Below are 72089 nucleotides of genomic sequence, written 5' to 3' on the forward strand. Positions count from 1 at the left end.
GAGAGAGAGAGAGAGAGAGAGAGAGAGAGAGAGAGAGAGAGAGAGAGAATGATTCCTAATGATATTCTCTTGTACTCATTTGTCCAGTAATCATCAGAGAAGTTTCCTCCAGCAGCAGATGGTGTGGTGGTATTCTAATTGTACTGAGATGTGATTTTGATTGTATGTTAATAAATAAAGTTGCCCGGGGGTCAGAGCTATTAGAGCCATAGACAGAGTGTGGCGGTGGTGGCACATGCCTTTAATCCCATAGATCTCTGTGTGTTCAGGGATACAGTCAGCATTGGAGACATATGCCTTTAAGACCTAGGGGGCTGTACATTCAGACAGTGACGAGGCAGTCACATGTTTGGGTTTACAACCAATGAGAAGGCAGAACAATAATACTATAAAAAAGACGTACAGACAGGAAGTAGCCCTCTTTCGGGAAGCTGGGACACCGCAGGCGGAAGGGTGAGATTTTAGCTCTGAGCTCTGACCTCTCGGCTTTCTCTTTTACATTGTTTCTGTGTTTCTTATTTAATAAGACGGTTAGTTACATCTACAAGATGGGAGTGAATGCAGAGACTTACAGCCTAATTTTATGAAGATAGAGTCTAAATTAGAGTTATCCCTCTTCTAGTAGCTCAGGGAACCCCATAGAACATAGAACAAGGTCACAGGAGTCAGGGGGAATGGAGGACACCAGGAGAACATGGTCCACTGAATCAACTAAGCAGGGCACATACGATCACACAGAGACTGATGTGCCAAGCACAGGACCTGCATGGGTCTGCATCAGGTCCTCTGCATATATGTTATGGCTGTTAGCTTGTTGTTTTTGTGGGACTCTTTTTTTAACTTTCTTTTTCTTTATTCTTTGTATCTTTCACATCATGCCTCTCAATCCCATTCATTTCCCATCCCTTCATATCTGCCCTCTGCCCTTATAACCCTACCCCCAAAATAAAATAAAATTTAAAAGAAAAATAAAGGAAAAATCAATCACATCATGGAAGCTGCAGTGTGACACAGTGAGTCACACTGCACACCCTTTTATCCATATATCTTATGCAACTGCAAGTGTTTATTGCAAAGAGTCATTGTTCTGGTTTGAGGCCTCTGGTTTCTCCTACACTGTCAACGCTGGGCACTCATGGGGACTCCTCTTGGATATCCTGTTCTTGCCCTGTGTTGTGGAGATCCTGCAGTTTTGGGTCTGCAGGATGGGCCCCTTCATATGCTCCAGCAGATCATAGATGGGGTGGATGTTGGGATGGGCCAACTCATAACCCTGGTTGCAGGGTTGGTCAGCCCTCCAGCTCTCCCCTGTCCTCACCGCCAGGGTGAGCTCTCCAGCATTGCCTTGGCCAGTTCCCATTGCAGCAATGTTCTCCTGCTTTAGTTCCCTCAGGATAGGCTCTCCCATACCTACACCATCAGGACCAGCTCTTCTGTGTTACCCAGGTAAGTTTCAGGGCCCACTCTCCTGAGTGCTGCAGCTGTGAGGGGCAGGAACAGTTCTCCCACTCTTATGACCTCAGGGCCAGCTCTCCCACCAGCTACCGGTGGTTGAGGGGTAGGGGGTAGCATCTCTCCCCTACCCACACCACCATATAGCAGATGAGGGGTGGTTGCCATATCTCCCATGCTCATGTTCTCAGGCCAGGTCACCCTTGCCCCCGTCAATAGGGTCAGTTCTACTGTGCTGCCCAGGGGAGGTGCAGGGCCCACTTTCCTGAGCTGGTAAGGGGGAGCATCAGCTCCCTAGTCTGTCATAGGCATCAGCAAGCTAGGGGAAGGGGAAGGGACCACCTCTTCCCTCTCCATGCCTCTGCCTGACAGATGAGTAGTGGGGACAGCTCTCCCATGCTCACAGCTTAGGGGCTAACTCACCCACACCTCAGTCAACAGAGTCAGCTCTATTGTGCTGCCCAGTCTGCTGGTTTTATGTGGCACTTTTACCCCTTGAGGAAAAGTCACAAGGTACAACAAAACCCATTTTAAGAGTTTTATTAGGAGGAGGGAGGGACAGGACAGAGTGTGCAGTCAGGCCTGCTGAAAAGACATGTGTGGAGAGGGGAGAGGGTACATGGTACCTGCCTTTTATAGACTACCCTGCTCAGATAGGCCCACATGGCTATTCCACGCATGTGCATAGATTACGTGATCACGCTGTGCACAAATTATGTGACCATGTAGCACATGAATTACATAGGACGTAGGGCCCGGAAATGACTAGGTGGAAGTGACTAAGTGTCTCGCCAGGGCATGCACGATCATGGGGGCGTGGCTAGAATTCCTATCATCTCGGACTCTTTATTTTTGTAAAAGATGGCAAGTGAGTGGGTATGGGTGTGTAGTTTCTCCTGGAAACTGTTTCCAGCTGACTTGGTGGGCATCGGTTGACTCTTGGGGGGTTAGAGAAGGGGGCTTCTGAGGTAGCCAGGCGACCTGGGATGGTGGATTGTCATCTGCTGCTTTGGAGCTGTCCATCATCTTTCTCGGCTTGGGACTCTGACTGCTTGTGTCTGAATGAGTCCTGGTGAGACAGAGAAAAGCTTAGAAAATAAGAATTATATATTTTTCCCCTTTGGGAAGTCCCAGAGTGAGGGAGGGGGTCCTGGGACCAGGAAAGTTTGGGTTCTACCAATCTGAAGCAGATCCGACCTGTCCAGATGGATTCAAGCTGATTTCTGGAGCTTGGAAGAAGCAGCCATGGGAAATTTAAAATCTTAGGCTGGTTACCATGATATTGTAATGTTTTAGTACTCTGCTGTATTGGTTAATGTTAGAGAGAGAGAGACAGACAGACAGAGAGAGAGACAGAGAGAGAGACAGAGACAGAGAGAGATTTGGAACATGTTTTTAATTTTACTTGAGATAAGCCTTATCTGAGACAGATTATTTTAAAGCACCTTTTTTGGTTGTTGTTGTTGTTTGCTTATTTATTTATTTATTTATTTATTTATTTATTTATTTATTTATTTATTTATTTATTTTTCCTGAGACAGGGATTCTCTGTGTAGTTTTGGTCCCTGTCCTGGATCTTGCTCTGTAGATCAGACTGGCCTCGAACTCACAGAGACCCGTGGTAGTGCTGTGTTATTCATTAAGCAGTGCTGTTACCGTGCGAGAAATGCCATGAGGCATGATAAAACCCCACTATCAGAGTTTTATTAGGAGAAGGGAGGGATAGAAGAGAATGTGACTAGGCCTGTGGAAGACATGTGCAGAGGGGGTGGGGAGAGAAGAAGGGGGAGGAGTCTGTATCGCGCTTCTGGGCTTACGGAGCTACGCCACACATGTGATTGCATGATCACACTGCGTGCCATGTAGGCCGTAAGGCCCCTTACTTGGCTACTGAACTGTGCATGTTTGGTCATATAGCTGGGGGAGTGGCCAGGAATTCCAACACAGTTGGACCTCTCTTATGACCTCAGGGCCAGCTCTCCCACCTGCCATAGGTGGCAAGAAGTTGGGGGCATCTCTCCACATGCCACTACATGGCAGATGAGGGGTGGTGCCATATCTCCCATGCTCATGTTCTCAGGCCAGGTCACCCTTGCCCCCGTCAATAGGTTCAGCTCTACTGTGCTGCCCAGGGGAGGTGCAGGGCCCACTTTCCTGAGTGCCGCAACTGGTGAGGGGGAGGGGTCAGTTCCCTTTCCAGCTGGAGACAATAGGGGCGAGGGGGAGGGCATCTTTCCCCCACTCGCGTTACACACTGCAGGCAAGGGAGGCAGTACCAGCTGTGCCCCTCTCGCACCCTCAGGGCTGGCTCACCCACGTTCTGTGGGCCTCCTAACTGTGGGAGCTCTTGGGGCTCTTTTCCTCCTGCTGGGTTGCCTTGTCCAGGCTTGGTGTGAGAGCTGTTGCCTTGTCTTACTGTATTTTGTTTTGGCATGTTTTGTTGTTGTCTCTTGGAGGCCTGCTCTTTCCGGAAGGGAGCCTGAGGGGGAGTTGGTCCCGGGAAAAGGGGAGGAGCAGGAGCTGGAAGGAGTGGAGGGAGAGGAAACTGGTGGGAATGTATTGTATGAGAGAAGACTCTATTTTCAATTTAAAAAGTTGTTGGATAATAGCTAGTAAAGAGGATTTAAATTTTCCTCAAGTGGTAATTGCAAGACATTACTTCTGTTTTGGATTTTTGAGAAAGGGTGTCTTGGAGCCTAAGCTGACCTCAAACTTGATTATATTCAAGGGTGGCCTTGAACTGCCCATCCTCCTGCCTCAGCTTTCCAAGAGCTAGGATTACAGTTATGAGCTACCACATCCAGCAGAAAGAACTTTTTAAAATTAAAGCACTTCTTGGTTCATGTTTTGTTTGTCACTTATTTGGAGAATTCTGAGACTTGCAAAATTTCCAAACAAAAAGACATTTCATGAAAGTTTAGAATCTATGACAACTAAAAGCTAGTAAATGAATGAAGTAATTTGTAGGAAGCAGATGTCCATTCCAGTGACCTATTTCACTCCACTTTATCTTTGTCTAGTCTAACAATGGGAATGTGATGTGCACCTAATTTTTCTCCATCATATATCATCGATCTCTTCACTACTGTCTAGGTGAATTTCTTGTCTCTAAAAATCTATATCCTGAAGTTAAAGATTCTAAAGTGTGCCAGAAATCATCATTTGGATTACAAAAAAAATCAATAGGCCATTATTCTACCTAATAAAATTTTGCAGAAGATAATAATGCATAATGCCCTGTTGAGACATGTGGTACCTGGATATAATGTATAATATTTCATAGGAAACAGAAGCCAGTGAACCTTCAAATGGCAAAAAGTATGGCATTGAGCTGAATATGGAAATTCTTGAAATTTTCATTAGTGAAACTCATTCATTCATGAGTCTGGAGATAGTGAAATTTTCATTTCTTTATATTCAATATGAAGAAATACCATGTTATGTTTTTATTTATTCATAACGTTTATTGAGCATCTATTGTATGTCAGAAATATCCTAAAACCTAGGAGTAGGTGTGTTAAGCAAGGCAAAATCTTTGCAAGAAAAATGAAACAAACTCCATAAAGTAGCATTTGACAGAGTTTGCATTTCCCCAGCCAGCTTCCCTTGGTTCATTTGTTTCTGATAACTTCAGTATACCTTTCTGTCTAACTTATTACAGACCCCAGAGTTCCTTCTTTGTACTCCTCTACCCACAGCCACTCTTTGAAGATCTCAGGTAGGTAAGCATTTAAACATCTGTGTGTGTTTGCCACCCAAATGCATTTCTCCGACTTTGGATCTCCTCCATGAATTGCCCACCCATAGTCAACCACTCACTTCACATCTCATCTTGGATGTCTAAAATGTCAACCAAACATATCCACAAAGCAAACACCATGGGACAGTGGGAGGAAACGAGGTTGTAAGATCATTTGGATTGAGCAAATAAAAGACTTTTAAAGTTAAACCAAAGAATTAAAAACTTATAGAGAGTTTTGCATGGGTCTTAGCATTTTTGACAGGAAGTGAGAAGACTGGCCCTACTAGCAATTGGGTTGCTTCCTAAGGAGGACGGACTGGGGGCAGAATAGTGAAGTTTAGATATGGTTGAAGAGAAACAAACACCTGTCAGGGAGCATGTGCTTGCTGACAGTAAGCTTGCTAAATAGATAGTGGAGATTCGGAAATCCTAAAGGACAGTTAAGTGGACGATAATGCAAAAACCAAATCAAGACAATATGTTCTGTGCTGATAATAGCACTCATCATACACAAGTGTAATTTCATCATTAGCTTTCCCAACTGGACTGAAAATAGGCGTAGGTCAAAGACTTGGAATATTTTGTATTTCTTTCTTTTTTTTTTATCTCCAGCTATGAGTGTGTGAGCATGATAATAGCATTGTATGAATACCTAATGAATGAATGAACACACATGGAAGCAATGATAGAGAAGGGATGTGGATGAGTGGTTTGAGAAGACAAAGGGAAGATATATCAAGTCACAATTTGAGAAAAGTGACCAAGAAATTTGATATTTCAAGAAGATAGAGCAGCTCAAAGAATTCTGGAGCACTTTATTTGGGGCTGCAAAATACAACTTAAAATGTAAAAAAAAAAAAAAAATAGACTTTGATAAGAAGACATCATGTCAAAGATGGATGTATTTGTAAGCCACCCTAAGATTTTTTTGCAACCAGGAGGCCACAAAGAGTTTTCAGCAAAGTAGTGACACATTTAGGCAAACATGATAGGGCACTGATCAGGAGGTAGTTTTTGACTATGCAACACAGGATTTAAGAAAGTTAGTTATTGCCTGGTTTAACAGAGTAGTGAGATATTCTGTCGTGCATTAACGTGGCATCTAGGAGTGGAGTCCAGCTAGGACGTTGACCTGAAGATCTCCCTAATTACTTCATTTGTCGTATTTGTACCATTTGACCCATACCTACAGACTTGCCTTTGCTCTGGGCTTCTGAGCACTGCTCTATTCATAGATGCAATTAAGAAGGAAGACCCAGGAGCCCAAAGTATTGAAAAGCAAGGTCGGCTTTGCTGTTCTCTCACCCTAGCTGCATGCCCTGAATTTCTTATTCCAGATGCTGCCTTGGTTCTATAATCACACTTCAAGCTCCAGCTGTGCATCCAGGAGAACTGAGACTCTGTCTCACTGCCGCTAATTGCCCTGATTGCATGGTTATTGTTAGTCTATAATGTTTCGTATGAATTACAAAAGAGTCTGTAGACTCACAGAATTAGAATTTCACACTTACTTCCTAGCTGAGTACTTTATTTTCTTAGCCAACTGTATAACTTAGATACTTGTCACATCATTGGATCTCAGCTTCGTGGCCTTTATCTTGCTACCCACTGAGAATCTTCTGGCTGCAGGACAGTTTAGGATTTTAAGAGAAAATAGTTTTAGTTCAAGTTTCATTTTCGAGTATCTATGTAAAAACATAGCTCTCACCCAAAAGAGAATAAGAGACAATTTGTTCTGAAGCCCAATATAAGTGACCGTGTCCAGGGAACACAGATTCAAGTAGTTCCATGTACCACGTTCCACTGGGAATGTGGTTATGTGAGATTTGGGGCTTGCATTAGAGGAGACATCAGGTAGGTAGGTTTTAGCAAAATGGGAAAACTTACCGATCTCTGATGTTATCTGGTGACATGCTCAAGCGTTTGGATGCTTGATACAGAGCAGTTTACTAAGAATACATTTAAGGTTTTGATAGTTGAAAAATGTTGGGACAGACATAGGTGTAGGCTTTGGAAGGGGCTAAAAAGATCTTAAGATAATTTGTCTCTAATCTGCAACTGCAGTAATATAAACTGCAATAATATCAGTTCTCCATAATCACCTTGTTCAGTCTTTATGTTTGACCTTGTAGAATCTTTAATGCAAATGTGACATTTTTTCCCCTTCTGGGAATGTTGATTCATAAGACCAGCACTTAAAATTTTCAGGTAAGATTTAGGAATCATTTGTCAAGAGTTTAATTGCTTTTCTTGTGTAAGTTTCTTACACATAGTGTTATTAGCATTTGGCATCAGCTAGGCATGGTAGCATGGAGGCTGAAGCAAGAAGATCATGGTCATGACCATGACTGCCTAGGCTAAATCAGATTCAGTCTAGCCTGGCATACACAAAATATTTGGTCTTAAAAAATAGATGTTACCAACAGGAAAAAGAAAAACAGATATTACTGGGAATATCACTCAATTGATACAGTACTTTCCTATCATGCCAAAGTCCTGTGTTTGAAGCCTTGGGTCAGATCTCCAGCACCACATAATGGTTCACAACTAAAATCCTAGCACTTTGGAGTTGGAGGCAGCAGAAGGAACAGGAGCTTAAGATCATATTGTTGTCTTTTACTATATAGTGAGGTCTGGGCCATGCTGGTCTATATAACAACATGATTAAAAATATTTTTTTTTAAATTTTACCAAAAAAATGAAAGAAAAGACTGGTAGTTTTGTCATATAATTAAGCTGCTTTTCTGTAATTAATTTAAATCTGTTTGATTTTCTTCCTCAAAGTTGCCATCTAAATCATGAATCTGATATTCATGTGTGAGGAGAATCTTCTCTAATATTTATTTTACCCTATTGTATAAACATGCATTTTTTTTAAAACCATGACTATATACATTAGTTACTTAGCTTTGTAAAAATGGTATTATGTATGAGACAGTCAATCGTAGGAATAGCTTAGCAAGCTCGGACTCTGCTTGGCTTGGGCTGTGCACAGATTGCTTTTCTAAGAATGCATCTGGCAACCTTGGATCCCTACCTGTTTCAGGCTGCAACACATCCAACTTCAAACAGTGGGGTAGTTTTCCCCTCTCCACATAGTAACTCCCTTCTTGTGTTCAGTTTCTATTCAAACATATTCCAAAAAAAATATTCAGTAATGGTAGGCAAGGCACAAGCCAGCTTGAACTAGTATTGGGTGCATGAGCTCTTAAGGCAAGCTGGGTTATCTGAGTGAACTTTTAGGGACAAATCTCTACTTACCATCTTATGCCTCTGCATGGCCAGGCACACATGTGATCAGATATATCATGGTAAGAGACATGTGCAGTGAGCAAAGGCTTACGTAAATAGAAGCCTGTCAATCAAAACAAAAACTGCTCGCACTAAGCCTCTTGGTAACAGCTCCTGCTCTTAGGCCCTATGAAAGAAACAACCCCAATCTTCAAGTACGGAAGGACCCTACTCTTCTCTTACAGTACATCTGATCTGTACCATCGTTTTCCTCTTTAATACAGTTTTCTTGCCTCTGGTTTGCCATCCATGTACAACTCTTCAGTCCTCTGAATAAATGCCAAGAACTTAGAAACACTCCAGTAGCAATAGATAGCAACCCCAGAAACAAAAATGTGAGGTGTGTGTGTGTGTGTGTCCTCTGTATTTGTAGGAGAGTTTTATAGATTTTTGATTAAATCTATTGGTTAGATTTTTAAAATACACAAATCTTTTGGGAAATATTTATATTGTATTTTAATATCTTTTTCTTTAATCTTTCAGGTTTTATTTGTTTGTTTGTTTTTCAGGACAAGGTTTCTCCTTGTAGCCCTGGCTATCCTGGAACTCACTCTGTAGACCAGGCTGTCCTCGAACTCAGAGACCCATCTGCCTGTGCTCCCGAGTACTGGGATTAAAGGTGTGCACCACTACCTCCCTGCTCCCCCCCCCCCCAAATTCACTTAACCTTTCAACGTCTATTTTGTGTGAAAATTTTGTAAGCGGTTTATATGGGTATGCACATGCCGTGGCATATGTGTGTCAGAGGACAACTTTGGGGAGTCAGCTTTGTCCTTCTGGGGATTGAACTCAGGCTGCCAGTCTCCCACAGCTGCTGGGACATTTTGCTGGCCCTGTCTGTCATTTCTCATTAGTGAAGTGTTTGCTGTCTCTGTTCTTTCTTTGTTTGGCTCTCGTGTTCATAATCTAGGAGGTCCAAAAATACATGATTGAAGTTACTTTAATGGATCCTCTCACTGTAATACAAGTGTTCTTGAAAAAATATAGGACTCAGGGTTGGAGAGGTGGCTCAGTGGTTAAGAACACTTGTTCCTTCACAGGACCCAAGCTTGGTTCCCAGGTACGCATGTGTAGTAGTTGACAACCACCTACAGCTTTAGCTCCAGAGGGCCTGACAGCCTCTCCTGGCCCCAAGGGCACCACACACACATACCTGCTGTGGGATGTTCTGTATGTGCTGTGGGAGCCCGTTCTCGGGTTCCTCATGGCTTTACCCAGCAGGTCCGCATAGAGGATGATTAGGACCACGGGCCTAAGTGCAGGTGTCTGAGATGGTCTGCACTTGGCTGTGCTGGGGGATGGTCTGTATGGCAAATGTGTTGTTCTGATTGGTCAATAAATAAAACCTGACTGGCTGTGGCTAGGCAGGAAGTATAGGCGGGACTAACAGAGAGGAGAAATGAAAGAACAGGAAGGCAGAAGGAGTCACTGCCAGCTGCCTGCCAGGACAAGGAAGATGTAAAGTACCGGTAAGCTATGAGCTGCGTGGCAGGATATAGATGTATGGAAATGGATTAATTTAAGCTATAAGAACAGTTAGCAAGAAGCCTGCCACGGCCATACAGTTTGTAAGCAATATAAGTCTCTGTGTTTACTTGGTTGGGTCTAAGCGGCTGTGGGACTGGCAGGTGACAAAGATTTGTCCTGATTGTGGGCAAGGCAGGAAATCTCGAGCTACACATACCCATAAATAAAAATAAATATTCTTTTAAAAACAGAAAATACAGGACTTCTACAAACATAGCACACCCTTTGCATGAACATGATGTAACGTAATCAGGAGTTTGAGGAGACCAGAACTAGAGAAACAGTCGGTGGGTAGCTGTTAAGTTGTCAAGTAAATACTAAGAAAATGTTAGTGTCTGTTGATTCCCAGTAATGGAGGGGCTGAGTGACAGCTATTAAGGGTGTCTAGCTGTCAACTGCTGAACATTGAGATGTTTATCTACTATTGGCATTAGGCATCGCCATTGGTTGGTTTGACCTGTGCATAAGACAACTTTATAATCATAGATAGCAATATTTATTTTATGTTAAAGACCTAGTGGATAAACTTCTATGCTTCTTATCAGAGGTGTTTTGATATATAGACATTTATTCTGTGGCCCTGAAAAACAGAAAGAATAACTACTTTGGATAAGTTCTGACTTGCCCAGAATAATACATAGAAATAGACAGTGACATTTAAGATCTGGAATGAAATTTGTATACTGTCATTTCTTTCCACATTCCAATAAGGGAAACAAGTTGTAGGGAGGAGTGTAACATCTCCAGATCAAGGAAGGCTAAGGAACCATTATCTGCTGGGTAGCATCTAGCCAGATGTTCTTACAGAGACCATCATTTCCTGTGCTTCTTGCTTATACAGCAACATTGTTACCCATGGGCTTCTGCACCTTGTTCTGTTGATCTTTATGAATTTTTAAATGAAATCTGGAGAGTAGCTGGATCTTTTCTTTAAAATTCAGCTTGAAGTAGACAATATATATATACATTTCAAAACTTGAAAATAAAATTGTATACGTTATTGTATAAGTTATTGGCTCCTTTCCTCCTTGTCCCACAGTGGGAAATTCTACAGAGTTCCTCAATTGGAAGAAATGTGTATTTCAACAGACAGTCTCAGGTTCCATTCAGTGTTGGAATCTATGGTTGGTCTTTCGAACATTTGCGATTAGAGTCTGAATTTTTGCTATTGTGAAACTGATTAATAAAATGGGTATTGTGATAGTACAAATGGATATAAATATATGAATATTGGTTTCAATTATTTTATATATTTGGTTTTTTACTCCTTGTTTTTACCCCATTTCAATGTTATATATTTAATTTTTTTCTGTTTGGTGATCTACACATAGTGTTTGTATATATTTAAGAGTACAGCAATTTAATTTATAATTTAATACAAGTGTCATAGCCATATCAGAGTGACTACTATTTTATTACCTCTAATCTTAGAGAAATATAACAAACAGCCAAGTATTGGAAATTTTTTATGGTGAATATGAGTCATTTTCAGGAATATAGTCACAAGTATCATAATTCATACTGCCAGGAATACAAATGTGATAGATACCTCTATGTATGAGAATCATTTGAATTAAAGATTAATATAATGGGTTATATAACTAAACAATCATAAGCAAAATAAAAATTTCTAGTCCAATCATGTAGAAAAACCAAAAATTATAGAATAAAATGTGAGAATATGGAGATTTTTCAATATTTCTTAATAATGATGGTTAATCTTGATTGCCGACTGATGAGACTTAGAATTGTCATGGAAAGCAACTTCTGGGCATGTCTGTGAGGGACTTTGTAGATTCCGTTAACTGGTGTGGAAATACTCACATTAATGTGGGCAGCATGATTCCAAGGGCTGGAGGCCTGGACTGGAGACAAGGAAGAAAGCTAGCTGTGTTCCAGCATTCATTGCTTTCTACTTCCTGACCAACATGCAATGGGACCAGTTGCCTCCAACTCCTGCAACCATGCCTTCCCTACCATCCTGGATTCTACCCTTAAACTGTGGGCCAAGATAAACCCTTCCTACCTTCAGTTATTTTTAATCACAGCAATGAGAGAGAATTCACGAATACAAATATCCTATGATGAAAAAGAATTTGTACCAGGTACAAGAAAAAAAAATAAAAGAATAGTAACTGTAAAACAGATATTTATCACAATACGTAGACTATTGCTGCTTTTTAATTCTAAAGGAACAAAACAAATTCAATTTCAATGTGTGTGACTGTGCATTGTGGGATGTCAAGGAGTAAGAAGCAGCAGAGAGCGCATAGCAACTATCTAGAAGGGACAGTAACAAAGCAATTGAGAGATGTAAGAAATAAGATAAAGCAAACCTGTTTGAATTTCAAAGGAGATAGAGAATGGAGGGGTGGAGAAATGAAAGGAATAAAGGGAGGCACAGAAGAAGGGAAGAAGGAAGGACTAAAGAAACAATGGAAGGGAGGAGAGGTAATGTCAGTCAGACCCAAAGTGATTACCAGTTTGAATGAGTCTTATAGAGTTTCGCCTTGTTATTGTGTTTTGGAGATTTTTCTCTCCTTTCTTTGTCCTCTCAGTAGATTTCACAACTACATCCAGCATTCTACATGTGCTACACTGGGAAGTTCTTATCCACCCACTGAGATTCTCTACTGCCAGGAATGAAGTTCCTGCTTATGAAAATCCTTCAAAAGTTGAGGGAGGAAATTAGATGCCAATGTTACCATGCACTTCCAAGTCATGCTGTTGTTGGCCTGAAATGCTTGGGTTCTTTCCAGTAAATTTCTTTTATTTCAAGATATTTGCACACATAAGTTTTTTTTTAATGAAGAGATTTTTTATTTATTTTACCTATCAACCACAGATTCCCCTGTCTTCCCTCCTCCCACCCCCCAGCCTTTCCCCTCAACCCACCCCCTATTCCCACCTCCTCCAAGGCAAGGTCTCCTATGGGGAGTCAGCAGAGCCTGGTACATTCAGTTGAGGCAGGTCTAAGCCCCTCCTTCCTGCACCAAGGCTGTGCAAAATGTCTCACCATAGGCACTAGGCTCCAAAAAGCTGGCTCATGCACTAGAGACAGGTCCCAATCCCACTGCCTGGGGGCTCCCTAAACAGTTCAAGCTAAACAACTGTCTCTTATCCAGAGGACCTAGTCCAATTCCATGGGGGCTCCTTAGCTATTGGTCCACAGTTTCCACTAGTTTGACTAGTTATCTCTGTACTTTTTCCAATCACGGTCTCTATACCCCTTGCTCATAGAATCCTTCCTCTTTCTCATCAAATAGACCCCTAGAGCTCCACAAAGGACAATAGATATAGTCAGTAAGACAAAACGACAGCCTATAGAATGAGAAAAGATCTTCACCAACTCCACATCTGACAGAGGGCTGATTTCCAGAATATATAAAGAACTCAAGAAACTAGACATCAAAATACCTAACAGTCCAATTGAAAAACGGGCTACAGAGCTTAACAGAGAATTCTCAACAGAAGAATCCCAAATGGCTGAAAGTCATTTAAGGAATTGCTCAACATCCTTAGTCATCAGGGAAATGCAAATCAATATGACTCTGAGATACCATCTTACACCTTTCAGAATGGCTAAGATCAAAAACACTGAAGACAGCTTATGTTGGAGAGGATGTGGAGCAAGGGGAACACGCCTACACTGTTGGTGGGAATGTAAACTTGTACAACCACTTTGGAAATAAGTTTGCTTTTTTTTTGTTTTTGTTTTTTTAAATACACTATATTAAACAAATCTGTAAGTTGTCTCCACTATGGTGAAGGACCGTGGTGGAGTTGACACCTTACATCTCTTAAGGAAAGTTATTAAATTGATATACAAGTTTTACCCTATTCTGTTTAGTTTTGGAGTCCTGATTTAGGATAAACAATATGCAAAACCTGTCTCATTCTCTCTCACATTCAAGTCTAAAGGTCAGACTATGACAATGGGCATTTTTCTCTTAACTATTCCTCCCCTTTTTAAAACCATGGTTCTAGAACACTTGTATACTGATATACCCACCCACCTACAGCATTTCTACCACCCACCATTTGCTGAGTAATTCTCCTTTGTTACTAGATAACTTGAAGTTCCTCTGTTTCACATCCATCATTTTCAGAGTGAGCTATGTTGATTTCTCTGCCAGTACAATTACTCTAATATCCTGAATTCTTTCATTTTAACCAATCAGCCTACACAACATCACTATTTCCTTTATCTTTCAATTTCATTTTTACCCATGGTCAGTGATTGCCACATTAATTTCAGATAAACACCTCAGAAATCTTTTACTTTTCTAGGAAAAAAGTGCCCTATCTTTTGTGGATTCCAGCTCTTTATGCTCTACTTGTACCAAATCAGCACAGAAGGAAAAAGAAACGTATATCTCCACCTGCTGTGATTGAATGATTATATGCATAAAGACTGAGGCTCAGAAACTGGTATTCAAAGGTATTCAGAAATTCTGTCTGGCTAGAATTTACTCCTTCCTCTGAAATGACTAATTCCATTTGTGGCATCTCAGCCTGCTTGTCATTGCCTTTTCTCCACATTTTATTTAAAAAGTACAAACACGTAATCAAGAAATAATCAAAACTACATGTATCCATATTAATACTGTGTGTGCCTTCCTGTGAAAAAGCAATGTGTTTTTCTGCAGTTACAGTTGATTGTGTAGAAGTAGCACAAACAGAACCAATTAACATTCAGTCATGGATGGAGGAACAGCTCATAGGGTCCTACCCCAGCCTGGGGAGCTAGATGCATTCAAGGACTTCTGGGGGAAAAGAAGTGATATAGTCACTTGTCTTCAGTGATATAGTTACTGATGAGTACTCCTGCTTCAGTGAATAGCTTCACACCCATACCCACACACAGCACCCTTTAAACCTAACAAGCCACAAAGCAAAATCAAAAAGACATGAAAAAGAGATGGAAACTTGTTGAGGGTGGGAGGAGATGAGAATGGAAAGATAAATATGACCAGGATTATACATGCATAGAATTGTCAAAGAATGGATTAATGCAAAGTAAGTTAAAATGAAATTTTAAATGTTATTCTTAATGGTAGCTAACACATTTTGTGCTGATTTTAAAGATAAAAATCACACAAATGTTATTCTTGTTAAACAGACTATAACTTTTATAAACATTGTCATACTTCCTCATAGTTTTTAAATCATATAAAATGATAGCTGGTAAAAGTTTCCAATCATCTACAATACCACATAAAATGAGCTTATTTGCTTTCCTAAGGAGGCAATTCTTTTCCTCAGCTTAGAAAACAAGGTTGGCAATGGTTAGATACTATGGATGTTCTGTCTTCATAGTTCATAAATATCATTCCCATTCAAACTGTCCCAAACCTAAAATACAATAGAGGAAAATCAAACAAAAGACCATGGTTCTGTTCTGTTGGGAGCATAGCACAGAGGTCCTTGCACCCACAGATCTCCAAAGAGACAAGGAATGTTAAGCATACAGGGTTATCTTTCCAATGGGAAGGTGAAAAACCTATTCTTCCATTCAGAAAGCTGAGAATTGGAAGTGATTAACAGCCTCGTGATCTATGTTATCTGTTAGGTCAGGCCATATCAAGCTCCGACAACCAGAACTGGAGGTGGTTAGTAATCTAAATGACCCTGATAGCAGAGGCTACCCCAACCTGCCACAAGCCATACAAGAGGTGGCTAATAGTCCTAATGACCTTTATGCTATCTGTATGACAAAGACCAGGCCAGATCCTTAGGCCTCTAAGCTAGTACAGGTAGCCTGTCTCTAGAACCCATCGTCTTGAAGGAAACAGCATGTACCCTGAGTTGAGTTCAATGTAATTATGCTTCTTTGTGCACTGGAAATTGTATTATACCAGGAAACATTTTTTTTTTCAAACTGTACTGGGCTCAAATACATTGGGAATAAACTGCCTGTTATTAGACGCCCTGAAGTCTGATCCAGGTTGAGGAAGCGAATCTACACCATGTTTTCATTCTTACCTTTTTGTATGGTTTGTTTTCCTCTGTGACAACTGCAGGGACCACCACCTCAACTGGTACCACAACTTTGAGCACATGACCCTTGGATTTGGAAGCCCACATAGGTTTTCTAGTGAGATCTGAGCTTGCTTTACCCAGCAGGGCTGCATTAGAGGATTGCTTGATCACATGTGTGGTTACCAAGTGATTGGAAAGGGTCTGCTTGCTCCACCCCTTGGAATTCCTATAAAAGGCCCTTTAGAAGAGACAGAAGGGGCCAGTGGATAATGATTCAGGCCCTCCCAAGGCTATCCTGTGTTTCTATTTCTTTCCCCTCTATCCTATCTAAATATTTCTCACTTCACCCTCCTCAAGAGTACCCTGGGGAAAAAGTGAAAGGGGGCCCCCACAGAGAAGTAGATAGGTTCCCCACACTCGGAGAAGGTAAGAAAGTTTTCTTTAAATAGAAATTAGGTGTTAGAGAACTTGGTCCTCTCACTGAAGAGGGGTCACAACCTTAAAATGTGAGTGTGGAACTAAATGTGGGTTCTTCTCAGTTCTCTGAGTCAAAGCGTTTTGCACAATTATTGAAATATTTGGTAAGATCCAAAGGAACAAAGTATTCAGAGCTACACCTCTGCAATTTTATATACATAGGAACTAAAGTAAAGAGAGCCCATGAAAGGGGGGATATTAAAGTCCCTGTCAATTATTAAAACAAAAAAATGGAGAGAGAGAGAGAGAATTTTCTGCTGGACACATCTTGGCAGGGCAGGCAGAATGGACTCTGGAACCTTTCTCTTCCAGGCCAGCCATGCATGTTCAGGACTTGCCCTCCTGCATGATTTGACTGGAACTCAGAGCTCTCTGGCTGCAGGCTGCCTGTCAGGCCCCCTCTACCCAGGGCTTACCAGTGCAAAGCTGCACATCTGCGTTCCAAAAAAAGACGTGTGTGTGTGTGTGTGTGTGTGTGTGTGTGTGTGTGTGTGTGTGTGTGTGCTACTGCAACATGAGCTGGCTCAGCTAGCCCCAGGATTTAGGACTTTCTTGTTTGTTTGCTTGGTTTTTGTTTAAATGCTTTTTGTTTTTCCCTAGTAGCAGTAATAACTCAAAAATAATCAGTGGCCTCTTTGTGGGAGAAAAAAAAATCAATACAAGTCCATTTTCTAGTACAGAAACAGTCACAACCAGGGCATAAAGCACTAAGCCAATGCTGTGTAAATTTCCAGAGGTATTAGTCATTCATTATGTGGAAGATGTTCTCTTCTTCTGGTCGTCTAATTAATACTGAAATGAATGCTTAATTTTCATAGTAAATAAACTAAAAGAGCAAAATTCATAATTTTGAATACTATATCAGTGGGTATGCTCTTATTGGTTTATCACTACTGAGCGTTTGGCCCTGCTGTTTTTTTTTTTAATTAAGAAATGTTTTACTCATTTTACATACCAATCACAGATTCCCCTCTTCCCTCTTCCCACACCTCGGGCATACCGGCTAACCCATCCCCCCATTCCCTCCTACAAGACGGTAAGGCCTCCCATGGGGAGTCAGCCGAGCCTGGTTGGCTCTGCTCTTTAAGTTGCTTTCTGGAAACTGTTAAGTTCTATAAAAATGTAACTTAAACAGAGTATGTTATTAGCTTAGTAAATAATGTGGCTGCTAAGGCTCATAGAAATAATCTCTTATTTATAAAAAGCCTACAAAAATTATTTTTCCACTAAATAAAATGCAGATTAATTATTTGTCCCACACTGTTTAATAATTGGTAGATCACATTAACATGTTACTCTGGAGCTGTTAAAAAAATACTCTTTTTAAGATTTTATAAAAATGCCCCATGGGTGTTGTGTAAAGTTACATCCTAAAGTCCAATAGAGATTGTTTTTAATGTTTCTATAGATGGCTCTTGGAGAGGACAAAGAGCATGTCTACACACAAATTCCACAGGCTCCACAAAAGAGATTGTACCCACTCTGGGCTATACACAGCTCAAAAGTCTAAACTCACTGTGATCCATCAGCTTTTATCAGATGTTTCTCAGCCATTGAATATTTCAACTGACTGCTGTTTATCTACATTTGGATGATAGTATATTGGATGGACTAAGAAGAATCAGAGTCTTATAGTCTTCATGGTAGCTTTGCAACTCCAGTTTGCACATTCCCATCAGAAAATGGGTTCCCTTAAAGAAGACTGAGGTCCACATTAACTGACTTCATCATACATTAGCACATGAAGGAGAGAGATGCACTTGCTGATGTTTAAAAAGCTCATCATGATTAAACTAGGGATGACTGGATATTGACCCAGGGCCCTCCCGAAGTTATTCTGTGTCTCTGTGTCATCTCCCTGTGTATTTCTATCTAATACTTCCTCATTCCTCTCTCCTTCCTCCAAGAGCCCTTCGACAGGTCAGAGCTGGCCTTCTACAGAAAGTGACCTAACTTCAGAGAAAAAGAATATTGCGCCGGGCAGTGGTGGCACACGCCTGTAATCCTAGTACTCAAAGGGAGGCAGAGCCAGGCGGATCTCTGTGAGTTCGAGGCCAGCCTGGTCTACAAAGCGAGTTCCAGGAACAGAGAAACTTTGTCTCAAAAAATAAAAAAAAGAAATAAAGAAAAAAAGAAAAAAAAAAGAATATCGCATAAGGAATGTGAATGTAGAAAGGATATAGTGGAAGGAAATATTTGGAATGAGGTACTTGAGAATGGAGTCTAGTTAACAGAAAATTGGAATGGATGGGACATAAATAGTTTGGAGATAGAAATGGATTAACCAAAAATACAGTCATTAAGAGATTATTTGGAAGTTTTCACCTAAAATTATTTTTGGTATAGCTTGAGAATCTGTTACATCAAACTACTTAAAAAAATGTAGTAAAAACTAAAGCTTTCCAGCAAGTCCTTCCTCGTGGAACTGTTGTGTGTTGATATTGCTCACAATTTTCTTTCATTTACATTATCAGCTGAATAGACCTTTACGCTTACATGGAAAACATACAACTGTTTTCTCCTTCGGGACTCTATGATTACTTCTTTGGTACTTCTAAATATTCTGTGCCCTAGTAAAAAGTTCTTCTTAAGCTCATAATTAAAATTGTCCTAAAATTTCAAGATCCTAAAACTTAAAAGCTTTAAGTTTAAATCTTTAAATGTTAATGACTATTGTTGATTAGATTGATTTTGCATTTTTAGTTTTATGCTTTCCCTTGGTCTGATAAGGAAAACAGTTAAAAGAGGCCCACAAGAGCCTGCCCTTTATTAAAGGCATTATTTATACAGCATACAGACAAGTTTTATACAGTATTCCAAACTTCTAGTGCATAATTAGTAGTGAATGGACATCAGCTTGATGTCTAAAGATACGGCCATCTATGTCTAGTTCATTCTCTGCTGTCAGGTGTGTCAAGATCTGTGCTCAAAGTGCACTACAGGCATGTGCAATGCCTCTCACCAACGAGTCAGCTACAGAACACAGCCCCGGGCATGGCATGGGGCCCTGGAAACTCCAGCAAAATACCACTGTATCTTTTGTGAAACTTAACTTTGTTACTGAACAGCTCCTTATACATTTCCTTTCTAAGACCCATTACAACTAAAAAATGATAATGGTCCTGCTTTTGCTAGCAAGTGATTTGAGAAAATTTTGTGTACTATCCACAGGGTCAAGCTATTATGAAATGACACTATCAAATACTTAATTGGCAAATTATTAATTAATTAATTAATTAATGGGGTGTTTATACCCACCTAAATCATTACATACTATTATACTATTTTATACTATACTATATACTATTATACTATAGTATTTTTATACTATAGCCATTTTACCTTTAAATTTTCTTTTCTAAAAAAAAAAAAATTCACTTTAAAAGATAATGTTTTTTTCTGCTGCCAAAAAGCATTTGCCCTAAAGTACACAACCTAAAGTAAATGCTAAATTAAAAAAGAAGAGTCCAGTGTTCTAACATTGAGGTGATGTTATGTTGTGCCTTTTCAGAAAAAGAACAAAGTCCAGGTGGCCCCTGATCTGATGCATCTGACCAAGATATCCAGAGACCACTGGAGAAATGAAGCATCTAAAATATCCAGCCCGGACATCCAGAGACCACCAGATGATGAAACCTCTGAAGGCAGATGACAAATCCGTCAGGAGGAGATGTCCCAAGAGAGAGAGTAAGCCGATAACTGGGGGAGACACCAGGACTTTAACTCATCAAGCTGAGACTTTGGGGAAACAAGGACTAACTCCAAAATGATAGTTACATTTAATGACTATATTGTATATTAATTCTCGTCAATGAAGAATCAAATGCCTGCTGTCAGAGGGGATAACACACCTGTGATAGGAGATACGTGATATGGTTTTGCCATGCAAAGGGTTGTTTATGAAGGTCTACGCGGAATAGGCCATATTATATCCATTTTTGGTCATAGCAAAAATACTAGCCAAAATTAATTGATCACGAGATGGATAAACTGAGGATGGCTTTCACCTTTCCTTTGTCCTCTGTTAGCTATTGTTATACTCCTCTGAGGCTTGTATGTATTAATTAAACTGGCTATAGAGGCAATTCATTCAACCATGGCCTCTACTACAGCCACTATTTTTCCTTTAAAACATTAGAAGCAAGGAGATGTTGTGACACATCACAAAGGCCCTTGCACCCACAAATTCCCAGAGTAACCAGGAATGTTAAGTGTACAGGATTATCTTTCCAAAGGGAAAGATGAAAAACCTGCTCTTCCATCCAGAAAGCTGAGAATTGGAAGTGATGAACAGCCTGGTGATCTGTGTTATCTGTTGGGCCAGGCTATATAAAGCTTTTAAAACCAAGACTGTAGGTGGCTAGTAATTTAAATGACCCTGATAGCCAGAGACTCCCCAATCTCCCACAACCAGGACCAAAGGTAGCTAACAGTCCAAATGACTTCTGTGCTATCTGTATGACAGAGACCAGACCCTTAGGCCCTTAAGCTAGTATAGCCTATCTCTAGAACCCATCTTTTTGGAAGAAATGATGTGTACCCTGAGTCGAGTTTCAATGTAATTACACTTCCTTGTACTGTTGTGGAATATTTGTTTAACTAGGCAAAGATGTGTTACACTTGCTTATGTTGCATTTGTTTAACTATGTAAAGATGTTACATCTGTTTATGTTGTGAAATATTACTTTAAGGATGTAAAGATGTGTTTCTTTGCCTTATCTAAGGCATTTGATTTGTCTAATAAAAAGCTGGGGGCTGGAGAGGTGGCTCAGAGGTTAAGAGCACTGGCTGTTCTTCCAGAGGTCATGAGTTCAATTCCCAGCAACCACATGGTGGCTCACAACCATCTGTAATGAGGTCTGGTGCCCTCTTCTGGTGTTCAGGTACATGCAAGCAAGCAGAACACTGTATATAGATAATAAATAAATAAATCAAAAAAAAAAAAAAGAAGAAGCTGAACAGCTAATAGCGAGGTAGTAGACAGATAAGCAGGGCTGGCAGACAGAGATGATAAGTAAGAGGAATCTAGGCTGGAGGAGAGAACGAAGGAGAAAGAAAGGGAGATGCCTGGGGCCTGCCAGCCAGGCAGCCAACAGCCAGCCAGACACAAAGGAAGCAGCGAAAGTAGGACATACAGAATGAAAGAAAGGTAAAAGGCCCCAAGGCAAAATGTAGATAAAGAGAAACAGATTCAACTAAGTTATAAGAGCTAGCAAGAAATGAGCCTAAGCTAAGGCTGAGCAGTCATAATTAATAATAAGTCTCCGTGTCATGATTTGGGAGCTGGTTGGTGGCCCAAAAGAAAGCCTGCTACATTGTGCAGTAGGGATTGTATTACACCAGGAAACTCCCCCTCCCCCAAATAGTACTGAGCTTAAATACATTGGGAATAAACCACCTGTTATTAGACTCCCTAAAGTCTGATCCAGGCTTGAGGAAGTCAATCTACACCGTCTTTTCATTCATTTCTTTTCTGGGATTGCTTCCCTGTATGACAGCTGCAGAAACCCCACCCATCCACTGTTCCCTTCAGAGGCTAGGCCCCCCAGGTTACCTTGGACCCTACACCCCCCCCCCCACCACACCAACAAATTCTCCTATCCATTGCTTTCCCCAGCATTCTAGAGTTTCCTCAGAACCATCTTCCCTTGATTCGACATTTACTCCGCCTTCCATCCTCTTTGTTCCCTTTTCACTTTTGTCTATGTCATGTTCTCTGTCCCAGTTTATTTTAAACCTACTCGTTCAGCCTCCTATTCCCATCAAATGTACTTACATTGCTTTGGCCCAAATCTCAACCAAGTGTCACTGCTGTTAAATGCAGTGAACTATGTGTTAATACTGTCCGGATCGGCTCTCAGCGGCATTGGGCATCTGTGGCCACCCTCTGATCTCTTGAATAATTTGTTCTCTACTTCTAGGACTTCATTCTCCTTCGCCTTTTCTTCTTTTCTACTTCACAGTCAGCCTCAGAGTCCTTTGCAGAATTCAGCTTTTCTACATAGCCTCTAGTGCTAGAATTCTAAGAGCTGATTTTTTCTTCTTATGTAAGCACTTGCTCCTTTCAAGTGGTCTCTATTTGTGTGTTTTTAGAAGCATTGTTCATGTCACCATCTGCGTTTAGATCTGACCCCTCTGGGTTCTAGACTCATCTGTCTGTCTGAAGTCTTATTATTGTGCACAGTTTCAGTTAGAAAACTATTAACTTCTTTAATACTCAGCTTCCACATTTCAATGACTTAATACAATAATAAATGTTTTTTTTCAATATATAAAATGTTTTGGGAGATTTTTCCAGATTTGCTTCCACAAGGCAGGAGTCTAAGCCTCCTTTTTATGATTCCACCCTTTTTAGGGCCGTAGGGCATTCCTCAGTTGTTTGATGGGGATAAAGAATGAATAGAACATATGCGTACTTGAATCTCCTTGTAGGGAACAGATAAAGTCCTGAGTGAATATGCATTGTTAACATGGGCATGGCCATGACCATGTCAAGGAGACCAATGCCTCAGACTCATGGGACTGACAAGGCTCAGGAATGGCCAGGTCTTCCTTTGGTCTGAGTACAGATATTGACAAACAATTGACCTTTAGCTAAAACCAGTGAAAACGGAAAGTACTGACCATAGCTTCCTCATCCTGGATGACAACAGCCTGAGGCTGCTCCCATAGACTTCATACCAGGATTAGCAATTCTTTTCTTTGTTTATGCGGTATATAATACACATGCTGAGTTTCTGGGATGTTGCTGGTATACCTCCATCTGAATGCTTGGCTAGCCTAATTCTAGCTTCATGTCACTTGTGTCGCTTATTTCTTTAATCCCCATTGCCCCAGTAGAGTCCAAAGCCATGCATGTTGTAGCTTCTCTTTGTTCCTAATGGCATAAAGTACACTCTTCATTATTTCTATTTCAGAAAACCAGTCAAATCACCCCATGTGAGTCAAGCTAAGAAATACTGTTACCAGCTATGATATATATTAAGGGTAATATCAACCTGTGATGGACAGCTATCTGTCTTTATCACATACTACTTCCACACCATCAAATAAATATACAAACCCTTTCTTTTTCTGTAGAAAATATAACCATTGCTTTTTGAAAATGATGATGAAAATTTTCATCCAGATCCTACATCAAGTGAAGAGTCTGGAATCTCTGAGTGATAGATGATTCACTCCTGTGCTGGTGCAGGTGGTTATTTGTGTTCTGGAAATTTATGATTCCCAAATAAAAGTTGCCATCCACCTTCATCTCCAACCTATGACAACATTCAATAGGTAGTGATGGGTCAAGCTGGGCGGGAGGTGGGGGGGGCAACAAAACCCATGCTCTAGTTTGATTTTCTACTGCTGTGGTAAACACCACGACTAAAAGCAACTTGTGGAGGGAAGGTTTTGTTTCATCTTACACTTCTAGGTCACAATCTATCATTGAGCAGAACCTCAGAGAAAAAGATATTGCTTACTGGCTTGCTCTCTGGTTCTTGTTCAACTAGTTTTCTTGTACAACCCAGGACCATCTGCCCAGGGATAGGGCTATTCACAGTGGTCTGGACCCTTGCACATCAATCATTAGTCAAAGTAATCCCCACAGACAATCCTCATCATACAGTCTGATGAGACAGTGTTTCACGTCATGTCCCCAGGTGACTTTAGGTTGTTGAAGGTGACAACAAAAATTAACTGGTATACCTCACATTCTGGAAAGGTGTGTGTAGCAGCCACAGCAGTCACTGGGCTGTAGCAATGATGAAAAGGAAACAAAGAGCTCTTCCTGGGGAGACAAAAGGAAGTGCCGATTCACCCAGAATGAGAGGACCAAAGAAAGGGTTCCATCCCAGTCCCGGTTGGTGAAGTGATAGGTTTCTTCGGGTCACTTACAGGAGCATAGAAGAAGGAAAGGCAGTTGCATCACTGAAAAGTCCCAGCCCCCATCAAACACTGCACTCAGGAGTAATTTAATCCATTCCAAGATGCCCTGCAGTGGGTACCTGCAGGATAAGGAGGGAGTGGTGACTGGAGTCTCAGGTGGGGTTGATGACTAGCTCTCCAGAAAGGAGATGGTGTTCATAGTGTAAGGACCATTACGCTGGGCTTGGGCACAATGAATATTTAACACCTTTTAAAAGATAGGAAATTTTCTGTTTGTTCTAATATTAAAAATATTAAATTTATGGTAAACAGACCTTTAAATAACTATAAATATAAAAGCTAACTCAGCCTGGACTAAGAATAGTTTAAATATAATTATTACTTTATATGTACCAGTTCATCTTCACGTTTGCCCTGTAAGAAAGCATATGCTTCTGTAAATTTTCCTTTGAAACTGTTTGTAAACCTTATTGATTTCATGGTCCACCTACTTGAGATAGGAGACTAGGAGAGAAAGAAAGAGAACTGAGAGGAAGAGAGAAGAAAGTGAAAGCCAGAGAAAGGAGGGAAGAACAAAAGGATGAATGACAGATGATACAAAAGGCTATAGAAACACGAATGCTTGTCTAAAACCTACTGCCCTTCTTTATGAGCTGACTCAAAATGAATGCTCTAGAGTCTCCAAGCTCAGACATAGTCTATCACTTTGATCTTTGATCAGAACCCTGGTACAGAACAGAAATCAGGCATGTGTGTTCAGCCTGTGGAAATGAGACAAAAATTTATCTTGGTTTAAGCTGTCAATTTTACCATAGAATTTTACACAGAATATGAACTTATTTTAAATGCATATTATATGATTCTGCTACCAGAAGCCCAGGCCAGTTACTGGATTCTTAAATGTGAAGATGGGGTAACAGATTAGATCCAGCCATTTACCCAAAAACCAAACAGAAAACAATAGTTAAAAAAGAAAAAAAAAAGAATCAAACACAGGAAAGATACTTTAGTTATTCTTGGGTAAATAATTTTCTGTTACTGTAACAAAAGACCTGAGGGATAATCAACCACAATAAAGGCTTATTTTGGCTCACAGTTTTGAGGGCCCATGCTCAAAAATCCATTGCTTTTGGGTCTAACACAGCAAGTGTTTGTTAGATAGAGTATGTTATCCAAGACATAGCAACTAGTAAACCACAAAGATAGCAAAAGGAAACGGTCAAAGTCCTAGTATTTCCTGTAAGGGCCTGCCCCACCTACCTAAATACCTTCAACTAGGCTTCATCATTTAAAGATTCTGTAACCTCCTAATATGACCATGCTGAGGACCAAGCTTATAGTAAATAGGCCTTTGGGGAATTTTATAGGACTAACCTGCAGTGTATGGTACAATATTTTGTTGCTGTTGTTTGGTTTTGATTGTTAGGTAATAGCCTTTCTTGTAGTGAATTTCTCTTGATATATAAAGCAACCTAATTTCCTTCATGGTTGTGTAATTTTCTTCCATGTGTGTATGTGTGTGTGTCTGTGTGGTATTTTACCCATTGACTTTAACCATAAATACATCTAGTTGGCCTCCAAGAGCTTGCCATCATGTTGTGTCTGTGGCCATTCAAATACATTGTAATTTCCTTTTATTAATTAACAGCATCAGTTGAACTCTTAGTACTTAGCATTGTGTAAGGTGCTTCATGTAACTTATGTCATTCCCTTCTCCAGTGGACTCTATGAAGGGCAGGTTTTCAGTACTGTTATTGTTGTCATTGTTGTTTTGTGATGTAGAAAATGAAAATTTGAAAATTGTGTAAAGTGAGAGAAATGAGTAAGTGGCAGAGCCAGAATCTGTAACAGAAAGTAGATGTGTAGATATAGAAGGCACAATATCCTGTTGCTCACAGATAAGCACTAGAGAAACCAGGAAAGTTAAGCACATTGGCTGTCTCTTCAATGGAACAGAGGCATGGACCTGTTTTCTACCCAGAAGGCTGATGATTACCTGGTGATCTTTTGCTATCTGTAGAGCCAGGCTTCACCCAGACTCCTGAGCATTGTTTCTCAGTCAATAGAACCTATTCTTATGAAAGAGGTCCCATGTACTTTGCAAAAAACTTTACTATTATACTTATTCTAGACCTTTCCTCCCTAGACCCATATCCTGAGCACTGTTGCTCTGTAGTGGAATATTTAGCTATGTAAAGATGTGTTACATTTGTTTATGCTATGGAATATTACTCTGTGTAAAAGTGCGTTACACTTGTTTGTGCTGCATTTATTTAATTATGTAAATATGTGTTGCATTTGTTTCACCTTGCCTGTCTAAGGCACCTGATTGGTTTAATAAAAAGCTGAATGGCCAATAGCTAGGCAGGAGAGGGATAGCTGGTATGACTGGGCAGAGAGAATAAATCGGGTGAGGAATCTAGGCTGGAGAGAGAAGAAGAGAGGAGATAATGAGGGAGAAAGAGAGGGACATGCCACGGGCAGAAGCAACCAGACATGGAGATAGCAGGAAAGTAAGATATATGGAAGGAATAAAAGGTAAAACATCCTGAGGCAAAACATAGATAAAGAAAAATAAAGTAAGAGCTAAGCTAAGGCCAAACATTCATAATTAATAAGAAGTCTCTGTGTCATGATTTGGGAGCTTGTTGGTGACCCCAAAGAAAAAGTCTTGTACATTTCTCAGTCAGTGGAACCCATTCTTAAGGAAGAAGTCATAGGTGTTTTGCAAAAGACATGTACTTTGCAAAGGAGTTTCACTGTATTCATGCTTTAAGCTTTGTTATGATGATTGTCAAGAAGAAACTTTTTTCCAAAGTTGTCAAAAATAAATGGCATGGGGTCAGACTCCAGAAGTTTGAACTAGCACCAGCTAATTAAGTTGCTCTGAACTGGATTTCTCTCTTGCCTCATCTGGATCATTTCTCTGGCTGCTTTATGTGTGCAATGGAGAGAGGTAACACAAGTGAATCCCAGACACAGACCATAAGGAACTTGTTATCTGTGGTTTAAAAAAAATAAGCCTGATTGTTCTGGTTAGTAGTAATTTAGTTAAGGCAGGTTTCAATAAAGGGACTAATATGTCAATAACAAAGATATTTTGTGTAAGAAGAAACTGCAGTTTAAAATCATAGCCTCAGTTTGAAGTCTGGCAAGCTGAAGAGCTAGGTTTCTGAAGAAGTCACTACAGCACCCTCTAAAGCTCTAGATATACTTCTGGATTTAAACACAGTGGTCTGGGAACTCAAGGGTTACAGTACAAAAGTGACCATAAATTATTAATTATGATGAGAAATATATCTTCCTGTTGAGGATAATTTGACACAAATATTAAGCAAATGAGCAGCTCAGGAAGAATTCCAAGAATGGCCTGAGCCTTCTTGTAACAGCAGTTAATCTTAATTTAATTACTGGATTCTGAAATTTTCTATCTTGTTTGTTTTTATTGCCAATTTTCTTCAGGGTCAAAGATCAGAAGTGGAAAAAAATAGTATGAGACAGACATTTTTCCTAAGTTTGGGGGTTTGGGTCTGGATGGAAAATGTGAAGAAAATTGTCTCCATGTTTTTAGTCTAGTTTCTTGTTAGTTTTCTAGCAAGAAGAGGAGGCAGAGGAAAAGGAGAGGAAGGGGGAGAGGGAGAATAAGAAGAAAAGGAGGAGGAAGAAGAGAAGAAGAAGAAGAGGAGGAGGAGGAGGAGGAGAAAAGAAGGAGAAGAAAAGAAGAAGAAGAAGGAGGAGGAGGAGGAGGAGGAGGAGGAGGAGGAGGAGGAGGAGGAGAAGAAGAAATTGTAGGGACAGTTACATGGCCATTTATATCTGAAATGCAGCCTGGTGATTAAATCATTTTTCTATCTTTAACTTATCAGGCACCTTTGTGTTTACTCAAGACTTAAGTTATGGCCTTCACACTCCTCATACAGTGATTTCTCCATCTTGCTGATATGAAATAAGACATTACAGTGTATTTAACATTATGTAGTGTGTAGGAGTACCTTTTCTGTTTTGACCTTTGAAATAGGAAGTGAGTCACCATCCAGTGGAGCTCCCTCAACAGGGTATAGGAATGCCTGACTCACTCTTAAGTATTCCAAAGGCTGAAGCAGGAGAGTTACTTAAGATTAGGAGTTGAGGCCATCCTGGGCAACACAGTAAGACTTCATGTGAATAAGTAAAGGATGGATAGATGAACAGATAGATGGATGAATGGATGGATGGATGGATGGATGGATGGATGGATGGATCCTCTTGCACAGTAAGTAGAGGTTTCTCCTTCAAAAAAAATAACATCTTCAAGTGCATATTCCTTGGTGCTAAGCCTTTTGAAACAATAGAACCCAGGAATTCATATTTTGGTAGTTGTTGACTCCTCCAAGTTTCAGAACTACTGCATGGAGAGAAAGGAAGTGATGGATATTACCTTATGGCCCCCTTTTCTCCCCAGGAGCTTAGATGCTAGGCAGTGTGTTACAGAACATACCAGACAAGGGTCTAGAAAAGTGTTTTCTATCTTTGGCACTGCTCTCTTTGCCAATAACCTTATATAGAACACTGAATACCCAGGACCTTGTACTATGCTACCAGTTTATCGTAGGGTTAAGATAACATATGTGAACACTTTTTCTCCTGGTAGAGAAATGTGTGATATTAATAATGTTAACCCTGTACTCTTGGAATAGGCTAAATAATATCCTCCCCACCCCCGCCACCCCATGTGTGTGTGTGTGTGTGTGTGTGTGTGTGTGTGTGTGTGTGTGTGTGTGTTTTAGATAGGATATTGTAGCCTAGGCTGGCCTCCAAGTAGCTACCACACCTGCTTTTGCACCATGCTGAGGATCAGATCTAGAGCTTCAAGAATGCAAAGTAAGCACTCTACCAACTGAACCACATCTCCATAGTATTATATTTTAAGTTCCTATTATCTTGATAGACATATTTGGTATATACCTGTAATCCCAGCACTGGGGAGATAGAGGTAGCCTTGTGACATTGAGGCCAGCCTGGGTTACACAGCAAGAATCTGTCTCATGTAAGCACTGTTATTTCTAAATAACAAAAGGAATGAATTAAAACCAAAACTAGAACAAATACTTACTAAGAACTTCCATTTATGCCAATAACAGACATCCATTTAAAACATTATCCACTCTTGTTTTTAATACCCATTTTTATGATGACAGTGATGATTTCTTGACTGGTACTGTGTTACCATTCACTTACTTGGATTAAGAATGCCCAGGTTTTGTGCTGTGAAGAACTGCCTCTTTTTTTATTCAATTGAGTTTACCAACAATCTGAAAAACTTTTATTGTTGCTATTATAGGAAGAAGCATGTACACCTTGAGGTTTCTAGTACCTTTTACTTTTTGTTTCAGAAAGGAAACATGGCTTCATCTAAAATGTGTGACTAATGTGATCAGAACCCTTGGGATATTAGACCATTTTCTAGAAACATCACTAAAGAATGCTGACTGAAACAATTCCCTGTGACATGTGAATTGCTCTATACACTCAGACCACAAACTGTCAGAGTGAAGAAATAATGGGTAGCTTTCACTAGTTGCTCAGACTGGTCAAATTGCCAGTGCCTCTGTGGAGAAGCCTGCAAAGTGGAAGCTGTCAGGATCTTTGTGGAAGACAAGCAGGGTCAGGTAGTGAGGAAGCATCTAGGAAGAGATGTTTCTGACATTACCTGGACCTGACAACAGAGGTGCTTTGGCCAACCACAGAAGGTTGAGAGAAAAAATAGGAAATATCCAAAACTATTTAAAACAAAAAAAGGTTATAAGCCAAAGTGTGGGAGGCCAGCTCCCAACTTTTCCGCAGGGTATTCTTGAGGAGAGATGGATAAGAAATATTTAGATAGAAAGATAGAAGGGAGAGAAGACAGACAGAAACATAGGATAGCTTTGGGAGCACCTGGATCAACATCCACTGGCCCCTCCTGTCGCTTCTAAAGGGCCTTTTATAGGAATGCCAAGGGGTGGGGCAAAAGACCCCCCACAGCTCAGCCAAATACAGACCTGTCCAATCACCTGATAACCACACATGTGGTCAAGCCATCTTTTAATACAGCCCTGCTGTGTAAAGAAAACTCAGATTTTACTAGGAAACCTCTGTGGGCCTCCACAACTCCCCCCCTCTTGATATTATAAAGGGCCTCCAAGGCCCCTCTGTTATACTGTGCCTGTCTTTGGTCATCCTTCTTGATTAATTTTCCTTACCCATCATGGAGGTACACTTTCCTCCAAGCATACTCTAGCTTAGGTTGGAAGCTATCAAGAAGGAAGTTGCCTATCTTTGACTACCAGCCTCTGGCAGGAGGGGGTACAGAGCCTAACTTAGCTCTGATTCAGGTCCCTACTAAGAGCTTGCAAATAGTTGGAACATCCACAATGATCTCCATAGGTGCCACACCTCCCAGTAAAGAAGTAGAGGATGATAAAGATGGAGTATCCTTTTTGAAATGGGTCTAAGATGACTACAGCAGTCTTAGCCGTGCCAAGCCTTTTTTAAATCAAAACTCCCTCCTAACAGATGTTCCTCACAAAGGCAAGACTTTCTACATGGTTATATTCATTAAGAAATTGAGTACAATAAAATCAGAATTAAAAATTAGAGGAATTAATTTTTTCATTGTTAATACACAAAGAACCTAGAAGGCTAATTATTAGTGTCAATAAAATATTCAAGTGACTATTTTGATTCCCAGGAGAAAGCACTCATTTTAAAACACTTTTAAGTATCCACTCAAGTAAACAAAAACCAATGCTAAGTATAAAGATACTTTTAAGTATTTAAGTGGCTCATAGATACATATGTTCCTACCACAGCAGTAGAATTTCTGTATAAGCTAATTTGATTGTGGGAGGCCTACATATTTCTGAGCACAAACAGAGGAGGAGTGGAAACTTCTAGGAAGAAGACAGAAAAGCTCCCCAATTAAGACACATTCGCTTAAATTTTCCAAGAGCAACTGAGACCATAAAGTTATATTTTGGGCTATTGTAAAAGATGTTCAAATGTATCTGAAGGTAAAAGAGTACAAAAGCTCCATGATGCTTCTGATGTGATTGATTTGGTTTACAAATCATATTCCTTTAAAAAATTAATGTTCTTTAATTTGTCTGAACTAGACATATTGGTGGAATAATAAAAACAATTCTAGAATGACCATTACTATACATATTTACAACTAGCATGAATATCACTATGCATATTTATACTTTTTGCAAACTTATATTCAAAAGGAAATTCTATAAAAACTATTTTACAAACTTTAGCACACATCTAGAAGAAATTTCTTAAGAGAACTATTATCACTATGTACATTTACACTTTTTACAAACTTACATTCAAAAGCAAACTCTATAGGACTACTTTACAAACTTTAGCAAACATCTAGACAACATCTCCTACCCCCTCCCCCCCCCCCCGATGGGGTTTCTCTGTGTAGCTTTGTGCCTTTCCTGGAACTCACTCTGTAGTCCAGGCTGGCCTCAAACTCACAGAGACCTGCCTGCCTCTGCCTTCCGAGTGCTGGGATTAAAGGCGTGAGCCACCACCACCCGGCTAGAAGAGATCTCTTAAAAGAACTATTTACATTTTCTTTCAACAAGACAGAGAGTTCACAAACCATACTGAGCTGCTGTAAAGCTCTTAGAAAAAACTTCCTGAGCAGCTATTAGGCCTGTGGAAGAGTGTCACTGGAGCTGACATTTCTCTGTTCCATACACCTCACCAAACTCAGTCAGCCATCAAGCTTCATTTGGTAACTGAGGGTACAATTTTCCCCTTCTTAATTTTTTGAAGCTGCATCTTAAGATTTCTGTGATCTCTTTTAACAATGCCATTGTTTCTGTCTTGCATTTCAAGCAGAACCCAAGTTTCTTATTTGTCCGTGTACAATTTTTTCACACCCAAAGCAACTTTCTGGTGTTTGGACTGTTTTCTCTTGCTTTCTAAAAGGTTTCAAAGTGACTTGTTGACAAAGAGCATTAGCATTTTAATTGCCTCTTGACAGGTAAGTTTTCACCTGTTTCCCATCTTCAGGAGGAAAGGCTAACAAAGCTTGTGGGAAAAGGTGGCATTTTGAGCTGAATGGGCAGCAACCCATTTTTTCAGCACTTTTCTCCAGGCCTGCCTGTCTATGCTGTCATGCTGTTATGAACTACATTTCCCAAGTTGACTTTCTTATTTGTGCTGAAATTAAACTTTTGCTCCCTCTGCCCCCGCCTTACCAGGTCAGTGAGGTCAAAGAGTACTTGAAACAACAGCTTTTTTAGAAAGATCCACCCCACCCCCCAGATCATCTTTGTCCTGGATTGTCTCCTTCCCCCAGATGCAGTCTCTCATGCCTCAGCCACAGCTCAGCCCTCTGCTGACTGCTTTCTGTTCTGGGGTAGAGGCTTGTGTGCCCAGTTCAGCCTCATTTGTGTGGCTTAATTCTGTCTTGGCATTTTCTGTGCTGCCATTGCAGCTACTACCTGTTTGTTTTTGTTTTTTTCATTACAGTGAGGATTTCAAAGCCTCCTCTGCTTCTTCCATGCGAGCAGCTTTTCCCTGGGTCTTGAACGACCTCTGCTGTAGCTCCACCTGGGGGGCGGGGTGGGGGGGGTGCTGTCCTGCTCAGCTCTCTGCCTGCGCTCTCTCAGGCATCTTTCCCTAGGCTCGGGCTGCCAGGGACTCTGGCTAGGGTCCAAAGTGTCTCTGTTTTTCTGATATTGACTTGAAGGGAGACAGGATTATCAATGAGGGTTTGCTATATTCCAAGAGGTTTTTTGCTTTTTCTAAGGCAGTTACAGGTGGCTTTCCCATACTGATAGATGTTCCTTCCAGGTGAGTCTAATTTTGCCCTTATAGAAAGAAAAGAGATCTGAGAAGGATCTGAAAGCTTTCAGTTTTTGAAAGAAAGATTACTAAGTTTTCCCCAAGACTTCTCTTCCTTATTTTCAGCTTCATGGCCAAGAGGAAACTAATTCTGATGGTACAATGTTTTCATACAGTGGCAAAATCAGCAGAGTAGAGGGCTTTGTCTTGCCCACATCTGCCTCAGGGAAAATTTTTTCCCTGCTGCTCAGGTCTTAAATCAAAGCTGTCTACAGGTAAAAAGCTCCCACAGAGCCGGGCAGTGGTGGCACACACCTTTAATTCCAGCACTCAGGAGGCAGAGCCAGGTGGATCACTGTGAGTTGGAGGCCAGCCTGGGCTACCAAGTGAGCTCCAGGAAAGGCGCAAAACTACGCAGAGAAACCCTGTCTCGAAAAACCAAAAAAAAAAAAAAAAAAGCTCCCACAGGAATCTTTTTCTGCTCATTTTCCTCATAGTGTTTTTTTTGTGACTCTGATTTCCCCCCAGGAATCAGCTTTCATAGTCCCATAGTTTGGAGACTCAAAGGCATAGCTCCTCTGTCTTGTTGCTTTTCTTATCCTAAGTTTTTTTTCTTACACTATATTCCACTTTATCCTTAGTTTTCCTCTTATACTATATTCCTATATTTTACCTTACCTTAAGTTTCTTCTTATCCAATATTCCTATACCTAACCCTATATTTTCATTAATTTTAATAGATAGAAATTAAGAGATAGAGAAAGAAAGAAACCTAAACAGAGAGAGATATTCATTACAGCCTAACTTCTTGCTTCAACATTTCTTTCAGCCACCTTACTTTATCTATACTCCTGAAAATAGAATACTGTCACCTTTACTTTTAATTCATTATCAGGCATGCCTCCTGCTCTGCAATGCCCCATCTCTCCTTTCCCCAAGTCCCTAATTAAGTTCCTGTTCTGGGGGGGGGGTCCCTGAGCCTGGGCCCCATATTCTGGCACCATCTGTGGGAGGCCAATTCCCATCTTTTCCCTAGGGTACTCTTGAGGAGAAGGGGATAAGAAATATTTAGATAGAAAGATAGAGGGGAGACAAGATAGACAGAAACACAGGATAGCCTTGAGAGGGCCTGATTCAACATCCACTGGCCCCTTCTATCTCTTCTAAAGGGCTTTTTATAGGAATGCCAAGGGGTGGGACAAAAGAACCCCCTTAGCTTAGCCAAGTGCAGACCCTTCTAATCACCTGGTAACCATGCATGTGGTCAAGCCATCTCTTAATGCAGCCCTGCTGGGTAAAACAAGCTCAGATTTTACTAGGAAACCTCTGTGGGCCTCCACATCAAAGCATTGATTATTATGACGGCTGGAAAGCAGGATGGGGTGAACTCTGGCTTATTATAAAGGGTTGGTATAACATGATGGCTTTACATAAGGCTACAGGATACAACTATAGCTTTGGGTTTCTAAGCATCAGGCTTTGGGCAACTGCCTTCGCTATTTTGTGTTTCCACTATTGTTCATAAAATGAGGCTAGCACTAAACAAGGTGCTTCACATGGAAGCATTGGAATGTTACCATCAGTGTTCCTATAGTTGACCAAAACAATTCATTTTGAGTATCTGGCACAATCACCACTTGACACGAGATTCTCAAATTTATTAGTGAGTGACTGAATCAATGAAGAGGTGGGTTTTCTTCTTGAGTTTTAGTGGTTGTTATTTTTTTGTTTCTGTTTTTGTTTATTTGACATAGTCTCCTGTACCTCAAGCTGGCCTTGAACTCACTATGTAGCCAATGATGACCTTAAAATTTGGATCCTCCTGACTCTACTCTAGAGTGGTAGGATTCCTGGTATGTTCAACCAGCCTAGTATATATAGTGCTGGAGATTGAACCCAGGGCTCTGTGCACAGTAGGCACTGTTCTCCACTCTTAGCCCTCAGGACAGACTTCGGGTGCAGTGATCATAGCTTCCTGAGCTCTTTTTAGGCTGTGGTTTACTCTTTACACTTCCCTCTGGCAATGAGACTAATACCAAATTTGAAAACAAATTTATATTTGAATAATAAATCTAGACTTAGAAGAAAGAGGAAATTTTCTAATGTTGATATGTTTTATTCTGGCTTTTGATTATATTCTGTGGATATTTTAAAATAGTTATTCTTATCTTTATTATAGAGTTATATGAATAAAAATTGAGAAATATACAAGAAATATTTTAAAAATCTGGAAGAGTAGCTGGATTTATTTCTTATTTAGTTTTTTAAGGTTACACTTTTAATTCAAAGGCTACTGTATGATTGCACAACACTTAAAAGTACCTCGTTAAATTAATCAATGAAGACTTATGATTAATGCAGACTGTTCTCAGAGAATAAGTAAGAATCTATTATGAGTTCAGCTTTTTAGTCTTTATAATTTTGCAGTTGTACTGCAAATGGGAATGATTCATCCAAGGAATGAAAACAATTTTACATTTATTTATTTATCTATTTATTATTTATTATCTGGGAGGCCAAGTAGGTGCCATGGTTATATATATGGGGGAGTCATAGGATAGCTTTTGGTAGTCAGTTTTATCATGTGAGTTCTGAGGATTCAATTTGTGTTGTCAGATTTCATGGCAAGTACCTTCACACACAGAGTCATCTTGCCAGCCCCATCCAGGGAATTTTTAATGGAGCCATGGGAGAAAAATAAGTACCACTATAATGCTATCCATAGCTTGACTATAGAGATAATACTGTCCAATGCCGAAGAGAATCAAGGACCAATAAAGCTTTCTGCCATCTGACTCATCTTTCATTGTACTAGCCACATGATTTGAGCACCAAGGTAACCCTGCTGACATTTGTCAAAGTCTTATTTAATGCCAGTGGGCTGAATTCATCAGTGTCAGAGATAAGACTAGCAGACACACACACACATACTCTGTTTGGCATCCAGAGAATACCAAAAGAACATTGGCACAACACCCACTACTCCTTTCCAAGAGAGAATTGGAGAGCCCACACCACCCACACTTCCCAGGTGGCTAAAAAAAAAATAAGCGGATCATTATTGGATAGCCTAGCAGAGTTTCATGATATTTGAAACAAACTGTCCATGCCTGTCTTTCTAAATTAGAAACATCTAGGGACTCATTGTGAGGTGTTTTTTTTTTAATTTTTTTTTTATTTAAAGAAGGTCTTTAGTTAAATTATTATGCAAAGAAAAGGAGAAGGTGACCTGATTGAGAAGAGATGGGTTCTTGGTCTTTTCTACTCTGTTGTTTTTTTTCCTACTCTTTACAAAGCCAAGTGTTATTGTTCTGAAATCAGCACTGACTGCATCATGCTTTGCATAAAAGATTATAAAAATGTGGTTAACATCTCGAAATCCAAGAGAATTATCACTCTACAGTTAGTAGAAATTCATTGAAGTTTTTGATGTGTGTATTTCAGTTGTGTTCACACACATGTGCAAACATAAATGTTTACCATTGCCCCCGTTACAGATTCTTAATTTCATTCCATCATGCATAGAGAAAATGCTTTCCATGTGGTTTCAGTTGAACTTATTGGAGATGGCTAGCATTGAGAGCCACACTTTCTATGCTGTTTTTCAAGAGGCTTTGTCTTTTGATTGTTTGACTCTGTTGTAGTGAGTACAGGCGTCTGTGTTCATTCTTCCTAGAGGTCTGTGAATACTGTCAGTTTATATATTCTTTTCAGCAGAGCTGGGCCATTATTTCTACACAAATACCCCTCCCTTTTTTCCTTTCTCTGGTGACTTCCTGGTGTTAGTTAGGGTTCTCTAGAGGAATAGAATTTATAGAATGAATATATATATATGATTTATTAGAGTGGCTTTCAGGCTATGTTCCTGGTAGTTCAACAATGACTGTCTAATGAGGGAAAGACCCAGAATCCTCTAGTTGTCCATTCTGTGATACTGGATGTCTCAGCAATCCTAATCTGCTGCTAGGGTCCTAGAGGATTCTGAGAAAGCTGCTGGTCTTCAGTCTGCATTGGAATCCCGAAGAAGTCAGTTCTAAGAGCAGCACAGGAATACCTCAGCAGCAGGATACAAGAACATGCATGAGAGAATGAGGTCCAACAGGCAAAAAGGAAAAGCTTCCTTCTGTTGGCTGCCACCATATGGTGTGGCCCAGATTTAGTGTGGGTCCTTCCACCTCAAATAATTCAATCATCAAAATCCCCCACAATGTGCCCAGCTGCTTGTATTTTATTTGATTCCAGATGTAGTGAAACTGACAACCAACGTTAGCCACCACATCTGAATGTTTATGTCATTACCTGGTGATTCCCCACCACATCTGAATGCTTATGTCATTACTTGGTGATTCCCCACCACATCTGGATGCTTATGTTATTACCTGGTGATTCCCCACCACATCTGGATGCTATGTCATTCCCTGTTGATTCCCTACCACATCTGGATGCTTATGTCATTCCCTGGTGATTCCCCACCACATCTGGATGCTTATGTCATTCCCTAGTGATTCCCCACCACATCTGGATGCTTATGTTATTACCTGGTGATTTCCCACAGGTTTCTGAGGCTCTTTTTCTTCTTCTTCATTTTTGTCAATGTTTTCTTCAGATCAGATCATCTCAATTGACATAGGCTTATTTAATATTTTCTTATAACCTTTACAGGTGCAAAAACTATGTTCTATACCAAAAAAGAAGGGCATGGAACTAATAACATTATTATTTTAATTATTCATAAAGTCCTCACCTCTCCTTTCTCAGTTCTGAGGGAAAGACAGGTGTTAGGACTTGCAGAATTTTTAAGTTCAATGAGATAGTTAAATAAACAAATAAATCAGAAAGTAAATAACAGGCAATATGGTATTGTCAAATTAAAAAAAAGAAAACAACAAACACTGTGAGCATATGAATCATAATTGTAAAAGAGACATAATGTCTGAATTAGAAAGTATCATTTGAGTTGAATATGTTTAACCTGTTTCTTTTCTCTGAATGTTATAATATTTGAAAACTGAGGATTTAAAATAGCATCTTTTGCCAACTCTGGAAATGAGACTGTCCCTCTTCCCAGACATTTTCTTTTCATTCCCTTCATTTCATTTTATTTCATGACAGGGTCTCATGCAGCACAGGCTGACCTCAGACTTCCTAATGAAGCCAAGGATAACCATGAACTTCGGTGTCTCCTGCCTCCATACCCAAATTCTAGGACTTACAGGCATCTGCCGCCATACCTCACTGACTGATTATATTGTTACCTGGTTCCATGTTGATTTACTTCCTTTCCTAAAGCAGTTTTTTAAAAGTCTGTATTCGTTGCCACATGTGATCTCTTGATCTCCTCTTGGTCCTCTCGTGGTTCTACAGATCCGTCGTCTTCAGTTGCCTGGAGCTGGTGAGTCTCCCAGCCTTCACAAGGTCTCAGGAATTCATGGTGGTCAGACTACCTATGCTTCCGTAGGAAACCTCCAGTTCTGCCAGGAGTTCATGGTGGTCAGACTACCTATGCTTCCAGGAACCCTCCAGTTCTGCCAGGAGTTCGTGGTGGTCAGACTACCTATGCTTCCATAGGAAACCTCCAGTTCTGCCAGGAGTTCGTGGTGGTCAGACTACCTATGCTTCCGTAGGAAACCCCCAGTTCTGCCTGTCTCTTTGCTTTCTGCTTGCAAACTCTCGAAGATCAGCCGAGAGTTATTCCTAGCAATGGCTGCTTTGGATGTACAAACAGCTTTTCATGTGTGTTTCTGGGGACTTCCACATCCCCAGGAATATGCTGGAGATGTGCAAAGCTCCCTCTGGAGAGTATTGTTTTGCTTCATTATTTATGGATCATTTTTGGAATTTTGATCGGCCTCTTATTACTCCTGATCCGTGAGGCTACGTTTGGCTGCTATGATGTTTAACAGTTACTGCTGGTTATTTTTATCGAGTACTTGGGGTGGGGTGGGGGTCATGGGGTTGCCTGTTCCCAGCTGAATGAGCTCTAAGTTGAGAAACTGATGACTGGTTTTGCATTGGATGATCCAGACAGCTGCCAGATGGATGGAATCAGGAAAGTGATTTGACAATGGGATTCTTTGGGGCACTCCAAAGCTAATCAAACCTACCCATTCCAGGGGCTGCAGGTCTTCCCAGCTACTGGTATTATGAAGGGTTTTGTCTTCTTAACCCTACTGTGGAGCTGGGAGCAATAGAATGGAAAAAAAACATTTTAAAACTATCTCAAAGATCGTTTATTTTCAAATATCAGCACTGCACATCTTGTTATGAGCCTTTAATTTCTAGAGGTCTGAAAGGGTAATTATGCTATACTCTCATTGCTTTTGTGGTGCTATAGAATTTTTAATGTTCCAAATTCTCAGTAATTTCCTTTAAAAAAAGAGTTCTGATGAATAAAGAAAAATATTATTATGCCTTTTTATAGTATATGTTCAGAAGTCCTCCTATTTGGTTTATAATTAAAATTATAATATGCTAAAATAAGAAAATGCATCTTATTCCAGTGGGAATAATTTAGAAATAAGGTGACATTCTAATTCAATATGATATTAATTGCTTTTATTCTTACAAAAATAATCCAAGTAATTATCCTGCTTAGAGGACTAAATGCATTTCTGTCTTTCCATTTCAAGTGCTTTATCATATTGGAAATGAAGAGGTTTGTGACCATGCAGAGAAATGCTGAATTGAACATTAATAAAATAGAGTGAATAGTTCTCTCTCTCTCTCTCTCTCTCTCTCTCTCTCTCTCTCTCTCTCTCTCTCTCTCTCATACCTGATATGAAAACTGTCCTTTTCCCCAGGGAAATCTAAGACACAGGTGACAGGATCTCACACCTCACCACCATGTAACACAGGATTGACCAATCAAATAGCACTTCCTGAGATTCAGAATGTAGAGGTACTGTGGCAATGATAGAGAAGTTGCGTCAGGACTATACTCAGAGGTTGGACAAAGGCCTACAATATTTCTAGAAGTTTGATATACTAGGGAGATTTGAGTAACTGATCGAAAACATGCCTGAGATGGGTTTACTATCCATACCCGTTTTATAATAAACATGCCTAATTCATTTATCATGATAATCTGGCCAAAGTTTATTTCTGTTGCAGAGTTTGCATGAACCATAGTATCTTCTTTCATGAGATGAATGAAGGCCCAAATCTGCCCATTTGAAAGAGGTGTGGGTTATTCAGGACCCCATGAACATTTTATGAAAGAAGATAACTTAGCGCAGTAGACATGATCTGAAGTAAATTGTCTTTTCCCCCCTAACATTCCCTTTGATTTATTTGGCCAATATCAAATTTTTGACCAAAGTCTAATGTCTTTTTGACTTATTTTCATTTTTTATTTTTGTTTATGTCTCTCAGTGGGATACCCTGGAGGTGAAGTTACAAATGGCCGTGAGCTGCCCAAGACGGATCCTCTGCAAGAGCAACAAGGGTTCTTAACTACGGAGCCATGTCTCCAGCCGCTGGTTTTCAGTTCAAGACAGGGGGTCTATTGAACCTATAGCCATTTCAGGGTCACAATCAAGAAGAAAATCCTTAACAGACAGCCATACAGACTGAGAAGTAAATAGGAGAAGAGGTGTATTAGAGCAAATTTTCATGGTTCAATAACATTACCCTTGTTCTTTTCTTTTTGGTGCTTCTGTGGCTCAAAGCCAAGACCTCATATGTTCTCAACAAGTGCTCTCCCGCTGAGAAATATCCCCAGCCCAAATAACAATGTTCTAAATTACGTTTGAGGAGAGAGACAAATTAAAGGATGGTAACTCTGTAATCAAAGAAAGAAGGTGTGCTGCGGTTAATGGCTTTGGTTGAATTAAGTTTGTGGAGTACACACGGCCCACAAGCACTGCTCTGCTACTTACATGTGCATGAGTTGATTAGCTTATATGATTTTCACAACTCTGTAAAGTAAGTACTGATGACATCTTTATCAGTCTCTCTATTTTAGATCTTGAAATTTAAATATTTGAAATAGATACAGAAATTTAAATTATATATATATATATATATATATATATATATATATATATATATTTGAGAGGCAACCTAATGGATGGTCTCTGATTACCCACCTCCTGTTGGCAATAGCATGGGACTTAACAATTTGCTTTTGCTGAACCAGAGTGCAGCAAAGGTCATCGCTTCTGTGATTACATTATTTAAGATGATAACTTTCATCTTGCTAGCAGACTATTGATTCTTTTTGATGCTGTCTTTGATGAAGTACTTTCTCACGCAGAGGGGCTCACATGGGAAGGGACTGAGAGAGGGCTGCTAAAGCCATCAGAAGGGCAAGGAATCTAATAGCATGAGAGGAAATGGATCCCTCCACAGTCTGACCTCAGCTGTGACCCGAGGTCTGGCTAACATCTTGATTGCATCCTGGTAAAAGATTCTAACCCCATCACATTATTTTTAGATATCTATCTGACTCAGAAATTGCAAAATAATAAGTGTATGATGGTTTAAGTTGCCAGCTCAAAAACGATATTTGCACAAGGCCGCACAGGTAGAAATCTGAATAGTATGGATATAGATTGAGAAGCTTGGCTGTGCTCTGGGAAGCGTGTGCAGTTCTAGAAGCCCTTGACATTAAGAGATTACTACTGTCGTGGAAGAGTGTTCATTCCTGCCATCCTTGTGTTAGAGTTCCCCTAACTAGGCAAGAAGTTTGAATACCAGTTATTCAAAAAAAAGTCAAATATTCACTAAATTTTATTAATTTTAAATTTAGTATTTCTATATATAGTCACAAAATTATAATCAAATTACAAATATTTAGTGACAATGCTTCTGCCTAGTGAATTTACTGAGTCTCTATTCGTATTGATAAAAAAGGGATTAGGAATTGTATAATGAGTCGGGGTGAGACTTGGGTTTTGTCCATATTTGATACTCAGATAGAAACCAGTGTGACAGAGACAGTTGGTTATGGGGGATAACCAACTTCTGCAATTGCATTTACCATGAGAAGACATGGCCGCTAGCCCCATCACATAGACTTTAAACGAGACACCAGAGTAAAAGTAAAGTAGGAGCTCAGAGTTCAGCTTGTAGACAGGCACCAGTGCAAATGCCCTTTCAGATGAGTCTGGAGCACTCTGGGCTTCAGCAAACTTGTCTCAGGCCTTTACTGAGTAAAAGACATAATACAAGATTTTTCTCAGCCAAAAAATACATCGAGTCATCCCCACTGCCGAGGGCAGATCACTCTAACCCCAGTGGCATCATAGGCAGCAAGAGCAGAGTTCCCATTCTGCCTGTGACTCTCTCTCTGTATGGGGACCAGGAGCCCGGAAAGAGAGTGGTAGCTAGGGAAAGCATGCAGGGCCCTTGCCTATCAGAGTGGGGATGAGGTGACTGTACAGCCAGGCACACACAGGGGTAGTCAGGGATTCAAGTGCTAACTTAGGCTAAGAGGTCTTGTGCGGAGGCTGGAGAAGCTGGGGCATTCAGGCTATGCAAAGGGGAAGGCAAATAAATAAAATATGAAACAATGTCTACAGACACTGACTTGCTTGAGCAGAATACCTCCTGTGTAAATCAGTAACAGCTTCTAGAAGAAACTTGTTTCTGAATAGTCTACGCCGCTGCCATAGGGCTATTTGAAATTATCAAGTAAAACCATGTAAAGTATTTCTGACAAAAGGTGTGTTGATTAAGGGCATCTACAATCATCAATATTTCAGTGGCTCTTTGGTGGAGGGAGAGAGGAAGAGAAAGAAAGAGAGGGATGGGGAGAGACAGAGAAGGACACAGAGAGACAAAGACAGACAGACAAAGACAGAGAGACGCTGATGAAGACTGTTCCAGACTGAATAGACACAAAAACATCTCCATTAAGTAGTTTCAAACCCACGGAAACTGACGTTTTGATCATGATATTTGTCAAGCTAATGTCTTAAGACTTTCATCTGTGAAAGATAGTGAAGTGGTTATGCAAATTTATGCATAAGAATAAAAATCCCATATGTGCTTAGAGGGAGAGGTTTCTTGCCAAAATGCTAATGATACAACACAACAGTTAGCATTTGTGCCCATTTTAATTCAAAGCACACTGCAAATATATTATCTGCTAAACAAGAATAGGCAATGTCCTTTGCCTACGTTATAAATTTCAAAAGTGACTACATTTTAACCGAACAAAAATATATGAATAATGATGAAAACTTGAAAGGGGAAACACCAAAATGTACCCAAATGATATTTTTTAGAATTTTTAAAATTCTAAAAATTCAGATTCAATGACCTAGTTGCACTAAACACGTGATCAAAACTGCATGCAAATTTTGATATTCTGAACATTTTAAACATCTATTCCCCAAGCATTAAGCTTTTACTACATCAGATATGAAAGTAATTTTTTAAACTATTGAGTATATGAATAAAAATGTCTGCTTCCTTAAGGAATTGACTAACTGTATTAATCAGCTTTGTTACTATAATGAAATATCTAAGGCAATAAACTTGTTCAGCAAAAAATTTATTTTAGCTCATGGTTCTGGAGGTTCCAGTCCAAGATGAGGTCATCACTGGGTTTCTGAGGAGGGTAAGACATCATGGTAGGAACTTGAACAGAGCAAACCACTTACACCATGAGCCAAGAAGCCATGGAAAAGGAAGAGTGATGGGGGATGTCACAATCCCCCTTCAGGTTAGACCCTCAAGGGAGGATGTAAAAATATACCAGAAGCTTTCACTTCCCCAAAGCTCATCACTTCCCGATAGTTCTACTCTAGGACCCACAACTTTCATACATAGGCATGGCAGGGAGCACTTCCAAACGGTGGAACTGGTAAAGGAGAAACTGGAACAAGACAGACCAGATGTTACATGCTGAAGCGCTCTAGAGGAGGTCCCATGGAAACAGATGGAGGAATAATTATCTGAGATTGGCACTGATAAGGGCAATTGAGCCAGATTTTGAACTAATATAGGATTTCTCAGATCTACTTTGGAAGAAGCAACTTTGAAAAGTAAGACCAGTGAAAGGGATCAGAGTATAACACCCAAAGGCTGGTACATATAGCTGAGTTGGTAGAGTATTTGTCTGACAAGATAATGCTCTGGGTCCTGGGTTCAGTCTCAAGCAGTGCAGAAAGCCAGTATGATTAACACTTTGGAGTTGGAGGCAGGAGGACCCGAAGTTCAAGGCTGAGAGTCACATAGTGAGTTCAAGGCCAGCCTCAGCTATGTGAGACTCTGTCCAAAAAAAATAAAAAAGGACATTAACTAAAACAAGAGATAGACTCTATCATCCCAAATAAGTGACTTTGGCAGAAGAATTGTTTTGAGCCGGAGGAATTTGTGTTTCTGAAATCTCTTCAGCTAGAAGCAGAGGCTCCAACCCTGAGTTGTCATTTAGCCCTTCCTCAGGAGCAGTGCTAACCTCAGAGACAAAAAGCTGTCACCATAATGAAATGAATGCACCTGTCACAAGACTGCCACATCGACCACGCTTTCTCCTAATGGCCCGATATCTTCCTTAGAAGGTTGGCTTTTTGAAACTCTCCCTGATGGCCAGCTTTCATAGTGCTGGAAGGCGCTCTTCAGGCAGCTTGCTCGGGGAGAAAGATAGAAGCGGTTTGACCCGGTGCTGGATTATGCATCCCTCATCTCTGACCTACCAGTCACAATGTCCCCACTGGTGCGTAACACGTCAAGACTCTTTATGGGGGTAACCAACCACTCTCTTAATTGGATTTGAGGCCTGTTCCACAGAAGGGAATTCATACCAGGTACTATAAACAGAGACCAAATCCACAGGCAGGGAAGTCAGGGGCCCAAGGGGGGAAACCCTCTGATGTTCCTCTACACGGCCATACTGTCAAACTGCCTTCTTATATCCATAAGTTTGTGCTGCTCTCAACCCGAGTCGGAGAAGCTTCTTACTGAAGGAAGTAGTGGTTAGTGCAGAGACTCATAACTGATCGAGTGCTTCCCCACAGCATCAGGCACCGTTCACCAGGCGGTGTGGAAAAGAACGTAGGAAGAGCGGGAGGCTGGGCGGGGGGGAGAGCTGTGGAATGCTGTCATCTGGGCAGGACGTGCTGTTGTTCACATGAACTCTTGTCTTCTGTGGTCTTCTGCTCACAACTAGCTAGTTAAAAGTGCAGCATGTTGGAGGGGCAGCTGACAGCTGCTGGGGAGGGAGAGTCACATTTATTTAGGGGCAGGGGTGACCTCTGGCAGATGGCCCGTGTCCTGGTAGATGATCTACCCCCTGGCACATATGGGCAGCACTAATTGGACTCAGTGAGTTATAAAAAAAAATATTTGCTTTTTAAATGAAGTGACCTTTTCCCTCTCTCCATTGCCCATACTAAATTATGTATGTAGATCTGGAATTCTAGGCACCCCTCTGAGTTACTTGTGTCTGGCAATGCGCATGTTCAAAAACATCTGTTTGTATTCTGTCTTGTGTTAGTCTATCTTGCAGGACTCCAGTCAATGGGCCTATGATTTCTGAAGGAAAAACAAAACAATATTTTCCTCTCCTGCTCTGCCAAGCAGCGAGTATATGAAGGGGAGTAAGTGGCACAGCATGGTTATCTGAAAAGGCAGGCTGATACCACACTAAGAAGGATTGTTTCCTTAAGCAACATAAACACCCAAAGTGTTTTTGCACATGACCAGCAAATGGTGCTAGATTTCTTTCCCATTAGCTCTGCCTGTCCTGGAACTCACTCCATAGACCAGACTGGCCTTGAACTCAGAGGTCCGACTGCCTCTGAGGATTAAAGGCATGTGCCACCACCATTTGACCATGTTTGATTTCTTAAATCTGTTGGTGTGGATCCCACATTGTAGGTCGGAGATAGAAAAAATAGGAAGAACAGCAATTTGCCGGGGGTGAGGAACGATTATTTTCATTTTTACTGTGGATTACAAATTGCTAGTGCAAAGCTCTGTAACTATTCCTTTCTTCCACAGTCTCTAACTCTGGAAATCCTAGCTATATAGCCCAGTTATTAGTATGCCTAAACCCACTGGTAGGTCTACAGAAGCCATCTAGCAGGTGATTGGAAGCAGGGATAGAGACACTGGAAGAGAGCAAAGAGGTAGGGGCTGCAGGATGGCTCGGGCAGCAAGGAGCTTGCTGTGTGAGCAGAAGGACCTCATTCACTCTCCGGCACCACATAAAACACTGGGCATGGAGACATGCTGGCAATCCCAGGGATGGGCAGTTGGAGACAGGCTGATCGCTACAGCTTGCTGGCCGGCAAGCACAACCTAATCGTCTGGTCCCAGGCTGCTGTGAAACCCTGTCTCCAAAATCAGAATGATAGAGGCATAGTTCTTGAGAAATGACACCCCAGGTTGACCTCTGACCTCCACAGGTAAGCACATGTATGTACTTAGGTAAATATGAGCACAGACATGTGCAAAATAAATATTCTTAAAGAATAAACTTCTTGAAGAGTAGAAAGTTTAATCTATAGATTTGAGATACTTTTTTTTTTTCATAGAATCTAGTCAGGTAGGAGGGGGTGGATAGGCAAGAATAAGGGATGAGGATGAAAGATAGATTGTTAAATGAAAGATAGCCACACAGGGCAAATGAAGGCAGGGCATTGATTACTCAACATCACTCTGACCCAGAAGCCCTGGGATTAGATTGAAAAACTCACATCACAACCAGCTGATTTTTATCACTATATTTCTCTCCTTTTAAAAGATTTATTTACTTTGTGTATATGAGTGTTTTGGTTGCATGTATATTTATGCACTACATGTCTGCTATGTCCGGGGAAGCCAGAGAACGACATCCAGTCTTTTGGATCTGGGGTCGTGGGTGGTTGTGAGCCACCATGTGGGTGCTGGGAATCAAGCCCGAGGGCTCTGTAAGAGCAAGAAGTGCTCAAGTGCCCTGCTGTCTCTCCAGGCCCTGAGCCAGCTGCTTCCTCCTTTCTGTAGTTTATTACCCATGAGGGTTGAGAGAAATGACTCCTAACTGGGAGCTTTTCTAAGAACACTACATGCGTTTGTTATCTCACTTAGTTCTCACCATTCCACGAGACAGCTACTTTGATGACTCACATGTGGATTAGAGATGTGTAAATTGATGGAGAGGAAGTTTGATGAGCTGGCCTAAAATCATGAAGTTAGTGAACAGAATAGATGGTCATAATCGGTTCATTCTGAGTACAAGTCCCCCTTCTGATCAGTGTCTGTTTCTTGCTTTTCTCTTGGTATCTATCCCAAAATACAGGAATCTCTTATATGTGAGACATATAAGAGTTTGAAAAAAAAAAACCCAAAACTAATTTGCTTAATAAAATGTATTTCATTTTATTTTTTCTACAGTAAAATAGAAAACATTTAACTTATTGTTTTGCTTCCACATAAAGAAGAAGAAAGAACACAGAAATTTTATTTATGTTTTGTGGGACAAAATATAAGTGGGAATAAAATGAAGAACAGTGGTCTGAAGAATTCAGAAAACAAATAGAATTGGAAAAACCAAGGAAGAAGAAAACAGATGAAAGGGTACATTTGAAATTTTATATTTATTAAACCTCTAAGTGTCACTGCATATTAGATCAGAATTGACAGGTTTCTCACTAAGAACCAATCCCTGATTTTCTTGAAGTCATAGCTTGCTCTCTGGAACCAAGACTAAAACTGATAGATACTAGAATTTTTAAGCATGCATACCCATGGCAAGAATCATCCAACCCCCCAAGTATTGGCCAGAAGGTCAGGACGTACAGACTCATGAGGAAAAAAATTCATGTTTAGTTGCAATTTGGTGGAAGTATTTTGGCTGCTGTCTTGCATGATGTTAAGCTTCAGGTAAAAGTCAATTTGAAGAAATCTAAACAAACCTTAGCTCTTATTACTCCTATGGAGCTACTAAACTAACCTATTCAATAGTTCTTAACTCTCTAGGCTCCTTATCTAATAAAACACTATTTATACAACATGTAGTCATTGCTTCAGCTCTTCTATTATTATGTCACAGTGATGGGATTTTAATGAATACAATTAATCTACAAGGTATATATTATTTCAAATTTAAGAAAATCCAAGTTCAGCAGGGTTAAGGTATGTATCCAAAGACAACTAACTGGTCAATGGCTTAGTTCCTTTTCCTGATACCTCACTAAAGCAACTTAAAGGAGAAAGGGTTTATTCTGACTCACAGTTCAAGGGTGTTGTCCTTACAGCAGAGACTTCAAGGCTCTAGGAGTTTGAAGCAGCTGCTAAAATCACATTCACAGCCAGGACCCAAACAACACTGAACGCATGCGGCTGCTCTCTTCCCTCTTTACAAACAGTCAGTATAAAATTCCAACCAGTGAATGATGCTATACACAGTGGGCATGTCTGCTCATTTCAACTATCACCATCAAGATAATCTCGGGAGGCAGAGGCAGGCGGATCTCTGTGAGTTCGAGGCCAGCCTGGGCTACCAAGTGAGTTCCAGGAAAGGCGCAAAGCTACACAAGAGAAACCCTGTCTCAAACCAAAAAAAAAAAAAAAAAAAAAAAAAAAAAAAAAAAAAAAAACAAGAAAAAGATAATCTCTCACATGCGTGCTCAGAGGCCCATCTCCCGGATGATTCTGGAATCTTGTCAAGTTGACGACAGATACCAGCTAGCACAATGGCTACACATGATTATGAACTCACCACTTTATGTTCATCTTGGCAATGCTGTGCTGTGTAGTGGGTAGCCATTCCAGCTTGGATCTGGAAGTTCCAACCCCCATTGAGACTCTGGCAACTGTCACGCCTATGAGGCGGGGCCAGGGGAGGTGCCTGGAGACCTGAGAGCTGGATGGGCCAGCGCTCTCTCTGTGTGCTCTCTCTGTGCTGGGACGCTGAACAGAGGTGGACTGAGCAGAGCTCCAGAGAACACCACTGGACTGTGATACACCTTTCCCAGACCCTGCGACCTACCTTTCACTTAATTTGTGAGTTACGCCATTAAATAAATGTCCTTTTAACTACGTGGAGTGGCCAAAATAATTTCTCCAATAGTGCTGCCATTTTAAGAATGATAAAGACACTGAGGAATGGTAGGAAGCTCAGTGGATTTAGACAGGGATATCTCAAGGTGTTCAGGAGTTCATGAATGTCAGAAACAATATGTTTTATTGCCTGACAATTTTTCCAAAGCTCTTTAATAATCAAACTGCTGGTCCTTGCTTAAAATGATGAAATTAGAATAACCCAGAAGTAGAAATATTTCTTTGAGTTTTCTTGGTAAGTAATCCTCACAGTACGCTATGCCTAAGATCAAGTGAATGGGAAAACTCTGGTTTCTACAGACGTTTCTCCACCTTCCTTTGAAGTAGCCTTGACAATGTCATTGATATAAACAGCAATTGTAATGTCTAAAGTGCTTTAACCTAAATTACATATTTTAATTTCTTAATAGTAAGTGTCTTAGTTAGGGTTTCTATTGTTGTGAAGAGACACTATGACCACGGCAACTCTTATTCATTGGGGCTGGCTTATAGTTTCAGTGGTTTAGTCCATTACCTTCATGGTGGTGTGCAGGTAGACATGGTGCTGGAGAAGGAACTGAGAGTTCTACATCTTGATCCACAGGTAAAAGAAGCTACTGTGTCACACTGGATGTAACATGAGCTTATAAGACTTCAAAGTTCTCCTCCACAGTGACACACTTCCTCCAACAAGGCCACACCTACTCCAACATAGCCACACCTCCTTGTAGTGGCACTTCCTATGGGCCAACCATTCAAACATAGGAGTCTGTGGGGGCAATTTCTATTCAAACCAACACAATAAGAGTAAGACACAACAAGCCACTACAAGGGCAAACCATTGGCATTGGGCAAAGTCAGGATTCAAACAGAATTCTCAGTGTTCAATGTCACAAAGATTATAGGGCTGTGACACAAAGATGATTTCCCTAATGCATGTGTGTGTGTGTGTGTGTGTGTGCGCACACACACACACACACACACACACACTTGGTGGTGGAAAGAAGAAAGTCCAAGATGTCATTGAGATCCAAAAGGCAATAAAAAGCAGACACTAGGAACCATCAGCACAGAAATGTGGTTGGGGATGGTTTAGGGGGTGGGGAGACAGTAGAGGTCAGAAGGAAGTTGATGGGAAATAAATTTGAATGGTTCTGAACCATCATTCCACTCCCTTTTTGGTAGTTTAATGAAGCACTGGCTCAGCTTCAGTCTCAAGAGAGACCAGCTTCAGATGATGTCAGCATCCCTGGCAGACGAGGCTGTTCCCAGAGACGTCAGTGTGCAGACCTTGGCCCCTGGTGTGCACATTGCCCTGTTCTATTTATGGAGGTTCTCTGATGTATTTCTTGTTATTTAGAGAGACTAGATGTTCCCTAGACCCTCTTAGCTAGCCTGCAAATATGCGACAGAGTATCTGAGTGTACCCACTCTCATGAATGAAGGAGTGGTGTTTCCAGTTTCCTGCTTAGAGACAGACATCTCTCTGTTGCACCTTGTCCACAGTGCATACAGCACACTTAAACCCACTCTGTGATGTGCAACAATCTCAGAGAATGGTCCAGGGTGGTATTTTAGTCTTCTCATGGCTTACTAAGTGAGAAATCATCCATTTTAGGTGTGTGTTAGTGAGATTTTTTTTTAATTGCTATGGCAAAAACCTGAGAAAAATAACAATAGAATGAAACATACTGGTCCTAAGTTTCATTCCACAGACATGTGACTCTGTTGCTTCTGGGTCTATGTGTGATGAGGCAGCTTCATGACAGGGAGCATGTAGCAGAGCAAAAGGCTCACCTTATGGTGGACAGGAAACAGGAAAAGAAAGGAAGGGAAGAGGCAGGAACAAGATACACTGTTCACAGGCACACCCTTGATGACCTGCTTCCTCCAGCCATTTCCCATAGTTTATAGCTGAATGAGGAACATTGATTCTTGTATTCCAGTCTTAACTCCTAATATTAACACATTACATAGTAATTACATATATTATTACTACTATCATCTATTTATCTACTTATCTATTTATCATCTATCTGTCTACCTATCTACTTATCTATCTATATCTGTCATCTATCTATCTATCTATCTATCTATCTATCTATCTATCTATCTATCTATCTATCTATCTATCTATCATCTGTCTATTTATTGTAACTTATTATAAGTTACAGAATGGCTATAAAAGAACTAAAGATTCAAAGATTTTAAGGAAACCTTACTGGAGGCAGAGGCTAAAGGCAGAAGAAATGCAAAGAGAAAATTTTTCTGCAAAGAACCCTGGTGGGGAGCTGCTGGAGGCACTACTGCAGAGCTAAAGCCACAGGTCATAGTTTTGAGCTGATTCAGGAGTGAGCAGAGCTGCAGAAGTAGGGCGACAGACCATGGAAAGCTGTAGAGGTACAGTCTGGGTCAGGATGAATGAGAAGTAAACAGCTGGGTGATGGTTCTAATATGTTGGGTCAGCGGTGTGAACTGATCTAAGCCTCCACACTCAGGAATGTCATGAGTTCTCTGCCTGCAGTCCCTTGAGGCACACACTAGGGTGTTGGCGGGTCAGTGGAGACTATTGCCATTACAGAGTGGTAGTGTGGCGTCTTCCTCTTTATGAGGTCCAGGAGGGCACATCGCACCATTTCACAGCCTGGCATTCTCAATGAGTTTTCTCTCTGACTTAGTTTTCCTGATTTGCTCATATGATCCTAGTCTAATTTGGTAAGTTTTCATTTCTTCTCTTAAGAATGTTATTTTTCAGTCAGTGTCTCATAAGTAGTACCAGACTGATGGTGTTGTTTTTATGTGTACAGTGAGGGGCAAGTTATTCAGCCTCTGCATTTGTACTCAAAAATGGAGCCAATTACTGCATGCAAGATAGAGTCTGCCAGGGCTATTGGTGAAATTATTAAGGCCACTCCATGTAGTTAAAAGGGAGGTTTATTTAGTGGCATAACTTACAAATGAAGGGATAGGTAGATTGCAGGATCTGGGGAAGACATAGCGCAGTCTGGCGGTGTTCTCTGGAGAACTCTCTCGGTCTACCTCTAGCGTCCAGGGTCCAGGAACCAAGAGAAGATGGTGCATCTAGATCTCGGGTCTTCAGGGCCCTCTCTTGGCCCTGCCTTGTAGGTGTGACAGTTACCGAAGCCTCAATGGAGGTTGGAACTTTCAGATCAAAGCTGGAATGGCTACCCACTACACAGGGCAAACTCTTTTAGACAAAATGGAGTAACCTAGAACCAGGCATAGCCTGGTATCAACATGAGGATGGACACTTTAACTCATGAGGCTTTTCTGGGACATTCCAAACCTAAGTTATAGCACATGCCTAGGGTGGAGGGGCTGGCTACTACTCTACTTCCACGTGGCATGAGCAGTGGCCTAGTTTCATTTTTTTTTTTTTTTGTAGCTGTGACAAGTATCCTGCTCCAAAGCAGCTTTGGGAGAGAAAGGTCTCATTTGGCTTGCGATTCCAAGTTGCAGTCCACCATTAAGAGGAGTCAAGACAGGAACTCAAGGTAGGAACCTGAAGGCAGATCTACTTGCCATTCCACACAGCGTTACATCCAACTAAGGAAGTCACTTCACAGTTAATGAGGCGTGACAGGACCCATGAGGATGGTGCTCGTTGGCTGTCGGGCTGGCTTATGTTCAGCCAGCTTTCTTGTACAGTCCAGTACTACCTGCCTAAGGAATGGTGATGCCCGCAGTAGGCTAGGCCCTCCTACATCAGTCAGCAATCAGGACAGTCCTCCACAGACATGCCCACAGACCAATCTCATCTAAGCAGTTCTTCAATTGAGATTCTTTCCCTCATTATTCTAAGTTGTGTCAAATTGATAGTTAAAGGTAACCAGGACATGCCACTCTATGATAGGATGAAGACAAGACTGGGATTGACTGAGTCCAGGGCCCTCTGACTACCCCTCCCCAAATGTGCTGGGCAGTGCAGTGTGGTGGTCACAGCCTGAGAAAAACACAGACTCCCCAGGTTTGAATTTCTGTGTCAAAACATTGAACTTCTCATCACTGGGAATAGTCTGAGAAAAATCTCAAGCACATTTCATTCAATGTTGCCCATCATAACTTTGCATTGCACTGAAAACAACCTAGGCTGGACCCACCCCCTTCTTTAGAGATAATTAGTAAGTAAGATAATATTGATTCAATTTTTTCACTGCTTTGTAACATCAATTCTTACTAGTTTTGGCTATTATACAAACTGAAGATATTCTCTCAGTGCTGTGTTGAGAATTCTACACATTCTAAAGACAGTATTGATCTCTGCTCTGACTATCTTGTTCTTACTAAAGAAGTGATTTCTTAATTTTCCTGTTTCATTAGATGTGTAACCACTATAGACTCTCAAAGCCAAGACTGGGACAGAGTATATTTCAAATCATTGTGACTGTTATTTTAACTGAGTCATTAGAAGCAAATATACAATTTCAAAAGTGTTTATCATCTATACAGAAATCTAAAAGAAAGATGTATTTGAGAGGCAAATATACAAAGTTATAATGTCAACAAGTAAGAGTTGATCTAAAACAGCATAATGAGCTAATAATCTCTATTTCTAATGGGTTCTTTGAAGAATGATCTTCTTTTTCTTTTGGAATTTATTTTCGCGCCCCCCCCCAACCCTTTCTGGGACAGGATCTCACAACGTGGTCCAGGCTTACCTTAAACCCACAATGTAGCCAAGGTTAGCCCTGAACTCCAGGTTGGCTTTGAGTGCTTGGATTGCAGGTGCTAGCCACCTTGCCAGTCAGGCCTTGGTTTTTCAGTCAAGGGGGAAGATTTACAGGATCATTGTCAGTGGAAGGTTTTCTGTTCTCTGCTTCAACACCCACATGGGTAAATCGCAAGAACTCTGAGCATGAATATTTTTTTAAAATACATATCAGGGCTTGAAGAACTTGCTCTATGGATTGTAATCTTAAAATAGAAATTAAAAAAAAAAGTAAAGCCCAGTGGTAAATTTGAAGTGTTAATTGGATGGGAGAAAATAGAAATTGTTTTACTTCCATAAGACATCTAATTTTGTCTGGAATTTGGTGAATTTGCACAAGGTGAGGAAAGAAGCTTACAGCATCCCCTTGAGCCTGCACTGGTCATCACAGGCCTCTCATAGCCTGACACTGTATAGATTCTTATAGTTTAACAAGCATTTTCATAAAATTATCTTACTCAGCTCTCAAAAGAATGCAATTGTACACGTATGACAAGGTGATGTAGCTAATTCTGAAGATGCAGTGACACGGAAGACTCAGATGTGATGGTCACACAGTGAAGTCATCCTGAAATGAATTAATTAGAAGTTAGGTCCTCTGACTCTAGGCCAGGGCTGTTTTATTCAATTCAGAGTAAAGCATACATCCTTCCAGAGAAGCCCAAGGACCTGATTAGGTCATCAGTAACAATGGAATGTATAATTTTGGAAACACCTGAGAACTAAATGTATTACTGAGGACCAGCTCAAATAAAAGTCCTTGCGAGTCTATTTTCAGATAGCTTTGTTTTTCAAGTAGCAAAGATACTATTTGCATTTTAATTCATATTCCTGGAAAAGGCAGTTACACTGTACATGGGGATATTTAGTTTACTGTGCAGTTCATGAGGCATGGTGGCAATGTATCTCCTTAACAGATGTCTGCATTGAAAGGCATGAACATCAAGCCTGGGCTGAAGGCCTACCAAAGTCCCTGGTGATTTTTATGCAGGGCTGAAGCTGCACTTAATTTTTAAAAATCTATCTATGCTGGGCCGCGGTTATCTTTCGTTCAACATTGCATATCCAAGCTGACTGAGTACTATGCCTGGGACAAAATATGTACTCAGTAAATATTTGTTGAACAAATGAATAGATGGGTTTTGTCATTCTCAGCAGGCCTTCAACACTCATAAAAGGCTCCATGTGCCTTTACCATCCAATTCAGCAACCATCCATTCAGCCAACAGCTACCCACTGAGCACCTTCTAAACATCAAACTACCTTCTGCACTGGTGATCAATGAATGGAAAAAGGGCTCATTGAACTTATATCTTATAGGCTAGTGGCATATCTAAAAGGACAACAATTTGAACTATTTAAAATCCTATAGGATGATGACAGTTTGGGTACAAAGCAGGTGAATGGAAAGATGCTAAAAAAAATTAGTCGGCTTAGCTCCTGGGCAGAATAGCCAATGATGTCTGATATCTATGGTAATTATTTCTGTGTCCACTTTGTAATCTCCGCTGCTAAGCTGAGCATCGTAGGAGTCAGTGTTTTCTAATGTGTCTATGGGCTTCTAATTGAATGCTGATGTTTTTCTATGGGTCGTATGTGTACATAAAGGTCATATAATCTGACCTCCAAGAGTGGAGATTTGAAGACAGAAGGTTGGCGAAGGCTTTGGGGGACCCACAAGGTGCACTAGATGGACTCCTGCCCTGAGGATGTTTTCCAAAAGAGGCTCAAGCCAGGTGTGGAGGCGAATCCCTGTGATCCCAGCACTTAGGACGTAGGAGGAGCAGAAGGTTAGTTGCAGCAGCAGAGCAACTTTGAGGCCAGCCTGGGCTACATGGAACACTGCCTCAAAAGCATCAAACAATAAAAAAAAATATTTTAAGTACAAATGGAATCTCCAGGAGTCTGCAGTCCCAAATAGAAACAACAGACTGTTCAATTAAAAAAGAAAAGTGGTATAAAGTCTTTACAGAGAATGTTGCCGACACAGGATATAAACTTGTATTATTTTATCTGTCAAAAATTATTTTATAGTTTAAAAGAACCCTAGGTTTCAACGGAAGGAAGAAAAACTGTGGGGAGAAGTAGAGTCCGTGGTTCTTAAGAGCACACCAATAGCTTGGCTCAGACTATTCACCCAGCCTGGAGGACCCACTTGTCTGGTCACTGCGATTAGTCAAGACATTTTTGAGAGGCAATTTTATAAAATAGGACACAAAAGGGAGGCGCACAGAGCATAGAACTATGTGAAAATACAAATTTGAATAATTGGGAAAGTAGCACTTATTAGAAATAGAATTTTGCTTTTAATATAATCATAATTGAAAAGGAAGGATAACAGTCTTTCTCCTCAGACACATCTTCCTTTTAGTTTTAAATTCATTGACTGGACAAAGGTTCTCCAATGCTTTCCTTGCTGCCCTCCACTAAGCAAGAAAAATCAAGTCTTAACCTCGCTACATAAATTTTATTATACTTTCCCACTGTGTATTCGGTTTAATCACAAGAAAGAGTTATGCAATGAATAAAATGACAATTTTGTATGGTTCTGCCACATAATATCATATCATGAACATGATAAGTATATTTTTAAGTGAATGTAGTAGAAACAAACATTACTTTTTCACTCATTCCAATGAGTAGTCTTCTAAACTGCAAGGGCCCTGTGGAGTCCAGTGTACTAGAGTGCAAAGCTTTAGACCCAGGACCGGGTTTCAGTAAAATATCCAGGTAAGTGGAGTTGAGTCAATTTCCCCCCAGGGCTTGATTTAACTTTTACCTCTCACACTTTAACCACTCAGTTCAAATTTCCTCACTAGTTAAAATCCTCTGCCTGGTTAGATGTATCTCTGCTCTCTCCTGTCTCTTTTCTTGGTTTGTTTTTTGTTGGTTGGTCAGTTGGCTGGTTGGTTTCAGATAGACTCTGTAGCCAGACCATCCTGGAACTCACTCTGTAGCCTGGGACAATGTCAAACTCATGGCCATCCTCCTGCCTCAGTTTCCTGGGTATAAAGTGTGACCAGCTATGTCTTTCTCCTTAACTTCATCTGCTTGGAAGGAAGGAGAGAGGATCTTGAGTTTATAATTGCCTTTGCCTTCCATCATCCTCTTGAAAAGAATTCCATTTTAATTTTAGTTTTGGTGTGTGTGTGTGTGTGTGTGTGTGTGTGTGTGTGTGTGTGTGTGTGTGGTGAATGCCCTCATGAGTGCGTGAGTACACATGCCTGTGCATAAGTAGGTGGAGACCGGAGGATGACATCGGTTGTTATTATCCACCTCTCTGTCTTATTCCTTTACGGTCTTCTTACTGAATGTGAAGCTCACCATTTTGGCGACGATGGCAAAGCAGTGAGCTGCCAGGTCCCACCTGTTTCCGCTCCTCCAACCAGCGTTGCAGGCAGGCACCGCCATGCCCAGATGTTCACTTGGGCCCTGGGGATTTGAACTCAGGTCATCACGCTTGCACAGCAAGTGCCATTATTCGCTGAGCCAACTCCTAGCCCCCAACATTTTATTTTTTAAGTTTCTTCTATTTCTTCAGTTGTTTCCAGAAGTTTCAACATTTGTAAAAGAATTTAGAGGGATGGAGGGAATTGAGAAAGATTTATCCGTGAATCCTGATTTATTGTTAGGGGGAAGAGGTTCTGATGTGCTATTGTACACTGAGAAGATGACAGATACTATGTTCCACCATATAAACAAACGGAAAGAAAAAAGTGCACGTGATCATCTCACTAGATGCTGAAAAAGCCTTTGACAAAATCCAACGCCCCTTCGTGATCAAAGTCCCAGAGAGATTAGGGATACAAAGGACATACCTGAACATAATAGAGACAAGTTACAGCGAACCTATAGAAAACATCAAATTAAATTAAATGGAGAGAAGCTCAAGGCAATTCCACTAAAATCAGGAACTAGACAAGGCTGTCCGCTCTCCCCATATCTATTTAATTTAGCACTTGAAGTTCTAGCTAGAGCAATAAGACAACAAAAGGAGATCAGGGAACACAAATTGGAAAGGAAGAAGTCAAAGTATCGTTATTTGCATCTGTCATTTATTTTGTTGTTTCCTTCCTAACTTAGACTGTGTAGTAAATTCATTTTGATTAACATTATATGATATAAAACATCCAAATGAAACTTTTTCAAATTCTTATAAAAGAAAATTGGATATTAGTTTGAAAAAGAATGCAACAATATATAATGTATATATTATTATAACATATAACGTGAGGAAAGTAAAAATCCCAGCTCTCACAGAATGTACATATCTTTGGGCAATATTTCCACATTAATTTAATAAGCTGAATTTATTGAATGCCAGATGGTGATTTTCATATCTTATAATCAAGGTTTTTCTGGGTAATAATTCCCTGAATGAAATAAAAACGAAGCCAGATGCCTTGTACAAAGTTAGACTTCACTAGAAGTACTACAGAAGAAGGAACAAGAAGATTCTTAGAGAATCTGCTAAATATCAAAGACATGTCAGTTTGACTTCAGCAAAGGAAACTGGATATAGGGCCATGAGTTATAAAATATGCATGAAAAGTAGTTCTCGTCAAACTGAACAGTGTTTTGAAGAATTTTCCTACCACTGATGAGAAGTGTCAGAAGGTCTTGTTGGGGACAGAAGTAAACAGTAATAACACCTTACATTTGAGAAATCACTAGAGGAAATAAAAAGGCAGCACAATGTTATAAACCCAGTGATAAGATAGCAAGGAAACCTCTAAAATGGTATTTTTATTATTAAATCACTCAAAATGCTTCTTTTATCTTGAGTGGATGGGTATTTGGCTTAAAACAGGTACATCAAAAGAACATTTTTGTATGTTTGAGAAAAGGCTCTTACCATACAGACCTCCTGAGTGCTGAGATTATTTTTTCTTTCTTCAAATGTGGTCTTTTCAATTACCATGAACACTAACACTGTCTTGTTAACTCTATTTAGCATTATTAAAACCATTCATCTATATTTAATATATTAAACACCTACATGAAAAGAAAAAAATTAAATGATTTAAAAAAATTTTTTTAAAGAAAAGCAGTCTATGTTGTTATAGTGGTACATGCCTATAGTCCTAGCACTCTTGCTGTAAACAGAATTTTTGGAAACTCCAGACCATCCACAGCTTTATAGCAACTCATAGGCCTGCTGGGCTGCATAAGACTCTCCCTCAAAACTAACAAACAAACAGTACAAGAAAGCAATATGAAAGGCAGAAAGTTGTGTGAAACACCGTGTCTTGCTGGCTGCTAGCCTAGTTCCGGGTTCAGTGAGAGACCCTGTGTAGAGGTAACCATCTTATTAAATAAGAAACACAGAGCCAATGCAAAGATGAAAGCCCAAGAGGTCAAGAGCAATAGCTAAGAGCTAAAAACCTTACCCTTCACTGTGGCTGCTGTCCTCCTCAGCAAGAGACCTACTTCCTGTGTGTTTGTGATTTTTATTGACTTTCTATTCTGCTTTCTCATTAGTTGTAAACCCAACCACATGACCTCCTCATCACTGCCCATCTATACAGAACTCCAGGTCTTCTATGGTTGGTATTGAGATTAAAGGCGTGTGTCTCCATGCTGGTGGTGTCCTTGAACACACAGAGATCTGCCTGTCATGTGATCGGGATTAAGGGCGTGTGCTACCACTGCCAGACTTCGGCTATGGCTTGCTATTAGCTCTGACCCCCAGGCAACTTTATTTATTAACATACAAATAAAATCACATTTCAGTACAAGTAAAATACCACCATAACCCTGTCTCAAGGGAATAACACAGAGAGGGAGACCAGGATGTGCAACATCTCCTCTGGTCCCCACACTCACATGTGCACCCCTGTGCTCATACACCACACAGGTACAGACACACACAAGACCCTTTGAAATTCAAGCTGTATCAATGACTAGACACCTAACCAAGAATAATTGTCAAGGCGTTTTTGAATGCTACTATCCTGTCAAACCCATCTCTAAATATACAGCTCATGAAATGAGGCAGAAATGACCAGTTTAATCAAATGCTTTCTCAGATAAATGATGTGATTTCAATATTTGAGAGTGCAGTTGACGGGCAGTCCTCATCTATCTACTGGAAGAACTCTTTCCTAGGCCTACCATGGGAGGAAATACATTGGTTAAAAAACAAGAGATGGCAGGGATGAAAGAGGAAGGGAAGGAGAGTAGAGGGACAAGAGGAAAGGAGTGGGGGAGGAAGAAGAAAGGAGGAGAAGGAAGAGGGTGTCCAGAGGAAAGAGCCTCTAAGGGGAAGAGAACGCAGCATCTCCCATCTCACCTTTGAAGCCTTTCCAGCCCTGCTAGATGCAGCTGTCTAAGCACGTGACCCCCCAGGACTGAATACCCAGAAACAATGTTTTCAGGGTCCGCATTTCCAGCTTAAAGAGAACTGTAGAGACGGTATGGTTTATTTTCTGCAACTACAACTGTATCAATTGACTGTCTTATTTTACTTGGAAGGTTATTAAAGCGTACTTACTGGCCACCCCCCCACCCCGTTTGTTTTTAGAGTAAACACTGCAGGGGCTATGATTTTCATTGTTAGTAGAATTAAAAACAGAGCTTTAACTCACTGACTCTTCTATGTGACTTAAATTCTTGCACATTCTTTGCACTGCAATCTGTGTTCTGAATCAAATGCTTTTTTTAAGCAGAGCTTTCCAAGTTCATTGACACATTTTTAAATACAAGCATGCATTTGAAAATAAAATTTTAAGACTTCTTGTCAGTAGAATTATATTTACTTTTGAAACTATTTTTTTTTTAGTACTGGTTTGTTCTTACAAAATAGGAAATCAAATATAAAATTTATGTTGGCCCCAAATTAAATGAACTCTGATATTTGTTTAGAGTCCCATGGGAATTAACAAAGAGAAAAAAATCACAGTTTCCCATCTGGTCATCAGCTGCAGTAGCTTTTGTAGTGAATGAATATTTTAATCTCAGAAGGCAGAAATCAGGCAAAGAATTAAGAATGAATTGATGAGGATGTTCTAAAGAAAAACTCATACTTATTAAAAATTGAATTTTCATTAAGACTGCTGCGAAGATGGTGCCCGGATTGCTAATAGCATGCTAAGTGACATGTGACTCCGATAGAGGAAATGGGTCTCAGAGTGTAGGACCAAGACCAAAACTATCCTGTTTGTCATGGTCCAGAAAGAAACAGTGAACCACTGGGTTTGGCGGGGAGAATGCTTTGACAAATTTATTTTAGGTTTTCTGTGTGACCGTGCTGTCTTAACAGGTTTTATTTCTGCCATTATAGGCTTCATACATTTCAGATTGAATTGGTTTTGCTTCAGATGCCACTGTCTTTTTACTCCACAAAGTTTTATTAAGCTGCAAATATCCCTCCTAATGGGGATCATACAAGTTGACTCAATTCTTCTGAGGTGCATGCTTTCTAAATTTCTTTCCGTTTCTTCATACATTCTGTGCTTTTATGACCACAAAGAATCCCCCTAGGTTCTCATTTCTAAACCTAATAAAGCTAATTCACCAAGGCCGGAAATCCTGGAGTGATTGATGGGGTTTAATTACACCAGTAGAGCGAAAATAACAACCTGCAGCGACAGTGGTTGGTGGCTGGTGTGAGCCAGAGGCACCACGGAGTAAAGAGCCACCAAGGAGGAGAGCCCAGAGGCGGCGGCGGGACAGGCTGGCTTAACAGTGTGGGAATCAGCAGGCACCCATACAGGAGGAGTAGCAAACAGCCTGAGCTTGCGGAGGGTGAGGGTGGGTGGGGGTGGGTGGGGATGGGGGTGAGGGGTGGGGGTGGGGGGGAGTGACTGCCAGTCAGCTTCGTTGTTTACAGAAGAAAGCAAGCACCATCAAGTTGCAATAGGAATTAGAGGCCTAAGGTATGCAGATGAGTTTTTATTCAATGCCTGTTGGATAATAGTTTTCATAAGAAAAATCGGTGTTGAAGGTACCCTACCTTTCCCCGCTTTATCTGTTTTTAAAGAAAATGGGGGAAGTGAGCTTGTATAGTTAGGTTGACTGTTGAACAGAACCTTGACCATTTTTTGAGTTACATTTGGATACGTATCCGTTTATTCGCATCGTAGCCACTGTGACTTGGTGGAAAGTCAAAAGTATGTCAGTCCTTATAAATACTGCAGGACTTTCTGAAGCAACTTTGTCTTATGAACTAAACTCTATTATTTAACAATATAAAGCAATAATGGGGCAGGTGAGATACTGAGCTCTGCCACTAAGAATACTTGACCCCAAGCGCAAGGGCGCAAGGACCTGAGTTTGATTCCTGGATCCCAAGGTGAAATGAGAGAACCAGTTCCTGAAAGTTGTTCTCTGACCTCTACATACAAGCTGTGGAATCCTTGGATCTGTGAAAACACACACACACACACACACACACACACACACACACACACACACACACATACATTAAATAAATAAATAATAAATAGATAAATAAATAAATAAATAAAATTTAAAATCAATAATAGCTGAAAACACAGCCCACAGAATCAACTAAGCAGGGCTCACAGGGGCTCACAGAGCCTGAAGTGGCAAGCATGGACTCTGTAAAGGTCTGAGCTAGTTCCTCTGCATAAACCTTATGGTTGTGTAGGTTGGTGTTCTTGTGGGACTCCCAAAATGGGAGTGGGGTGTCTCTAACTCTTTTGCCTGCACTTGGGATCCTTTTCCTCCTCCTGGGTTGCCGTATTCAGCTGTGATATGAGGGTTTGTGCCCAGTCTTATTGTATCTTGTCAGGCTATGTTTGGTGGATATAACTGGGAGTCCTGCTCTTTTTTGAAGGGAACAGAGGAGGAGTTGATCTGGGGAAGGGAAAAGGTGAGGGGAGGGACTAGGAGGACTGGAGGGCGGGAAAACTGTGGTGGAGATGTAATGTATGAAAGAAGAAAAGAAGTTAAAAAAAATCAATAACAAGCATTATTTCTTTCTCCTGTTACACCATTTAATTTTATGTTAACTGTACCATACACTAGAAACAAAAAACCTACTCTTACAAAAGTGATCAGTGATTTAGCTTTGTTATTACCCAAGGTCATTCTCATGGTTATTCAATTAAGATATTTTTTTTCAGGGTTAGATCTGATCACATTTACTCTCTTATTACATTTATATTCTTGTTTCTATTTATTTATTTGCTCTCCATCTGAATGTACCTGATAATAGTATCCAACGTATGTTTCATAATAGCTTTTGGATCATTATCTGTAGATGTAACCATCTTTTTAAATAAGAAACACAGAGCCGATTCAGAGATGAAAGCCAAGAGGTCAGAGAAATAGCTAAGAGCTAAAAAACCTTACCCTTCACTGCCACTGCTGTCCTACCTCTCTGCAAGAGACCTACTTCCTGTGTGTTTGTGATTTTTATTGACTTTCTATTCTGCCTTCTCATTGGTTATAAACCCAACCACATGACCTCCTCGGCACTGCCTGTTTGTACAGAGCTCCATGGTTGGTATTGAGATTAAAGGCGTGTGTCTCCATGCTGGCTGTTTCCTTGAACACACAGAGATCCGCCTAGCTCTTCCTCCCAAGAGCTGGGATTAAAGGCCTGCACCACCACCCAGCTTCTGCTATGGCTTGCTATTAGCTCTGACCCCCAGGCAACTTTATTTATTAACATACAAATAAAGTCACATTTCAGTACAATTAAAATATCACCATAATTATCTGGTTGTTGTACTGGTAAGTAGCACATTCAAATTTCAGAAGGAAGTGTGAAATTGCACTAGGTTGAAAGATGAATTTACAAAATAAAGCAATTGCTGTCTAGTGGAGTGTCCTTTGTGTCTCTACAACTTAAAGTCAGTATCTAGACTTCTAGACAGACAGAGTAGAAAACTCCAATCGTGCTAAGCACAAATTATCAGATGTGAGAGAGCAAAAGACAGATAAGTGAGGTCTCTGAGGAAAGACAATGCTTCCAGATGCTTTCAGCTATGTATAAAGTTCATGAAACCATGGACTCTGCTTGCTCCTACAGTAAGCAACAATGTCTAACCAAGAGACACAGCACTGACCCTGAACAATAAAAATAATAAAAAAAAAGATTGAAGATGAAGACTGTGGAGTAAAATGTCCAGTATTGTGCTGATTGACAGATACCAACAAAAGGGGAGATTCTTAGTTTAAATTTTGGATTCTGCATAATGAAAATTTAGATGACCATTTCATGTTTTGAAACACATGGCATGTCTGGAATATGATAGCATGCCACTGGTGAGTAGTCTGTCTTTGAGAGCAACTAGGTCATTTTCAAAAGCATTATGGTAACCATTCTTGCCTGTCTGCTCACTTTGTTGTGTGTCGATCATTCATTTTGTTACATTTTAAATTAGCATATGGGATGTTAGATCTCAGTACGACATTGTTGAAGAAAGTGTTGTAATGATTCTGGTTACTCCCATGGCGTTTACTCCCTGATATCCTGAGCCCCGTTTGTAGCCTCCACAGCTCCAGTTTCGGCAAAAACACTACTGAAGAGTTCACAACACGCCCCCATGGACGGGCGTGTTTGCATATGCCCAGTGGACACTTCTGCCTAGCCAGTTCCAGGGCAGGGTAGCCATTTCCAGGTCAAGGCGTCTCGCGTGACCGGGATCCGTGATGTGGTATGGCTACGTAGGCGTGCAACATAGCCATGTGATCTACGCCAATGCATGGAGTAGAGACGTGACCTGTGCATGCCTAGCCTTTAAAATCCAGCTCCATGTTCCCAGTTCTTTCTTCTTCTTCTCCACACACGTGTCTCTCCCACAGGCCTGCGCACTCTCTGTCCCTTTATCTTTAATAAAACTCTTATTAGCGGATTCTGTCGTGTTTCGTGACATTTCCTTGCAGGTTAAGAGCACAACGCGGCCAATTAACTAACAACATTTTTTTTGCCCCTTCAAAAATTAAATGTATATATAATTATACTTTATTTATATTTTACCCTCTACCTTCTTCATCCTCCCCTGCCTCAAGGGTCTCTTTGCTCCTCCATGAAGTCTACTACCTTCTGAATTCATGATGTGTGTGTGTGTGTGTGTGTGTGTGTGTGTGTGTGTGTGTGTGTGTCTGTAGGCGTTCATTCAAACATAGATTCTATATCTAGATAACTGTTTGTTCTTGAGACAGACACACTATATTAGCCATGACTGTGGAATTCACTAAATATAGCAAGCTGGCTTTGAACTTGCCAAGCTCCTCCTGCCCCGTCCTCAGAGTTCTGGGGTAACAGGAGTGTGCTACCAAACCCAGCTGGTGGATAACGTTTTCTAAGGTAATTTTCATTCTGACCTTGAAGTGCCCCTCCTCCAGACATCAACCAACAAGCATGATTAGTGACTGTGGTATGTTGGGGCTTCTTTGTCAGAAGCAAAATGCTTGTGATACCTGCAAGGAAGGGAATAAGACAACAGACTTTGCAAAAGCCACGCCCAGGTTTTAAGGAACGAATTCCTGCTCTGACTCTGCCTCTACGTGCCTGTGTCTAACTATTCGACTCCCATTCACACTTTCATTCTAAGCAGATAAGTAGCCAAGGTAAGTGTGTTTTTATCAGGGTTACAGCCCTAGGATGGACGTTTCACAATTATAAACTATGCAGAGATACAGACCAATCAAATACGGATATGAGCTGCACTAGAGAATGGTAGGTATTAGTGGATCTCAGTGAATCACTGAGCTTAGGTTTCTAAAAACATTACATCATTTTCAAAATTTTACAAGTAATCAGTGCAGAATTTGAGGAAAAGAGAATTGTTGCTCCTCTAATTAAAAGCAAGGTAAGCTTTTTTCCTTCACTAGTGTTACCTGTAGTTCATTAATAACTGAGAAGCAATTATTGAGATTATTTTCAATAACAGTAAATGCTCCAGTTTTGACACAAGATCTCTTTTTTTATTACGTTTTTTTTATTCATTTTACATACCAATCACAGATTCCTCTCTCTTCTCTCCTCCCACTCCCCCAGCCTCCCTCCCCAATCCATCCTTCATTCCCTCCTCCAAAAAGGCAAGGCCTCCCATAGGGAGTCAGCAGAACCTGGTACATTCAGTTGAGGCAGGTCCAAGCCCCTCCCTCTCATCAAGGCTGTATAAGGTGTCCCACCATAGATAATGGGCTCAAAAAAACCAGCTCATGCACCAGGGATGGGCCCTGATCCTACTGCCAGGGGCCCCTTAAGCCAATTAAGCTACACAACTGTCTCACTTATGTAAAGGGCTTAGTCCAGTCCCATGGAGGCTCCACAGCTGTTGGTCTAAAGTTCATGAGTTCCCACTGTTTTGGTTGTCTCTGTAGATTTCTCCATCATGATCTTGATGCCCCTTGCTTATAGAATCCCTCTTTCCTCTCTTCAACTGGACTCCTGAAGCTTGGTCTGGTGCTTGGCTGTGGATCTCTGTCTCTGCTTCTACCAGTTACTGGATGGAAGCTCTATGATGACAGGATGTTCACCAATCTGATTACCAGGGTAGGCCAATTCAGGCACCCTCTCAACTATTGCTGGTAATCTAATCTGGGGTCATTCTGACACAAGATCTCTTAATGATGGTGATAAAGGCATAGTCATACAGAGGAAACCTTCACCTCATCAATATTGCATACCTTTTAAAAAAAACCATTGATGCCTTTTACATGGTCTGTAGAATAATGGGTGATGCAGGCCTCGTGTGTGTGTGTGTGTGTGTGTGTGTAGACTGCTTCAGGCTTGTCATTTAAAATCATCCATTAACTCATGCAGTAATATTAGTGAATGAATTTGTAAGTCTAGAATAAATTGTTTAACGTTCCAAGCCTTCAGTTCTGTTTCTACTCAAGCTGTAAATAAACACCCAGCAATTTAAAAGAACTGGGTGATTCAGTTACTTGAAATCATATTCTAGGTTTGAAGCCATGGGTAAAAATACATAAAGACCGGGGCTAAGAAGGGAGTGTTTGCTTTCCCTGTTTCAAAGCCAGAGATTTGAAAAGTGTCCAGCCAGCTTGCAAATGCACATAACATTTATCATAAGACAAACAGTTGCTAGAATAACTGGATGAAAGTCAGGAAACCTGATTTCTCACACAAACCACCTGTGTGCACTGAGAAAAGCAAATTATTGCTTCTTCTTCCCCTCCCCCAACCTCTCATGACATCACAGGTCTGGACTAGACACCCTTCAGATTCCATGTCCACTCTAAAAGTTTGTGGTTTCCTAGTGAAGAATGAAAGTGCTTCTCATTCTTTGAGTGAAACATTATGAATAATGGATCACTTCAAGTTTGAAAAACTTACCTTTAATCTCGTGTGGCCACCCCAGGCTCCCAGTAAGTCAGGGGAGCTATACCAATTGCGTTTGGCTGCTCTGCTGATATCGTTTATGGCCAGGATTGGTTTGCTTTAGATAACACGCTCTTGTGCTGTGTCACCGTTGCTAAGATACCATTTTGTAAATAAATGTTATTTTAAATATACATCCTGGTGTGGGGAAAGAAAAGACATAGAAAGCAACTGGCCAAAGATTTAAACTATTTTTTAAACAGGACTTAGACAGTGTGTTAGATAAAATGTAAACTTGTTTTCAGTGCATCTTAAAATAATTTTCCTATGCACTGAAACTTGAGTGCTTAAAGGCCTGTGGAGAATAGTGATTAAATCTAAGGCTAGTCACAATGATGAATTGTCTTGTGACTATAGAGGCAGGTCAGTCTGAAAAGACATTGATATTATTATGGTAGATTCTGTAAGCATATTTTTTTACCTTGTTACAAGGAAAAAAATGGAAAGAATTTAATGAGTACCACTCACAAGAGATATTTTTTAAAAGACCTCTTAAGGAATCAATTATTGAGGGCTAAGGGATTCTAGATGGACAAACCTCTTCCAGACAGTAGCTGGCATGGAGAATGCCTTATGGAGATGCTGGGGGAAACTACTTCCTGTACGCTGGGCTCTAAAGAGGCCAGAACATTCTGTTGCTCTCAAATAATTCCTCCAGTAAATCTTGAAGTTCTGCAGTGGGCATCAACTTTTTGAAATCCAATTATAATTATTTTTTAAACTTCTGGAGCCCTGGTCCAAACAGGAGTGTCTCCTGGATGGAAGAATATGACAAGAGTCATAGAACCAGGACTTTGGGGTCAAGTAGCTGTCAGTGGAATGAACTGGGGGAGAGGACTGAGGGAGTCAGAGGATGTTGGTTGCCAGGTGTGTTGGCTAGGTTTTTATTGTCAACTTGGCACAACCTAGAATTACCTGTGAAAGTAGCAAGCTTTCTGGTCAGACTATCTTTGGAAAACTAGCCCCCAAATAAGGACACAGAGACTTATTAGTAATTATGAAAGCTTGGCCTTTAGCTTAGGCTTGTCCCCAACTAGCTCTCTTATACCTTCAATTAACCTGCTTCTGTTCGTCTGCATTCTGCCACATGGCTTTTTCCTTTCCTCAGTACAGCGCATCTGACTTGTTCCGAGTCCGCTGGTGAAATCGCCTGCCTAGATTCCTTGTCCTCTACAGTGTACAAATAGCCCACAATATGTGAAGAGGGAACTTCAGTTGGAAAGTTGCCTCTACCAGATCGACCTGCGGGTATATCTGTGGGTGACTGTTCACAGTGTTTTTCCATGGTTCCTGCCTGACTTCCCTCAAAGGTGGAGTGTGACCTGGAAGTGTAAGATGAAGGAAATTTTTCCTCCCTCGAAGTTTCTTTTGGTCATGTAGGTACATACATGCATCCTCTGTATGCTATGTATCACAGCGATGGGAAAGCAAACCATAAAACTAGGCAATGGAGAAATGAATCTAGAAGCAAGCCACATTTACGGCTTCCAAGTCAGATCTGGTTGGATTGCTCTACTTGCTAATGGCCGGATGAGGGGTCTGGTTCATCTCTGGCTTTATGAGCCAGCCCTGCTCCTTTATTGTCCGCCATGTTACTTTTAGGATTCTGGAGAAAGCTCTGAGTAGCCACATGGAGTGCGGTCTTCACTTAATCACTGCTTTCCCCAGGTCTGAGCTGACCAGCCCTGTCTCCAAGCTCGTGTAGTCAGAAAACAGAATGCGACTGTTTTCTATGATTAATCAGCTCTTTTGCTTCTGACAAACTTGTTAGGCGACTTAAATGGTAATTGTTCATGTCAGGCATCGTTGGTTGTGTGTAATGTTGACCCTTTTCTAGGACCACCTTCAGAAAACAACCTGTCGTTCTTTCCCTTCCGAAAACCAATCAAAGACTCCTGGGCAATGAGTCACCAGGAATAATAGTTCCTTTCCTTCTCCTGGCACTTGGGAAGCGAAGACAAGGTCCCCCGAGCTACTGCCTCCTGCGACCCTCATAATTATTATCAGTAGATTGCCACTTGCCTGCCTTCGTCAGGCCTACAAGTGTTTTCACATGCTGCACATCACAGGTCTAAGGAGACACCCTCTGTGTTCCCCTTACCCTGTCGCCCACTGTCTCCAGCGTCTAGCTCTACACTTCCCATGTGGTTGGCTCCCAGGGAATACCTCTCAGACCAATGAAAACAGAGGAGCCGATTCTGTCACCATCATAGGGGATACTGTTTGAAACCAGGGACGCTTGCTTCGCATGTCCTTCAGTTTCTTAGTGGAAAAAATAAACAAACAAAAAACATGGGTTTACATTTTGCTCACTGTTTAGTTTACATGTACTGTTCTGAGCAATGAGAGATATGGAGCCCACTCATAGAAGGAGGATCTCAAACCCGTAGGCGGTGAGCATTGTTGAATCCCATCGCATTTCACTCACTGTTATCTCTCATAAAACTCTGGCTTTGCCCTAGTGTGACGGTTTTTTTTTTCTTCCCTTTCATCTGCCTCAGGATCACTTGTCCTTTTGTCCTTCTGTTTATCTCTCTTCTTCAGCTTGTGAACATGGTTACATAAAAGAGGCCAGTAAAGAAATCACTCTGCTCGTAAAAAGCCGACAGTGAACTGGAAACTGCCGACTTCTGGACTGCTTGGTTAATGTATATACACAGACCACATATTTCTGCAGGTGTCCGTGGGAAAGAATTGAGCTGGGGGATTAGGACTACTTTATAGAAATGGAACCTGTATGAACATCAAGCTTCCATTAGCAAGCAAACACCTTCATGACCTGTTCACAGCGAGTCATCTTAAAGTGATTCTATGATTCTCATACTTTAGATGGGCTACTTACAGGTATTTTTTAGAACTTCCTTTTTAAAGGTATTTTGTTTTGTGTGTGTGTGTGTGTGTGTGTGTGTGTGTGTGTGTGTGTGTGTGTGCCAAAGAGTGTTGTTTCTCAGCTGCCCTCTACATTATTTTTTGGAGAAAGGGTTTCTCATTGGCCTGCAATTTACCAAGTATAGTAGTCTGGGTGGCCAAGGAGGCCTAGGAGGCTGCTTGTCTCAACATCCTCCATGCTGGGATTGTGAATGCAGGACACAGCATGAGGCTTTTAAGATGTGGATTCTGGAAATCAGAAGGAAGCAGGCTCTCATGCTGTGAACAGGAAGCAGTTGACCAACCGAACCATCTCCCCAGCCCCCATTGCATAGAATTTCCCTCAAACTACATGCTATGGAAATGTGAATTCAAACAGAAAGGTATTTCCTGTCAGCTGTACCAGCTGTGGAGACGTTGCTACATAGCTATTTACTTTTGTGGCCTTATGGCTTCACCTCACTGAGCTTCATTTTCCTTCTTTGGGAGTAGAAATCAAAATCAGACTTCAAAGAGTTGTGAGGAATGAATATTTAAAGGTCAACATCGTATCTGACACATAATTAACATGAAATAAAAGATAACCCTTTTATGTGCTATTAATTAAATACTACACGAGCCTTGTGCTTGTGAGGCACATCTCATACATGGATACTTACATTGTTGTTTCACCTACTCCCATTACTCTGTTCAACAGAGACAGCCATTTGCACATTTTTCAGAGGAGATGGCTGAGATTCATAAAGTTAAGTCATTCACCCAAGGTTATACAGATGGTAAGTGGGAGAATTAGGATTCGAGCCCAGGCAATGGGCTCAAGAACCCACACTCACCATATCTCTTTATAGAGATATGGTGGTAACCGTTTAGAAGTGAGAGGCACTTCAGAATCATTGAGAGCCACCTGTCTTCTGGAGATGTGGGACGTGGAGGCCTTCCTTCCTTCACAGACCGGGTCAGAGTCACTGGGAGCGACAAGGGGTGAGTGAGAAGCAGGTAGCACTCTCCTGTGTGCATGCTGATGGACACCGATAGCCTCTTGCAAAAGAGAGGCGTCTCCACACAACTCAGGTGCTCACTGGAGTGCCTAAACATTTCCAGGAAAATAAACACAACAGCATTTGCTTTATGGAGAAGTTTTCCTTTGGTTTAAATGGTTGGGTAAATGAATAAAGTGAATTAAACCTGGACTGTGGGAGTTTAGTTTCATCTCCCACACTGGAATGAGAGTGGACGAAGCAAGAGAGACGGGAGGAGACGAGAACTGTTATTCAGTCCAGTTTTGATTCTTCACTATGCCACCAAATACGGGAAAGCACGGCTGTTGGCTTTTCATTGCTAACCCACCAGTTGCCAGGAATCCATCACAAAAACAAGTGAGAAAGGAGAAAACCATTTCAATGTGGACTTCCCTGCCCATTTGGTAGTTTGTGACAGAGTCTCTAACCGGCTTGGAACCTTCGAAGAAAGTGAAGCTGGCTGTCCAGAAAGCCCCGGGGACCTTGTCTTCTCTTCCCACATGCCAGGCTTGTAACTGCACTCCGTGGCACACAGCATTTTTGTGTGTTCTTGGGATCCCGTTCCTGCACAGGAGGCATTTTAGCAACTGAGCCGCGCCCCTACGCCACATTTATTCAACAAACTGTGGTTTATGGACATGCAAATTCAAAAGGCAAGGTCCATTTCACCAACTGTACCTGTGCTTTAGATGTTTCACCACAAGACAGGAGTTTTTGGTCTTAGGACATTTGCAGATTGATGTATTGTGTCCAGGTCTCTTTCTTATCACTGATTTTCAACTGGATGTATAACAACATTGCCAGGGTTATAATTAGAATAACTTTGAACTGCTCACATTCTATAATTTCTTGATTAGTATCAGAGGGAGGGGAACTCAATTGAACCCTTTTGTTGAGGACTAGGAAGGTTTCAAGAAGGATCTCACACCTTCTTCTGGCCTTCTTCTAGACATCTACACATACATAGTGTGTGCATGCTTACACTCAAACATGCATATACTTTAAATA

At 40.8% G+C, this 72089-nt stretch overlaps 1 long non-coding RNA gene across 1 annotated transcript; it reads left to right on the forward strand.

Annotated features, from left to right (window-relative positions):
- Positions 1-19945: 19945 nt before the first annotated feature.
- Positions 19946-40970, forward strand: LOC143269097 (uncharacterized). The gene is made up of 2 exons (XR_013045452.1): positions 19946-20158; positions 40544-40970. It is a non-coding gene; the product is annotated as an uncharacterized LOC143269097 (long non-coding RNA).
- The last annotated feature ends 31119 nt before the right edge of the window (positions 40971-72089 follow it).

The sequence above is a fragment of the Peromyscus maniculatus genome, chromosome 17, assembly GCF_049852395.1.
Source record: "Peromyscus maniculatus bairdii isolate BWxNUB_F1_BW_parent chromosome 17, HU_Pman_BW_mat_3.1, whole genome shotgun sequence".
Lineage (NCBI taxonomy): Eukaryota > Metazoa > Chordata > Mammalia > Rodentia > Cricetidae > Peromyscus > Peromyscus maniculatus.